This window comes from Helianthus annuus, chromosome 4 (genome assembly GCF_002127325.2).
Source record: "Helianthus annuus cultivar XRQ/B chromosome 4, HanXRQr2.0-SUNRISE, whole genome shotgun sequence".
NCBI lineage: Eukaryota > Viridiplantae > Streptophyta > Magnoliopsida > Asterales > Asteraceae > Helianthus > Helianthus annuus.
In genome coordinates, this window is record NC_035436.2 from 191,577,501 (window position 1) to 191,649,589 (window position 72,089).

At 36.3% G+C, this 72,089-nt stretch overlaps 5 protein-coding genes and 3 long non-coding RNA genes across 9 annotated transcripts; 3 read left to right on the top strand and 5 right to left on the bottom strand.

Annotated features, from left to right (window-relative positions):
* Positions 1-3,337: 3,337 nt before the first annotated feature.
* On the bottom strand, positions 3,338-4,044 carry LOC110935178. Its single transcript, XR_002588928.1, has 2 exons — positions 3,969-4,044; positions 3,338-3,487 (listed from the first exon to the last, which is right to left on the bottom strand). It is a non-coding gene; the product is annotated as an uncharacterized LOC110935178 (long non-coding RNA).
* A 3,299-nt stretch (positions 4,045-7,343) lies between these two features.
* LOC110935177 lies at positions 7,344-8,050 on the bottom strand. Its single transcript, XR_002588926.1, has 2 exons — positions 7,975-8,050; positions 7,344-7,493 (listed from the first exon to the last, which is right to left on the bottom strand). It is a non-coding gene; the product is annotated as an uncharacterized LOC110935177 (long non-coding RNA).
* Positions 8,051-26,761: 18,711 nt separating this feature from the next.
* LOC110937619 (gibberellin 20-oxidase-like protein) lies at positions 26,762-29,093 on the top strand. The gene is made up of 2 exons (XM_022180063.2): positions 26,762-27,167; positions 28,207-29,093. Exons 1-2 carry the CDS (start codon positions 26,800-26,802, stop codon positions 28,850-28,852), a joined length of 1,014 nt encoding a protein of 337 aa, XP_022035755.1. The 5' UTR covers positions 26,762-26,799; the 3' UTR covers positions 28,853-29,093.
* A 7,792-nt stretch (positions 29,094-36,885) lies between these two features.
* On the bottom strand, positions 36,886-37,186 carry LOC118491178. The gene is made up of 2 exons (XR_004890695.1): positions 37,000-37,186; positions 36,886-36,935 (listed from the first exon to the last, which is right to left on the bottom strand). It is a non-coding gene; the product is annotated as an uncharacterized LOC118491178 (long non-coding RNA).
* Positions 37,187-45,011: 7,825 nt separating this feature from the next.
* Positions 45,012-47,778, top strand: LOC110937618 (beta-amylase 2, chloroplastic). The gene is made up of 8 exons (XM_022180062.2): positions 45,012-45,302; positions 45,600-45,671; positions 45,777-46,175; positions 46,261-46,425; positions 46,507-46,767; positions 46,869-47,087; positions 47,174-47,393; positions 47,592-47,778. The coding sequence occupies exons 1-8, from the start codon at positions 45,093-45,095 to the stop codon at positions 47,612-47,614; spliced, it is 1,569 nt and encodes a 522-aa protein (XP_022035754.1). The 5' UTR covers positions 45,012-45,092; the 3' UTR covers positions 47,615-47,778.
* A 2,084-nt stretch (positions 47,779-49,862) lies between these two features.
* LOC110937616 (beta-amylase 7) lies at positions 49,863-54,209 on the top strand. Of its 2 annotated transcripts, none has more exons than XM_022180060.2 (11): positions 49,863-50,250; positions 50,707-51,246; positions 51,563-51,847; positions 51,939-52,013; positions 52,126-52,329; positions 52,410-52,604; positions 52,710-52,874; positions 52,956-53,216; positions 53,309-53,527; positions 53,605-53,824; positions 53,926-54,209. In XM_022180060.2, exons 2-11 carry the CDS (start codon positions 50,791-50,793, stop codon positions 53,952-53,954), a joined length of 2,109 nt encoding a protein of 702 aa, XP_022035752.1. In that variant the 5' UTR covers positions 49,863-50,250; positions 50,707-50,790; the 3' UTR covers positions 53,955-54,209. The 2 variants fall into 2 exon arrangements, with proteins under 2 accessions (XP_022035752.1, XP_022035753.1); XM_022180061.2 differs by having other exon boundaries at positions 49,868-50,256.
* A 1,028-nt stretch (positions 54,210-55,237) lies between these two features.
* LOC118491179 lies at positions 55,238-60,413 on the bottom strand. Its single transcript, XM_035988714.1, has 6 exons — positions 59,074-60,413; positions 58,878-58,936; positions 58,596-58,724; positions 57,741-57,876; positions 55,974-56,361; positions 55,238-55,322 (listed from the first exon to the last, which is right to left on the bottom strand). The coding sequence occupies exons 1-5, from the start codon at positions 59,782-59,784 to the stop codon at positions 56,068-56,070; spliced, it is 1,329 nt and encodes a 442-aa protein (XP_035844607.1). The 5' UTR covers positions 59,785-60,413; the 3' UTR covers positions 55,238-55,322; positions 55,974-56,067.
* A 5,209-nt stretch (positions 60,414-65,622) lies between these two features.
* LOC118491180 lies at positions 65,623-67,405 on the bottom strand. The gene is made up of 3 exons (XM_035988715.1): positions 67,168-67,405; positions 66,758-66,837; positions 65,623-66,343 (listed from the first exon to the last, which is right to left on the bottom strand). The coding sequence occupies exons 1-3, from the start codon at positions 67,333-67,335 to the stop codon at positions 65,716-65,718; spliced, it is 876 nt and encodes a 291-aa protein (XP_035844608.1). The 5' UTR covers positions 67,336-67,405; the 3' UTR covers positions 65,623-65,715.
* Between the last annotated feature and the right edge of the window lie 4,684 nt (positions 67,406-72,089).

Genomic DNA, 72,089 nt, shown 5'->3' on the forward strand with positions numbered 1-72,089 from the left:
TGACCCAAATATTCGCATATTTCACTTTTTATACTTATTCCAAGTATCTATTTGATCACAAAACTCATTTCTAAACAACCTTTAAGGGTCGTTTGCTCAATTTCACTTATAAGGGCATTTTGGTCACTTTTACCCCTCCTATTACGACGAAGGACTTTTAAAGCCATGTTCGACCAAAATCCCACTTTTAAAACTATAATCTTGTTTAGCAACCATTATATTTCTAAAACACTATAATCATAACTCAATTTATTCGGTTTAGCTCAAAGATAACCGAATTCCTATATTTTATCCGTGTCTAACTCTTATAGAACCTCAAGTTCTCCATGATGAGTTAAATCATTATACATACCTGACTCGGATCAATATATATTGACCCGTTTTAATACCTTGCTTTAATTCTCGCTTCTTAATAGCGATACAAGTTATCCTTCCGTATTTACTCCTGTGAACACACAACTCGACAATATTCATTAGTCGATATTTTCAAGTGGTGATATATTCACCGTTCGACCAATTTGGTCTAAATGACCGTTTATCTTTGCGAGATGTTAATTAGTACCGTCTCATCTACATGACTCGCTCCGGTTTATACCGCACGGTCATTTTACTTATAGCCCATTTCTTGATTATTTTGACCCCTTTTATGTCTTATGCCATAAAGTGTCTTTCAAGACTAACGGTTATCGTCAACGAGAGACCGAATTACCGTTTTACCCTTACCATTTGCATTGGTTTACCTTATAAGGTAGTCATTCAAAACTCGTTATCTTTTAGTCATTTCATGATTAAATAATCGTATTAGCTCATTTTAACCATTAAACATGGTTCATTTCCATTGTCTCTTGTTCCAAACCGTGCATGTAGTGTCGGAACATCATAACTCAAACAAGACTTTATATTATTAGTAACTTATAAAACCAATAGGTATTTAGTACTAAGAGTGTAAGCTGTACTTACCTTGCATCCCGAATACGCTTTTCTTCTCGTGCTTGATTCGTTTGACCGCTTCTTTCCCAAGCCTCCACCTAGCTCGTTAGGCGTCTAACTATTGTCAATCATTTACAAGGCGGTTAAATGAGTCATTTAAAATCACGACTATTCCACCTCACTTATTTTCTAAGTCGAAACTACTATTCGACTTCTTCATTAGTTAACTTAACTTATCAAAAGTTAACTACTTTTGATCATTTACACAATTAAGTCTAGATTGACTTTATGCTTCGAATCCTTATCGGTTCATACTTCGCATAATTTGTCATATTATTCAAATATGTGTTTCACCCGAAATTCCCACATTTTAGCGTTCATTTAGGCATTTTATCAAACACCTAATGGGCATACTTTTACACATTTACAAACTAGTTCATAACTAGTTATTTTTACCAAGGTTAACATCTAAATTCAAACCTCCATGTATAGTGTTCATGAACTACACCTAGTACTAGTATCATAACATCAATATTCATCAATTTAACACTTTAATTCAAGTGTTCATCTTCTTGTCATAAGACCCACTTAGCACACATATGGGTAATCATCAAATCCCTAGTTTTTAACACTAATTCATCAAGTTTTCAACTAGGGTTTGTTTCTAAACATGAAATTCATCACAACTATGTTCATAGATTCATCATTCATTCCAGAATTTCGATTATGATTGTTCATCATAATTTTAAAACATCACCAAATTGCAAAATTCGACATACCTTACAATCTCCTTGACTTGGTGATCATTTGTATGTGTTCATGCATTTGATTTGAGCTAGTTTTGGCCTTCAATTTGATCATCTTGTTGAATTTAGGGTTTGAGCTCCCATGGAGCTTCTCCTGGCCATCTCATGCACGCACACACTTAAGTGTGTGTTGTGTTATTTTTTTTATTTTGTTTATAAAACCATTTTCAAGTTACCCAATTTTGGTCCCTCATGTTTGGTTAGTTATTAATTAGGTCACAACCTAATTATTTTTAACATTATTCCCACTTATTAACTAGGTTTGGTATTCCTAGTTATCTTAGTGGGTTCGGGGAAATTATGACTCGTTATATTTTAGGTCCCGTGAACTCAGGCCTTTTTATCCTTTCTATTTTCGTGGAATCTCTTATTCGTTTTTATTTAATATTAGGATTATTTATTTAAATCCTAATATTTACCGGGTTACTTTCACTACTAACGGTATTTTACCCGTCTTTTAGTATTAACGGGGTTTGATTACCAAACCCGTTTTCGGGGTGTTACATTAGCAGACCATACTGTTCTTGGTAATCACCATAAATCCTTGTAGTTGCTATCCTCTTGGCTCTGAAGACCTTATGTAGTGATATTTCTAATTGATGCTTCCAAAGAAGTTGACTTTGAATTGCATGAATTAGCGTGTCTGGATTGCTTTCAATCATAGGTTGGATCTCTTTGGCAATCGAACTCATTGTGTACAAAGAAACAACCCTTGTTGTTAAACAATTATGTTGATTATGAATGGTCTTCACACACCACTTATCCTTGTCGGTATTCCTTGAGATGTGAACTGCCCAAGGACAGGTGGGCTTGGTATGCCTTTTAAGGTGCTTGTATTTTTGCCCTACTTCGGTGCATTTACTATTTTGCCCCCCATCTCCCTTTTTTTACAGGACCAAGTAGTGGTAGATTACTTCCAAAACATACTACTCTATACCTTAACAATTCGTTTTTTAGAATAAACACATCCCTCCTTGCCTTAAGAGCATAATCTTTCACCATCTGATTCAACTTTTTCTTGTCATCAATAAGCTGACCAACAAAGAATGGCAGATCATTTGGACCTTTTAAAGCACCATTGTTTCTCCTCCTTATCTTCCAGGCAACCTTATCTCTGAGGCTTGAATTGTCATCAGACCCACTTTCAAAGTCCTCCAGGTCTACAGGCAGATGACCTTCTTCACTTCTCTCATCATCATGATCCCCATCACTTGAACCATCCAATTCTTCCCTAGTAAATTCAACATTAGCCCTGAACCTCTACATATCCACCTCTATTTCATAAACCAAATTATCTTCCTCAACATAGTCATAATCAGGATCACTTTCTTCACTCTCTTCATTATGATCTTCAATTTCTTCGTCATCTTCATTCATACTATGATTCTGATTATTTATTGTAAATAATGCTGGAACAATTGCTTTACATGGCCCTACAGGAACTTCACTTGTATTTTTCAAGGTTGTTGACCTCCGGCGTTCAACATACATGTCTATCATGTGGACTCCTTGACGCACATGATCAAAGATGTCACACCCCAACCGATGGCGGAAACATCGGGATGAGACGTACAAATTGCTCAAAACAACATAACACTAAATGTGACAATAATTTATTTAATTCATTTCATAAACTCTAAAGTGAAATACATAGTTCCAAACAAGACAACATATTGTTCAACAATAATTCAAATGTTATGTGGGTTTCTAGAGTTCATCCTAGCTTGATTCTTGAATCTTGTACTTTCAACCTGCAATATGTATTAAAATAATGTCAACAAAAGCATGTTGGCGAGTATACAAGTTTTCATACATAGCATATACATGTTTAAAATGTTTACTCAATTCCAAATGTGAAATACAATATCATGTTAACAGTATATACTCGAAACGATGTTACTCTATGTGTCCAAACCAAAGTTTAACGCAATTAAAGTGTACCCAAACGAGTTTGAGTAGGTTGACATAGTTTAACCTAACAATACCTGCTCATAGAACAGGAGGGGCGTTTCTCAACCTATAGCGCTACCATTGTTAGGGGAGGCTTGTACGAAGTTAATGAACACATAGTCATTAGGTGTTTACAGTAGCATAACATGTCTAACATGAATAGAGTGTGTCACATAGAATATGGAATGAGTGTGCATAAAATGTTTAATGTGTTGTGATGTTTGATATGTAATACATATTGCACCCAAAAGTGTAAAACGAAAATGGGTCATGTATACTCACCTTGGAGTGCGTTGCGTATTTCTTGGAAAGAGAATATGAGGATTGTTCCAAGTGTCGTTGCACAAGAGAATTACCCTATTAATTTTGAGTATTTTGTTAAATATTGGGAATTTAGGGTTTATTTAAATAACAAGGCATGAAATACTATCAACATTCTTAAAATAATCATATGTTTCATATTGTTATATTTAAAAAATATATGACAAATAAATAATATTACTGATTTTATCAAAATGGTATAAATTATAATATATATATATATATATATAAGTAAATAAGATAGTGATTAATAATTGAAATAATAAATCTGAATAATATTGCTAATCTGAATAAAATAGTAAATCTATTTATTATAATAATTCTGATTTTGTAATTCTGAAATAATTCTGATTTAAAAATAAATTTCCGATTTAATTAATAAATCAGAAAATACAATAATTCTGTTTATTATATATAAAAATTCTGATTTAAATAAATTAACTAATAAATCTGATATATTTATAAAATGTTAATTCTGATTTAATAAAATAAAAATTCTGAAAATAAAACAGAAATAAAATTCTGATTTATAAAAAAAAAATACAATTTCTGATTTAAATAAGAAATATGATTTATGATTAAATAACTAATAAAATTTCTGATTAAAATATAAATTCTGAATATTATAGATTAATTAAATAATAAATCTGATTAATTACTATATATATTAATAATAACATTTCTGTTATATATAAAAAAAAAGAAAAAAAGTTTGGCCTAACAGGCCGGCCCCCTTAACTGAGCCAAACAACCCCAAACCACAACACATGACACAGCCCGGAGTCGAACCCGGGTCTGTGATCGGACAAAGCGGTCGGACCACCACTGGGCTAAGCCCAGTTTGGTGATTAAAATCATGCTTTTAATTTGTTTAAACCGATCATGCGGCTTCATCTTCTTCGATTAGACAAACAGTGACTTATAAATATATATATATGTATAATATGCTTCAGCGGATTAAACAAACAAACGAAAGAATAAGAGAAGCAGAGGGTGAATACGGTATACCGGAAACGTGATGTGTCGATTCCCGTCATGAAGCTCCGACGAGGTTTTATGATTCCGGCAATGACCCGTAGCTCCGGTGAAGTCTTGAGTTTCCGGCAGTGCTTGGTCTCTCCGGTGTAAGGGTTTGAGGGTGTTTGTGAGTGAAGAGGTGAACTGAAGGTGTGAGGTGTGTGCGGGTTCGGAGAGGGGTGATGCTTGGTTTATATATAGTGATCGAGGTCGGGTTGTTTAGGAAGGAATGAGGATTGAGGAAATGATTTCCGGTGATTATCAATCACCTAATTTCAGAAAGGATCATCACAATCGATCGAGAAAAAGGAAAGTTGGCTGGATTGCCGTGTTACAGTCTTGGCGGTTAAACATTTGAATTCGGTTCAACGTAATTAGCGCATAAAAATTATTTGTTTCCTAATATGTTTGGATGTGGCATACCCGGCCGAGTGGTTAGTGAGTCGTTTGTTAAGCTTGAGGTCTCCTGTTCGATCCCTGGCACGCGCATAATACCCATTTTTTTTAAATAACAGCTTAGACTAACTGGGTTAGTCACTAACTGAGTTTTCTAACTCAGTTAGTGCTGCCCTTTAATAATGTTAACCCAGTTAGCTGAAATAACTGGGTTTTCGCTAACGGGGTTAGTTTAATTAACCAAAATACTCGAAATCATAAAAGAATCAGTTTTTAATATTTTTTTATTTAATTTTAATTATTAATTAATTTATTTAAAATGCTAATAAAATAGTATAAAATCATTTTAACCCAGATTTTGATGTTTTTACCGAATTAACGTACGAATTCCCAATTTTCGTACGGTTTAGGGTAATCTCTTGGCAACGATGGATTTAAGAGCTGGGATTTAGATGGAATTTCACTGTTTTTACGTGCTTAACATAGTTTCAACGCGTTTCAACGTGTAATAACATAACATGGCATATAAACACAAATATGAATAAAATCATGCATTTCCATTATGATTTCAAGTCTCGAGTACAATTTGGGAGTAGAATCCAATACGACAAAGGTAGAACTGACTGAAAAGGAAAGTACAAGCAGATTTGCCAAAAATAGAAAGATTGAAAATACGAGATGTTACAGTCTCCCTTACTTTAGGAGATTTCGTCCTCGAAATCTAAGAGGAAACTTTTGAAAAGATTATATCTAAAGGTTTATAAAATGAGACTTTGATCATAGGATTTATTTAGGAAAATTGGTTTCATGAATGCATCACATAGCACCTTGTCTTTCACATTATTGTTCACATAGAATAAAATGCATGAAATGTCATAGATTTTCACATAGTGCAATATGTATAATGAAAGCATAATAAATTTAATTTGTTCACGAGAGGGTATCATTATTTATTTTAGGTTACGACAACAGTGCGAAATGTGTCTCCTAGCTAGAAATGAATGAAACGCTCAAACGTAAAACACATAATAATTGAGATAACATAAAAGAGATTTAACGTAAAATATGGATTGTCACGGAACGTAACGTATGACACTTCCAAAGTGAATCGAAGACCTTCTCGAATTAAGGAAACGTGCTTTGGCCTAATAGGTATTAGTACTCTCATCGATGGTCCCCAGGTAGGCAACGGGTCCTTAATGGATTTATACGAATGCCAAACCTAGACAGGACGTCCCGACTACCGGTACCTAACCCTTCCAGTTACTACACATCCTTAATCGATTGGGAAATCGAGACTTTGGCGAGAGCGAAAATCGAGGAGTGGGTCTAGTTAAACAAGATGCGAGTATCACCTCTAACTTGATAACGTCGTACCCTAACGTGGTTGGTACTTATCAAAAGATAAGGGTCCACTAGAATATGAAATGGAAAACTCCCTTCAAGGTTTGGATATCACTCCTAACTTGAGGGTAGATTTCGTGCAAAAATCAAAGTATAGCTGAGTGAAAATCATCACCAAGTGTGGGAATCACCCCTATCTTGATGAATCATTTCGATTATATTGTAAGAGTGTCTTCAAGTCTCCAAGTGTATTGTGTTAGCCTTAGGAAAGGCATGTATATTAAGAGTCCAAAAGAAAATAGAGGGAAGCAAAGAAGGTAGAAGGGAAGTTGTTTTAAGCAACACATAATGAAAAAGCTCTTAAACTATAGACTAGGCAAGGCATTCCTAATTACCTATAGTTATGGCTCTGATACCAATCTGGTATCAGAGTACTCCTACTATAGGCTAGGCAAAAGTAAAGGCAATCCTACCTAATTCCCTATAGTTATGGCTCTGATACCAATCTGTCACACCCCAACCGATGGCGGAAACATCGGGATGAGACGTACAAATTGCTCAAAACAACATAACACTAAATGTGACAATAATTTATTTAATTCATTTCATAAACTCTAAAGTGAAATACATAGTTCCAAACAAGACAACATATTGTTCAACAATAATTCAAATGTTATGTGGGTTTCTAGAGTTCATCCTAGCTTGATTCTTGAATCTTGTACTTTCAACCTGCAATATGTATTAAAATAATGTCAACAAAAGCATGTTGGCGAGTATACAAGTTTTCATACATAGCATATACATGTTTAAAATGTTTACTCAATTCCAAATGTGAAATACAATATCATGTTAACAGTATATACTCGAAACGATGTTACTCTATGTGTCCAAACCAAAGTTTAACGCAATTAAAGTGTACCCAAACGAGTTTGAGTAGGTTGACATAGTTTAACCTAACAATACCTGCTCATAGAACAGGAGGGGTGTTTCTCAACCTATAGCGCTACCATTGTTAGGGGAGGCTTGTACGAAGTTAATGAACACATAGTCATTAGGTGTTTACAGTAGCATAACATGTCTAACATGAATAGAGTGTGTCACATAGAATATGGAATGAGTGTGCATAAAATGTTTAATGTGTTGTGATGTTTGATATGTAATACATATTGCACCCAAAAGTGTAAAACGAAAATGGGTCATGTATACTCACCTTGGAGTGCGTTGCGTATTTCTTGGAAAGAGAATATGAGGATTGTTCCAAGTGTCGTTGCACAAGAGAATTACCCTATTAATTTTGAGTATTTTGTTAAATATTGGGAATTTAGGGTTTATTTAAATAACAAGGCATGAAATACTATCAACATTCTTAAAATAATCATATGTTTCATATTGTTATATTTAAAAAATATATGACAAATAAATAATATTACTGATTTTATCAAAATGGTATAAATGTTATTACTAAATTGTTGGACTAAATAAATAGTAATTATGATATATATATAATATATATATATATAAGTAAATAAGATAGTGATTAATAATTGAAATAATAAATCTGAATAATATTGCTAATCTGAATAAAATAGTAAATCTATTTATTATAATAATTCTGATTTTGTAATTCTGAAATAATTCTGATTTAAAAATAAATTTCCGATTTAATTAATAAATCAGAAAATACAATAATTCTGTTTATTATATATAAAAATTCTGATTTAAATAAATTAACTAATAAATCTGATATATTTATAAAATGTTAATTCTGATTTAATAAAATAAAAATTCTGAAAATAAAACAGAAATAAAATTCTGATTTATAAAAAAAAATACAATTTCTGATTTAAATAAGAAATATGATTTCTGATTAAATAACTAATAAAATTTCTGATTAAAATATAAATTCTGAATATTATAGATTAATTAAATAATAAATCTGATTAATTACTATATATATTAATAATAACATTTCTGTTATATATAAAAAAAAGAAAAAAAGTTTGGCCCAACAGGCCGGCCCCCTTAACTGAGCCAAACAACCCCAAACCACAACACATGACACAGCCCAGAGTCGAACCCGGGTCTGTGATCGGACAAAGCGGTCGGACCACCACTGGGCTAAGCCCAGTTTGGTGATTAAAATCATGCTTTTAATTTGTTTAAACCGATCATGCGGCTTCATCTTCTTCGATTAGACAAACAGTGACTTATAAATATATATATGTATAATATGCTTCAGCGGATTAAACAAACAAACGAAAGAATAAGAGAAGCAGAGGGTGAATACGGTATACCGGAAACGTGATGTGTCGATTCCCGTCATGAAGCTCCGACGAGGTTTTATGATTCCGGCAATGACCCGTAGCTCCGGTGAAGTCTTGAGTTTCCGGCAGTGCTTGGTCTCTCCGGTGTAAGGGTTTGAGGGTGTTTGTGAGTGAAGAGGTGAACTGAAGGTGTGAGGTGTGTGCGGGTTCGGAGAGGGGTGATGCTTGGTTTATATATAGTGATCGAGGTCGGGTTGTTTAGGAAGGAATGAGGATTGAGGAAATGATTTCCGGTGATTATCAATCACCTAATTTCAGAAAGGATCATCACAATCGATCGAGAAAAAGGAAAGTTGGCTGGATTGCCGTGTTACAGTCTTGGCGGTTAAACATTTGAATTCGGTTCAACGTAATTAGCGCATAAAAATTATTTGTTTCCTAATATGTTTGGATGTGGCATACCCGGCCGAGTGGTTAGTGAGTCGTTTGTTAAGCTTGAGGTCTCCTGTTCGATCCCTGGCACGCGCATAATACCCATTTTTTTTAAATAACAGCTTAGACTAACTGGGTTAGTCACTAACTGAGTTTTCTAACTCAGTTAGTGCTGCCCTTTAATAATGTTAACCCAGTTAGCTGAAATAACTGGGTTTTCGCTAACGGGGTTAGTTTAATTAACCAAAATACTCGAAATCATAAAAGAATCAGTTTTTAATATTTTTTTATTTAATTTTAATTATTAATTAATTTATTTAAAATGCTAATAAAATAGTATAAAATCATTTTAACCCAGATTTTGATGTTTTTACCGAATTAACGTACGAATTCCCAATTTTCGTACGGTTTAGGGTAATCTCTTGGCAACGATGGATTTAAGAGCTGGGATTTAGATGGAATTTCACTGTTTTTACGTGCTTAACATAGTTTCAACGCGTTTCAACGTGTAATAACATAACATGGCATATAAACACAAATATGAATAAAATCATGCATTTCCATTATGATTTCAAGTCTCGAGTACAATTTGGGAGTAGAATCCAATACGACAAAGGTACAACTGACTGGAAAGGAAAGTACAAGCAGATTTGCCAAAAATAGAAAGATTGAAAATACGAGATGTTACAAAAGATAGGCTCTAAGTCAACATCACATTTTAATGTCCTAAGACCAAAATCCAACGAACCGTACGGTTCCTTGTAGTGAATGCAGAAAAACAGACCATCATTGTATCCTAATTTCTTAACTATCTCCTCTAAAACATCAGTATTCAACACTCTAAAATCTACATGATCAATGTAGTTCATCTCCCCATCAACGTATTTCCTATTTGGGTTTTCTACAAAATTACCTCCATGGTGAAATTTTATGGTAAATTTAGATTGGGTTTGACCTGTAAACAAACATCAACAACAAATTAACACAGAAAAAGGTTCAAATTTTACCTAATTCAGACCCAGTGAGCTTGCATGTCACTTACGGTACATTTCTGCCGGTTCGAAATACTGATCTTCAGCTCGTACCTTCCACAATTGAATATCCATGCTCGTAATAGAGTTCTAATCAGCTGTAATTGTTGAAGAATGCCTGATCGCCAATGAGGAGCTCTTGAATTTAGATGTAGGTTAAGTTGACGGTTTCAAAGTGATGAAATGGGAATTATATGAGGTTGCAGGTCAAGAGAATGGTGATTTTACCTATTTTCCCTTTGACCATTAAAAGAAAACGGTGATCTCTAACGGAAACATGGTCCGGGGGGTAAACTTGCGACATCACAGCAAACGTTGTGTAACACCCCGTGTTTCGAAAGTCAAAGTCAAAGTCAAGATTGAAGTCAAAGGAAGAAAAGATTGCTAATTGCGATCTGTCACTCTTTGCTCAATTCCTGTTTTGACTTCTTTGACTTGCAGTTAGTCTTTTATGCTTTTACGTTAGTTGTATTATGTGGAGTAATTAGTAAGAATCAAGGTTTATTCGCTAATTTATCGATGTTTACCGCATGTTTTATCGCTTATCGCAATCACGCTCGCAACTCGAATTATGTGTTCTGATTATTGTTTTACGTGTGTGTGCCTCTTATGTGTTACTTGTGCATGTTTATCTATGTTTATGTTGTGGTGATTAATTGAAACGTAATCAAAACGCTATCACAATCGAATCGCAAATGCTACACTCAAGTCAATTAAGGATGATTGTATGTTGATATAGTAGTTGGGATTAAAGTAATTTGAATAGGAAACTCTATCGCATCGCAACGCTCACAATCGCAATCGAAACCGCAAAACTCGTCGCGCCGAACACATGAATCAAGTGGCTAATCAACCAAGTGACCAGCCGATCGACCAGCTGCTCGATCGAGCTACCACTCGATCGACCAGCCACTCGACCGGGCTGCCAACTCGATCGACCAGCCCCTGTCCTCCCCTTTCCTTTTTGGGAAACCCTATAAATACCCCTGTCAACATCACAACTTACCACTTTTGCATTCTCCTGTCCGACCAACGCTCCCACTTCACTTTTTCTTCGATTTCTCGCAATTCCGATAAGATCTCATCCTAAATCTTGTACTTTATTAATCTACACGCACTCCTACACCTTTCTATCTTTTGAATCTTGACTTTTAACTGAGAAATCACTAGATTTGAGGTGTTCTAGAATGATGTCATCATGGTGTTCTTATGAACTTCATGTTTTGGCTTCAATCCACCAAGAACAACTTAGATCTGAACGATTTCCACACAAATGAACAAAGATCTTGCATAGATCTAAACATATTCACGGTGAAAAAGGATTGAAAGATGGTTTCTAACTTTCTTTCAACTCTTTTACACTCAATGCACTCAAAACCGACAGAATCGGGCCTCGTTCTAGCCCTTCTGTTCTATCTTGGTGATGTGTTAGCTCCAGATCCAGATTCTGTCCACGAGACCACCAATTCTGGGTTAACCAAGAACATCCATCTTGAACCGGTTAACTGGTTGAACTTGGGTGATTCCTGTTCGATCAGGCTACTGGGGTCAAGATGGGGTTTTGTTGATTAGCACGTTGTCACACTGTCTCGATAAAACTACAAACCATCAAAACAACGAAGGAAGAAGACGATCAGGCCGACCAGGACGAAGTGTCGACCGATCGGACTACTGTCCGATCGGATTGTCACCCGATTGGGTTGTCACCCGACCGGCTTGCACCTTGACCCCACACTTAACTTTTATTTTCAAACCTTGAAGGATAAACATTGAACGAAGTGCTGCCCGATCGGATTACCACTCGACCATGTAGTGTTTTGACTTCAATGCTCAAACAATTTTCAACCTGTTCAATACAAACAGGTTGTCACCCGATCGGACTACAATCCGATCGAGTGACAGACTGCTGTGAACTTGTTCTCACTGAAGTGTCCAACTAATCGGGATGTCGCCCGATCGAACGGTCGTTCGATCGATCGACCTGAAAGGTAGTGAAACTTCTATGTTTTCAAAATGCTACAACGAAAACTTCAAAAGTCAAGCCATCATACACAAACACATCCTTCCCAAAGGAGGAAACAATCCACTCGAAAGGTCACCCGACCGAATGACCGTCAGAGCCCGATCTACCGGCTACCCGATCGGATTGCCATCCGATCGGAGTACCATCCGATCCACTATCACTTCTCTTCGTTTACGTATCGCTTATCGTTTTGCTATCGTTCTGATCGGGCTAATCTCACTCTAAGCGCTCCCTTCAATCCATCATCGCTGTGAGTATACTCGAACCCTTTTTGCTTTTGCACTTTTGGGTGTTACATACGTTATCTATATTCAAATCACATCAATCACACAACGCAACACTATTTCAACGCTAACCGTTACTACATGTTATACGTGACTTAATGAATGCTTGTTTGTTATGTTTACACATGGAATGTTGTCTACCTGCCTTAGCAACGGTAGTACTATTTGTTTGGACTCAGGACCTGTTCACTCAGGGGTTGTTAAGGACAATTTGTTACATGGCTCACAGTGGTGAGTGTGTATTACGAACTGCCTTGGGCAGTCAACCCGCAGTCATTGGTATCGATAGGTTCATGTCGATAACTAACATGCCTCATTTTACACTGTGTACGTGTTGGTTATGCGTAACGATTTCAAACTCTATTATATCTATCAAACTTGTATGCTCACCTTTACACTATGTGTATTGACTTTTACTTTAACGTATGTGACATGTGCTTAGGATGCTTATATGCTTTGCCTGCTATGAAATCGAGGCTAGGAAAGGTCTAGAAACAAATAAACAATTGTCTGTAATTTGAAATCTGAGTTGTCGGAACAGAACAATTTGGCTAGATCTTGTCTGTAATAATTATGTTATCTTTTATGACATGGTATGTTACAAGTTGCTTAAGATAACTGGTAATTATAGTTGTTATAAAACTTCTGGACAATCTGTTTCGCTCAGTTCCATGCCCCGATGATTCCGCAATCGGTTGGGGTGTGACACGTTGGGGGGTAAAATTGCAATTATTTCCTTAGGGGGGAAGACTGCCAATTGCCCTAAACCCCAGGGAGTAAAATTGCAGTTTACTTAACTTATTATTATTAGTTTTTTTAACTTCTTAGTCGTTTGAAAAATATACGAAGATAAGATGTTTGAACCGACTTATACTTGTTAAAGCATAAACATTTACTAAAATAGAACCAACTGGGGTAGCCCAGTTGGCCACCGACACCCACCTCTTCCCAGAGGTACCGAGTTCGAGTCTTGGAAGTGGCATATGTCGCCCAGGGTAAGAACTCGGCATGGGGAAGTCACCGCGGAGCTAGCTTGGTCGGGTAGCGGCTCCCGGAGTGAGATCACTCCGGTGGTTGGGAGGACCGTGCACTATCCCTCCCCCCTCCACATTTACTAAAATAGAAAAACAGCTGGTCAGCATATTTTTAAATAGTATAAACTTAAGCAACTTAAGTTTATGGGTTATATATGGTAGAAAGTTTAAGTTTATAAAAGTGAAAGAGGTAAACTCTCAGCAAAGTCGAGCCGAGCTCGACCCATCTCAAGCTCGGCTAGAACTCAATTCAAACTAGTTTGGCTCGAGCTCGAATTTCAAATCGAGCTGAGATTTGAGACTCGAGCTCGAATCGATTAAAATTCGAGCTAGTTCGGCTCAATCTAGCTCGAATTTACAAAGAACCAAAAAATTACTACTTAAAAAACCCTAAAAAATGAATCTTTTCATAGACTAAGAGCCATAATTACAACTTAATTTAACTAAATGGCAAAATATGCATGTATAAATAGTTAGCCCACTTTGTACATTGCCTTTACCTTCTTTTATAGAGGAGATACTCCCTTAGTTTTTGTCTCCTGAGTGATGTGGGACAAAAAAATGAAGGATGTAAACCTTATCTGTAACACCCCGTGTTACCGAATGTCAAAGTCAAAGTTAAAGTCAAGATTGACTCCTTTGACTGTATCCAGCCTATTTTATGTTTGCGTTAGTTGTATTATGTGGAGTAAGTGTTATTAATCAAAGTAATCGAATGTTCATCAACGCAAATCGATCTACGGCTGTGAATAATAGGAAGTAACAATGCAATAAAGTCAATTAATCAATAATCGAGCTAATCTAATCATCATCGAACTCGAGACTCGAATTACGCGAATTCTAGTGTTAGTATACGTGTGTGTGTGCCTTATGTGTTACTTGTGCATGTTTACTTTATGTTATGTGTGGTAATCAATCGAAACTCGAATCGAACTCAATCAAAATCGAATTATGATAATTGGTGGCGAAAAGACAGCGCGAGACATAGGTGGTTGTATGTTAGATATAGTGGTTGGGATTAAAAGTAATTTGAATAGGAAACTCTATCGTATTCTCATCAATCGCAATCAAAATCGAAATATCGAAAATCGTCGCACCGAACGCTCGAATCAGGCAGCTGAACGATCAGGCTCTCAGCCGATCGAACAGCCCAGCCGACCGGACTGCTGTCCGATCAGACAGGTTGTCCGATCGGGATGCCTGGCCGATCGGCCAACCCTTTCCTCTTTTGGAAGCCTATAAATACCCTGTCATTGTCATCTTTACCACTTTTGTAAAGTTCTGACCGACCAGCTCGTGCTCCCCCTTCTTTTCTCAGATTCCTTCCGATTCCAGTAAGATTTCATCCTAAATCTTGTACTTTCTCGATCTATGCACACTCCTACACCTTTTTATCTTTCAAATCCTACTTTTTAACCATGAAATCATCAAGATTCGAGTGTTCTAGGATGATGTCATCATGGTGTTCTTGAAGAACTTCATGTTTTGGCTTCAATCCACCAAGAATCAGTTGGATCTAGCCGATTTCCGCATAAACAAACAAAGATCTATCATAGATCTAAACATTTACACGGTGAAAAGGATTGAAAGAATGTTTTCCAACTTTCTTTCAACTCTTTTACACTCAATGCCTTCAAACCAATAGGAACGGAGCTTGTGCCGACTTGCTAATCATTTCGATGGTTGCACGACTCAAGATCCGGATTCTATCCACGAGGTTCACCGACTTCGTGTTAAACGTTAAACTCCGTTCTGAACAGTTCACCGGCCGGGTTTGGGTGATTCCTGTCCGAGCAGGAGAAACAAGTAAGAACAAGGGTTCTATGGTTCAACTCGTTGTCAAAGTACCTCGATATAACGTCAAACAAATCAAAACAGCCAAGTATTAGACGAACAGGCCGACCCGGTCAGGAAGCTGACCGATCGGGCTGACTGTCCGAACGGACAGCCCAGCCGATCGGACAAGCCAGCCGACCGACCAGGTCAACCGATCGGCTAGCACATGGCCCCACACTTTAACAAATTCATGAAGCCTAGTATTGAACGAAATGTTGTTCGATCAGACTACGGTCTGATTTGAATTACTCTTCGGATCATGAGATACTATGCTTCAACACTTAATCGATTTGCAACTTGTTCAGCACGTTGGAGTGCCACCCGATCGGTCGAGCCATCCGACCAGGTGACACCCTGATAAGAACTTGTTGTTGAAGTACCTAACCGATCGGTTAAGCCGACCGATCGAACGGTCCGTTCGATCGATCGACCTGAAAGGTAAGGATACTTCAATATTTTCAAATACTACAACGAAAACCTCAAAAGGTCAAACCATCATACACAAACACATCCTTCTCAAAGGAAGAAACAATCCACTCGAACAGTCCATCCGATCGGCCTACTGACCGACCGGACAGACTGTCCGAACGGACTGGTTAACCGAACGATCAAGCCGTCCGATCGGACCTACCGTCCGATCGACCAGGCTGTCCGACCCTCCAACACTTGTTTACGTTTTACGCGTTGCTTATCGTTATGCTATCGAACTATTCAGGCTAACCCTACTCTCAAGTGCTCCCTTCAATCCATCAATCACTGTGAGTATACTCGAACCCTTTTTGCTTTCAGCACTTTTGGGTGTTACATACGTTACTTATTCTAAATCACGATCGAACACCCTACTCAATTACTTTAAACGCTAACCGTTACCGCATGTATTACGTGACTAAATGAATGCTTGTTGTTATGTTTAGACGTGGAATGCTGTCTACCTGCCTTAACGACGATAGTACTATAGTTTGGACTCAGCACCCATTCACATGGGGGTTGTTAAGGACAATTACTTGCATGGATTACGGTGGTAATCATGTATTGCGAACTGCCTCGGGCAGTCAACCCACAGTCATTGGTATCGATAGATCCATGTCGATAATTAACATGCTTCATTTTCCTTTGTGTACGTGCTGGTTATGCGTAAACTATTTTGAACTCTATATGCTATTATCAAACTTGTATGCTCACCTTTACATTTTATGTATTGACTTTATTTTAACGTATGTGACAGGCAATTAGGGTGCTTATCTGCTAGGAAGGCGAGCTTAGAATAAGCGTCTAGAGCATAGTTGTTTGTAGATCTTGCAGATCGAGTCCCTAGAAGCATTTGAACAATTTTTAAATTTAAAATCTAAGTTGTTGGAACAGAATATTTGACTTGATGTTATCTGTAATAATTTGTTTGCTATTTAAGGTACGGTATGGGACGTATTATATAAATCGAATAGTAATAATAATTGTTATGGAAACTTCTGGACAATCTGTTTCGCTCAGTGCCATGCCTCGATGATTCCGCCATCGGTTGGGGTGTGACATTATTGAGCCGGCTCACAAGCTCACGAGCTGAGCCGAGCTGACTCCTTTACAACCGAACTTTTTTCGAGCGAGCTGCAAGTCGCGAGTTTTTTGAACACCTCTACTCTCCACCCACCCAATCACATCTTGCCATGCCAATTCCCCTCTCTAAGTCCCATCTTATTAGGGGTGTGCACGGTTCGGTTCGGTTATTAGCATTATCCGTAATCGTAACCGAAGTCATCGGTTAATCGGTTCGGTTAATTCGGTTAATTTGTCGGTTTTCAGTTCGGTTAATTTTCGGTTAATACCTAATTCAAACAAGGGCTATTTTTTTTGCTTAGAAATACATGTAATGAAGGTATAAATACATGAAATAGATGTATAAATACATGAAATGGATGTATAAATAAATGAAATGGAGGTATAAATGCATGAATAGATGTTTAAATACATAAAATCTATATATATAATATATGAATAAAGTGTGGGACACGTGTCCCTCTATTATGCAACCATTTTAGGTTTTTGGCGGGAAAATGTGGGATGCCTATGATTCACGCACGGGATCCGAATTAGTTGGCCCATTTTGTTTATTTTGACCCGGGTATATAATATACCTAAATTACGTAAATCATTCATTCTCCAAATTAAAAACCCTAAATCGTTTCATCTTCTTCCCAGCCCTGCTCTTGTCAAGTGAAGATTAATGTTCGGATTCAGCATCGGAAGTTAAAGGATAGTTTAAGAAGTTACAGATACGCAATTTGCAATTATTTAGTATCAATCTTTTTTGAAATTTATAATTACTATGTTGTTTACTTGGTTTTATCAATGAAATTTGTGATAATCCACTGACTCTGTCTGTTTTTATGTTACTAACAATTGCAAAATATTAGGTTTTGTTGTTTCATCTCTGTTATTGTTTCGATAATTCTTTTTAATTTCTTTTTGTTATCAATTTTGTTTATGTTATGATTGTTCATGTTTGCACGAAAAAACCTAAATCAATGATTCGTCTGTTTTTACTTAGATTACTAACATTGTAGGTCTTTACATTTCTTCCTCAGATTTTGCCTCATCCTTATCTGGTTTTAGCTCAAATGGTCAAATGTCAAAGTGTACAGGTTACGGTTTTCAAACTCTCTCTTGATAGAATTCTGTTATAACTATGGTATGAGCAATTATACTATTAAAATTTCTTTATTTGCAACATCCTAAAAAAATGCATACATTGTTTATAAAAAATCATTATTTAGGTAACTGTAAATATGTTTATTGTTTTTTTTTTTAATTTATTAGTTTTGATAGCAAACCAATAGTAACAGATTAGGAAATTAAAACCGTTACCCAAATTACTTTGTCTCCCAAAAATTTTTATTTTTGCAAATGATTTATAACTTCCAAAAATATCTTCCATTTATGCCATAATTTACTCAACTTTTATTGTATAAATAAGACCAGAAGTTAAAGACTCTGACTCGACATTCGAATTGTCTTTCTTTCTCGTGCTGTGGTTTTCGAAATCTGAGGTTAAACCATTTTCCCTATTTTTAATTGTTTTATTCATTTTTATATAGATCAGAATTAGAATCAGTTACTAATATTATCTTTCTTTACCAGTGAAATGGAGAACAATCATATTACTATGTTCAGGTCACTTAATGCTCATTCCACCAATTATACCATCAAAGCTAAGATCATATCTATGTGGGATAAAAAAATGAATGGTTATGATAACCAGATCTATCGTGTTGACATGTTGTTAATGGATGAAGAGGTAAGATATTTAAAGTTTTTATATAATTATTAATATCCTTTTTTTTATCAATAAATATACGTGTTCATTTTGTATGATTCGTTATATATAATTTAAATTTCAGGGTGCCTTCATTCAATGTAGCTGTTTACATAAGCTTTTCAAACGGTTCCTTAAGTTTTTGGTAGTTGATGACTGTTTATTGATTCATAAACCATCCCTAGCCAAAGATACAACCAAAATTAAGGTTACCGGAAAAGATCAGAAACTATCTTTTTATGCTTTCACGTCTGTTCTGAAAACTGATAACTGGTCTGGTCCTCGGTACTTATTTAAATTCACTGATTTTAAATCTGTGTTGAGTAAAAAAATTGAAGTGAATACACCAATAGGTAACTACTGTATACTTTTTATTTTTTAAATCTTTTAATTATGATTAGTTGTTTGTATTTTTTCATTATATTTTAATATACAGATTTCATCGGTTATTTGGTTGTCTCATATCCTATTGAAGATGCAAATAGGAAGGATGGATCTAAAACAAAACGAATGACCATTACCTTGAAGGATCTCGAGTAATAATGTTATAAACAAAAATTTAATATATATGTTTTTAAGTCACTATCTGTATTGATATATTATTATGCTATAAAATAATTCAGTGACTTTTAATATCTACAGAGATCAGAAGATTAGTGTAACGTTGTGGGAAAATTATGCAATCACTTTGTCAAACTACATGAATGACAAAAATCGACCTGCTCATGTGGTTATACTTGTCCATTTTGGAACAGTTAACATATATCAAGGTATTAACCCACTTTTTTTTCCATATGGTAATCTAAAAATGTATTTTAATTATGCATATTAGTCTTTACAATGCTCAAATGATTATTTTATACCTGTCATTGCAATTAAATGTGTGTTACAATCAGGTAAAGTTGGACTGACTAACATGTTTGAAGCAAGTCGTGTCTTCATAAATTCTGATATTCATGAGATCAAAGAATTCAAAGACAGGTATATCATTAATAACTTAATATTCGTTTTAAAAGAATGATTAAAATGTTAATTAATATATTATACTTTAATAGATATCTTGAGAAGGAGTTTTCTAAATCATCTTCAAGTAAACAATCATGCTCACAAGTGATCTCGAATACAGAAGATGAGTTTCTAAATGCTGAAGATTTTGTTATGAACGGTTTTATTGCTTCTATTGACGTGGTATGTATATCAAACATATATATGCTTAACGTATCTTATATGTCATTTTTACATACTTATCTGTAACTACAATCTTTATATACTTGATAGGAGAAAAAGGTTATCATTGTTGGTACTGTTATAGCTATTTCAAATGATAAGCCGTGGTATTATTTATCATGCAATGTTTGTAAGAAGCAAATTGAAGAGAAAACTGAGTTGGTTGAAAGAGATGATGGCAGTTTTGACGTGTTGGATGACAAGTCGTTTGAGTGTATAAACCCAGATTGTGATGCTGTTGACATTGTTCCTGTTCATCGGTATCTATACATTTTTACAATTAATTTCAAAAGTAATTTTATACAATTGTTAACATTTTATCGTATAATAGATACAAGATACCTCTAAGGGTTCAGGATTCAACTGGAACCATTTCCTGTACTTTGTTTGATTATGAAGCTATTAAGCTTTTGAAAAAAACCTCGAAAGAACTGCTAGATATCTACTCGAAGGTACAAATATTTATCATTCTGATAAAGGTTTTTCATGTTTTATTACACAATTTATATATATGTTATATATCTTTCTCATTATACAGGTTGACACTTTCACCGAAGGATCGTTTCAATCACTTCCATCTGAGTTTGATGTGTTGTTGAACAAGAAGTTTGCATTCCAAATAAAAATTTCCAGTTTTAACATTACCAACCAGGTTGAAAACTATGGGATTTCAATGTTATCTTCTGATGAGGATCTACTTTCTGCTTTGGAGAAAAAATGGAAAGTTAATGAGGTTACGCTTTTCTTCCAAGCATAATAATATTTCGGTTATTGATAACTATATGTCTTTATTCATAAATTGAAACAGTTCTAAATTTTTGTAGTCTGACTTTTCTGAGTCAAATGTTCAAAGTTTGTCCGATTCAGTTGGTAATGTCAAAGGTTTAGGGAAGGTATTATACTTGTGTTGTTCTACACTTTTTTTTCCTGTATATAGATTACATTTTTATGAAACTGATGGATGTTTTTATCTATGATGTAGTTTCAGGAATCTCAATCTGTGATGGGTGACAGCGTTACGCCAGATCCTATAGATGGTAGTGATCAAGAAGCGACGAAGTTCGAGAACATTAAACGTAGCCTGGAAGATGTTTATGATGTTGATGCTGTTGATAGCTCTTCTACTAAACGTCGTAACAGTCCTGGGAAAGTTGAAATAAACGATGCTGTCGGCTTGGATCTCCTCACGCCAAAAATTGAGAAATAAGGATTTTGAAGTATGGTCTTCAAATGGTGTTGCATCATTGAACGTTTTTACTATTTTTATAATTATGCTTTTTGTGAAGACAATTTTATTACTTTGACGGTTATTATTGCTTCATATTTGATAATTTTTAATTTGACGTGAGTGTTTATTACATTTTCATATCGTTTGGTAAAGTTTGTGTTTATTTTAATGAGGTTAAAAGATCTTTGATATAAGTTTCTAACATGGTGCAAAATGTGAATTTACCGATACTATAATTTATATACCATGTTATGAACAATATTTCAGACAAAAGTTGAAAAAATTTATTGTGTATTTCACGGTTATGTAGCATTTATTATTCAAAATAATGGTTTCTTTTGTTTAGGTTATAATAATTAAATATATAATAATGATAAGATTTTATTCTTATTTATTTTATTCATCTAAGTCCTAAAATCTAAACCCAAGATACTTATTGTTACTTTCGTAGATTTGTAAATGATTTATAACTTATAAGAATATGTATCATTTACGTATGGAAAATTTCCCATTGAAATTTAGAACAATATGAATATGAAATTTCCCATGAAAATAACAAAATATAATTCTATATTAAAACAAGATGTGATCAATTCCATAATTGATATTTAGAAGGTATCTTAAGTATGGAAATTTCCCATTTTGACATTAACAATTCCTATTTTAAAATTCTTTACTCATATATAAACACAATGAAATCACTGTTTTTGTAATTGGTTTTAGAAACACAATGGTTGAGCTTCCTTTTCATTTGATACTTTTCCAGATATTAATAAGGATCGATACGAAATCAATACATCGATTCAAATTGGTCTCTAAACAATGGCTTGATGGTTTATCATCACGTGAATTTGCTTTTAAACGTGGTTGCTATGTTGAAGATTATCTTGTAATGGTTATTGAGTTTTAGTGTTTACAACTCTAATTATGGCTTATTTTACCAATGTTCATTATTCAATAAACTCACATGTTTGAATTATTTTTTTTTTAGGAAATGCTCCAAGACCAAGGTTTGTTCATTTCTTCGTCTGTTTTGATGGAGTTGTGGCCGCGTGAACTCATTGAACTGTATGGACTTCATGATCAACATGCAAGTGAAGAGAACGTAAACGTTATAGAGGAGATGGTGATTATTGAAAATGGTGAACGTACTATATATCAAGTATACCATAATGACAATTAGCAATTTTCCATTGTTAAAATAATATGTTTATGGTTTAATGGAAAACCTTATTATGGTTCTTACTATTATATATTTCGGGTTTATTCGAGTTATGTATATTTCTTAAAATATTTTAACAAATATAATGATTTATTATATAATTATAAGATCTGAATAATTTTTGGGATCACAAATAACTTTCATTACAAACTTACGCAATCAGAATTAGTATCAACTAATTATGTACTTATATTTTGTGCTAGAATTTAGCAACAATTTGCCTAATTTATCTATCGACTTTCTATAAATGAAGGAAGTAGTGTGTATAACTTTTTGTCATCAATCATTTTCTTTATTCAATGTTTTAGTTGCATTTTCCAGTTCATTTTTAGATCTGTGTTTTTGCTTGTCATTCTTTCCAACAAGTAAGTTTGCATCCGTTTACCGTTTCATTGTCTGGAATAATTTACTTTGAAACTAAATCCTTCTGCTTATTATTATCCGTCAGGTATGTTTACCACTCTTATTATCTTATTTGATAAACGAATATACAATTGTTTATTACATGTTGTTTTTCTAAAATCAACGTTTTTGTTAGTTTGATGCAACACGTCAACAAGATGATTAACATTCATTTATATACTTATATATAGTAGAGCTAACCGATAATAGTTTCAATTTACATCTACATGTTACATAATCATGTAGCCCATTAACCTGGTATAATTACATTTTCTATTACTATAATACCATATGTCAATAAAAAATATATTACTCAAATTTACTTATATACGTTTACACAACTTTCCTATTTAACTTAATATTTGTATTAGTAATTTAAAAGATTTTATACACTATTTATAACTGTGTATCCAAAAATACCCCAATCTTTTCAAAATGCCAGTCAAAGCTGTAAACATATTTCAATTTAATAATTATATTTTTTTTCTGTTTTCATTTAATTAATAAGGTTTAAAAAAATACTATCATACTAAATGAGTTTGACTATATCATAGCCGTTTTACAAAAGTTAACGGGGTTTATGTAAATATGTTTTTAATCCTTTGCTATCTGGACCGAATATCACCGCTATTACAGAGCATTATTAAACATCAACAAATATCACTTTTGAAAACTTCATACAATCATCACATAGAAATATCTTCACCATCTCCAAACATTATTATAATTATATTTCACCCTTAACCTAAAAGTTAATAATTCCACATGAAACCTTTAAACACTCATGGAGGCCAAATTGGAATATTACTAAAACCGAATAAAAGATTTTGTTAGGACGGGAAAGAACACACCAATTAGTTTACTAATTTTATCTATGTATTTGATTTTTCAAATATAATTTTCCCTATCCCGGGATGTTCCCGGGTGATAGCCTAGTGGAGGTATAAATAAATGAAATGAAGGTATAAATGCATGAATAGATGTTTAAATACATAATAAATAAATGAAATGAAGGCATAAATAAATGAAATAGAGGTATTATTACATGAAATGAAAGTATAAAACATGAAATACATGAAATTGAGGTATAAAAGCTAGAAATATATAAATAAAATAAATGATTCGGTTCGGTTAACCGATGGTAAAAAAAATTTCCGTCAACCGACTTTCGGTTAATTCGGTTTCGGTTAATTTCGGTTCGGTTTTGTCGGTTTTCGGTTCGATTTCGGCTAACGGTTCGGTTATTGCACACCCCTACCTCTTACATTAAAGCATAAAGGGTGGTCACCTCTCTTGGGGAAAGGTAAACTATTTTTTTTAAATAAAAAAATTTGTGATTGGTTGAAAAAAGTGGGCCCCACCATAATCCAACTATCTCCCTTCTTCCCCTATGCGGTGACAAATCCCCGATTTTCAACATGTTGCCGCACAGTTAAAGGGCACACCGCACTCTTTCCCACACCCACGCAGTTCACCATAAGCATTTGTGCTATACTCCTCATTTTTATCCGTATTTAGTTTAACTTAACTTTACATCATCATCGTTCTTCGCTATTCATCTTTCCACCATAGATATACCCATCATACACATATTTATCATTTATAATTTTTAGTAGTTTTTTTTAATACGAGAGAGATGCGTGACACCCAACTCCACAACTCACGACCCTTTTATCATGTGTGAGAATGCCGCTAGTGGCAACACTACACACGTCACAATGTTCCCCGCGACCCCACCTTTCAACATCAGGCCCCACCTGGTTGTGGAAAGAGTTTACCGGATGGTCTACAATTACATGTTGTAAAAAGCAAGATTATTGATTTCTCAAAATTTTCAATAATCTCTTAAATCTTAAAAATAAACTAATTCAAATACTCATTTGGTATGATTCGAACACAAATACAATTTCAATCAGCTTTTAACAATCACTGCTAAAGATTAGTAACTGGTTTTCTTTTCAGTTGTCTTTTATGTTAGTCTAGAGGGTTGAAACACGAAAGATAGATTTGTAATTTACTCTCCACTTTAAGATGTTTAGTATTAATTTTGTTGCGTATGGTACAAGTGATTTATACAGTAATTTTTAATTTGTCTACACTTTTTTTTGACATTTATTAAGGCTTCACAACATTCAATTTATTACAATAAGTATCATCTAATTTATAATACTTTATATTAATTAATTTTTAAATTACATTTACTTCTTATATTTTTATATCTAAATGCTATTTAAATTAAGTATTATCTTATATAAATACTTAGGTATATAATTACTAAATATCTACATAATGATATTGATAATAATGATAATAATAATAATAATAATAATAATAATAATAATAATAATAATAATAATAATAATAATAATAATAATAATAATAATAATAATAATAATAATCAATGTTTAACGCTTGTCAGGTTAGATTGCGCTCTTTAAAAGAGTCCCGGTGACATCCGCCATATCGCGCGGACCAACCCCTAGTATATAGCACATGAGTCCGATCTCAACTTTTACACAAAAAAAGGAACAAATCAAATACGAGATCGTGAGCCAAGATACATTCAACTTAGTTAATCGAACTCAGATTCCACTGGAGTCCTAAATACTTCTATAAAAAGTTTTATTATCTTTTTATCTCACAAAAACAAATAGTCAAATAGAGGCCTTGTAATAGTTAAAGCAAATCTTGGAACATTTTGAAAGCAAAAAGTTTTGATAAAGACGGCCACGACCAAAGTTTGCTGTGCTTCAATTAAGAATTAGATCATCATATAGTTTAATAATTAGATTTACCTATTAAACTTTAACAAAGAAAACGAATTAAAGAAAAAGTTTGAAAGCTAATTAACCCATTCGAAAGTTATAGCAATATATTAATTTGATTTGACACACTACTCAGTGCTAAAAAAATGTATTACCAACATAATAAGAATAATCGCTAATTGTGATTTGTGACTAATTTGATTATACGAATAACATGTTAGAATTCGAAAAAGTCATAGAATTCTTATGACAAATAAACCCTAAGAACATACATAATGGGTGTCGATGAGGGAGGATTCGAGCTGGCTTCGACGTGGGTCACTTTTGCAGGTTTTTGGCATGAATGGAGAGTGAACACCTCGCCGGTGGGGCGTGGGGGAAGGCATGGTTCCAACCACACGTAAAGGGGTGGATTGTTGGTGATGTGGCGGCACTGAGCTAACTCTGAAGTGGGGGTCGTCACGCCCATAACAGATGGTCTAAGAATTCTAAATGTTACACGCAATTACATGAGAGTTAAATCAAACATTTTGAGCAACTCATGTGACTACTAATTGTAACTGTTTCGACAACATGTGCGAATTCAACCAAATCATAATTCTCAAGACAAACAAGCCTTAATAATTATAAATGGTTCACGTAATGACATGGGAGTTAAATTTAGCATATCGAGCGATTTATTTTGTTGTAGTCCAATTTAACTAACTCAACGTATGATATATTTTTATGATTTAAGTTTTTTTTCAATGAACATGAATTATTTTTTAAAATATAATATTATTGTAATATCTTTCAAATAAACTATGCTATTATTTTAATCATAAGATCACAAATACAATTATTTAAAATCCAATCAACTATTTACCTAACTAACAAAACCATGATCTACTACATATATATAACTAACCCTACACCTATAACCTACAACCTACAACCCTAAAATCAAACTTTTCTTTGAGTTGTTTGTTTATCTACAAAACATGGTTTCAAGTTCTGCTTTTGAAACAACCCTAAACCTCCCAAGTCTAGACCTTTCAAAGCCATTACAACCTTCATCTATGTCTTCTCTTTCTGAAGCTTGTCATCAATGGGGTTTCTTCAATATTGTCAACCATGGAATCTCCAAGGACCTTTTTGAAAATATCAAATCTTTCTCTAATCAACTCTTTGATCTTCCTAGTGAAGTAAAGCTTAAACTTGGTCCTTCTTCATCCATCAAAACTTACACTCCCCAATTCATTGCATCTCCATATTTTGAAAGTTTTAGGGTTTCTGGACCAGATTTTCATTCATCTGCTCAAGGTTCAGTTGATGTGGTATTCAACAATAATATTCGTCATGAATTCGGGTATGGATCGATGTTTTTTGTTCTTGTGTTTTATTTTTGAGCACCATGATATAGTTTATAGTGTTGTTTTTTCTTTCAAATGGTTATTTGTAACAAACTAGAAATAAGATGGCAATCAAAGAATAATTTGTACACTAACTCTTTCACATAATTTGATCAACTGATAGATTACCGCCAGTTCATATATTTATCAACGATAAACTAGGAATTAAGACGTCGATAAAAGTAATCTACTTTATAGGGTTTACTCCAAAAGAAAATATAATCAAGTAATAGATTACAAGAATAATTTTTTTAACAAAATCCTAAAAATAGAAAGATGAAGAAACAATGAACCGTGTCTATCATTTGATTTGACATATACTTGATCAGTATTTTTTTAACAAATGATTAAGTACTTTTATAAAGATCCCCGTAATAAATAAAAAAAACTAAAGTAAGGTAACTTGTAGTGCATATAACTATTTGTACTAAAATTTTAATAACCATTGTTGATAAAATAATACTTATGTTTTACATGTGGAAAAAAAAAATCGTAACGGGGTAGGGGCGCTCCACTGTGATGGTTTTCCATTACTCATAACACCCAATCAAGTTCCGTCACGTCCTCGAGCTTCATTCCATCACTAGTGATGGATTTTAGTAGAAATGCTCATCACTAGCTCAAAATTAACTAATCTTCATCATCGCAGTGTTCATCACAATCTTCATCAATCTTCACGCATTGTGGCTACAACGCGTTTTCAAGTTCACGTATGATGAAGTTGGGTGGCAGTGGTGTTCCACGGGGTTCCACGCGTGGTCACCGTCCCACCACGTAGCGCCCCGACCGGCCTAATGCTGAATATTTAGTTTAAACCTTGTTTTTATATACATGTGAAGGCAAAAAGTTTACTCTCGGAGTACTCCGTTTGGTCCAGTGGGTGCCCCGAGAGTGCTCGGAATTGATTTTGTTGGCCATTAAAAAAAATCTGATTGATTACAAACCATGAATTTGTCACATATTTAAAGGGTTACATTATTTTTTGTTGTTTTATAGCGAGATATTGGAAGAATACGGGAAGAAAATGACCGAACTGGCAAAGAAGATTATGAAGATCGCGTTAATGGTCCTAGGAGATGGGTTCGATACAAGATTCTACGACTTAGATTTCAAAAACTGTCACGGCTATTTACGAATAAACAGATATTCACCTCCAACCAATTTAGAGGACATGAAAACCATAGAAGGGCTAGGTATGCATACAGATATGAGTTGCATAACAATTGTGTATCAAGATGAAACAGGAGGTTTGCAAGTGAAATCAAAACAAGAGGGGAGGTGGATGGACATTGCTCCAAGTGAAGGGACTTTGGTTGTAAATATTGGGGACTTGTTGCAAGCTTGGAGCAATGACAAGCTCATCTCATCTGAACATAGAGTTGTGTTGAAAAAGCCAGTAAACCGGCTTTCGATTGCTTTCTTTTGGTGTTTTGAGGATGAGAAGGTGATTTTGGCTCCTAATGAAGTCGCGGGCAATGAGGACATGAGACTTTACAAGCCGTTTGTTTGCTTGGATTACTTGAAATTCCGAGAGAGTAACGAAGAGGGAAAGTTTGAAAAAGTTGGGTTTACCGTTAAAGATTTTGTCGCGCACAACGCCAAGAATGAATTGTGTACAAAAGTCCAAGCCGTAACACAATAGACCCAAATCTATCATCTTGGCAGTGATAAACTCATGCATATGAACTTATATGAAACTCTAATATATGAATTTGGGAGTGTGAAAAATATAGTTGTTCTCTAGGATATATGATTTATTATTGTATGTATAGATGCTTGCTAGGTTTGGTTGCTTTTGATTTCATGTAAACTTCAGTCATTGCTGTACAAATATTCAGTATTATTTACTAAAACTATGAATAAATTAATGCTATCATGTAACACATGTAACATTTTTTAATTGGTTGGAAGCTATCTAACGTCTATTTAATTAACTACCCTCATACCTATTTTTAGTTACATACCGAAACAACAAAATTATATTACACAAATATAAATTCCTATAGTTAATTAAGTTTATATTAAATAGAATTTTACATAAACACTTTATTCCACTTTCTTTTTAATATCAAACACTACTTAGTGCATTAGAGTTTTATATTAACCATTGGAATTGAGGAAAATGTTTCGATACATACTCTCTTAAAAATAGGATGTCGTAGGAAGGGTATCAAACGTACTCTGATTGAATTCATTCTAGCGATATTCGGAATCTTCTCGTCGAACTCTGCGATCTTAGATTTTAGGTTTTCGTTTTTGGATTTTTAACTTGTAGGTTTTATTTGTTTAAATTATTTTGTCTTTTTATTTGACATTGTGTTTTTTTTATTGTTTTCATCACCGTGTCTTTTTTTTTTTGCGATTCATAGTGTTTTTTTTTCTCGGCATTACGTTATATTTTTCGGCATCGTTTTATATTTTTTAATCCATTGTGTTATATTTTGTGATCTTTTGTGTCTTTGTATCATTCATAGATTTAAGAGACTTTGTAGGATAAATTTACCTTTGAAATTGATACTAGTTTTCCTACACACGTTCCTTAAGTTCATCAACTTCTTTCAACTAATTAATGATTTATATTGGCTAATTTGGTTAAGAATAGCTAAAATATTAGTGGTAAAGCTTGTATATTTATAATAAATCTAATTATTAGTTTTATATTAATATAACTGAATAAAAACAATAAAACTGTAGTAATCATTTTATCTGAATTTTAAATTCGCCCGCTTATTGTTTGGTGTCATGGAAAGTAATGCTTTGTTTTGGTGCTTACCTTTCATGGCAAACACATCCAATTCAAAACAAGTGCTTCCCTTGTAGATTGTGGAAATCTTGTTCTTTTGTCTTCCATGATTATAGTTATTTAATTAACACATATTTAATCAAAATGCATATATAAAATATAGAGTACAAAGCTTATATATGCTATTTATAGTTGTCTTTTTATCAGTATATATAATACAATATATAGTTTGTCGTGCTCAATAATACATTTGGTGTGCATTTTTGAGAAAAAAATGGCTATGTGTGTGTAATGGATGTATCATGTGCAATTTTATGCAGTTTTTATCAATGATTTTAGTATATATGATATAATTTTGATAATCAAATAGGATTTCTTTTAGAAAATCTTTGACCAAAAATTGCCCATTCTTCAAGTTGGGCCTTTCTTTATTACTTAGAATCGAAGTTTTTGTAAACATAGCTTATTATTTATGGAAGCACTTGTGGCAACTGGGAAGGGCTCTAAGACAATATGTAATACTTAATGTTTCTTAATAGAATATTTTTCATCACGTCAGCATTATAACACCACATATAATAATTAAGGTCCTTTAATGTTCTTTTGTTTTTTAATTTCCTTTTTTTACGTACCTCTTCATTGGACATTATTATTTAAATGTCCCTCTCTCACTTTTTTCATGCCCCTATAATGCCCATGGGAGATGGTGTGGAGGCATTATTATACTCTTTCATGTCCTTATAATGCCCATTACACATAAGCTAAAGAAGGCCGAATTTTATTAGGTAAAACTTCAAAAGTGAGTATTTTATGAAAAAAATGTGAGTTAAATACTCAGGGTTGTTCTCAAGATTTTAAATATTATGTGTGACTTTATAAAAGGGCCCTTAAATACATATATTCGTACTTTGAACTGGCCGGATTACTTAAAATTTAAAAGCCCAAATTAATATTAGAGGAAATTACAAAAATGTTAGTTGACCAAGTAACATTACCAAAATGTCATCTTTAAGCGTTCATAGAGTGGTGCCTGAACCATGGGGTGCGTCCGTGTGTCACCTTCAAATGTCCATCAATGGGGCTCGACCCCATCCAGGGGCTCTGCCCCCTTGGACCCCGTCAGGGGCTGCCGCCCCTTGGACCCTTCTCCCAGGGGCGCTACCCCCGGACCTCCGCCAAGATTGTAAAACACAATGACTCAATTCAAAAACCCAGATCGTAAAAATGCAATTCAAAAATTTCTTACATAGATCGAAGCCGATTTTTTCAGATTTCTTCACCGATTGAAGAAATTTGAATGTTAGAAACACTTATCAGCGACCGAATCGAACGACTCGAGTGATTCGCTTCAAAATCACAGGGAAAAATGAGATGTTGTATGAAATTAAACTGGGTTTCTTCAAAAGTTGAAGAACACGTTGATTGGGTGTTTGAATCATTGATTGGTGACGAAAATCGCACTATAATCTAGTGATTATTGAGATAGAAAGTGAAGAAAAGGTTGAAGATGGTAGGTTTTGAAAATGGTGGGTAAGTTACACAAAGAAAAAGAAGGGAGAAGATTGGATAAAATTGACTAAAATACACTTACTCTTTATTTTAAATTTTGTCATACATCATAATCCTATTCATGGTTGTGAAAGTCCCGCCTAGGCTCCGAGTACTCCCCGAGTACTCGCTACAAGGTAGGCTGCCGAGGCACGAGTACTGTTCTCCCAGGCCAATTACTCCCCGAGTAATCTCCGCCTAAGCCGAGTACTTCCCGAATACTCCCGAATCCGACTAGGGAGCGCCTAGCGACTTTTGCAACCATGATCCTACTACTTCATATTCTTTCTAGCCAAAATAAACTTTCTATCCCTTTAAAATATTTCCAACTATTGAGAGAATGATGCCAACCAAAGTGCCAAACATTATTTATTAGGTCATCATGTTTAATGCGGGAATAAACAAATATTTAGATATATTTATCTACCATTTTAGTTTAATATTATTAGAATATTAAAGTTGCATTGAATAAGTTGGAACATATGTAGAAATAATTAGTTGATATGAATTAACCAAAAAGGCATCGTCTGAATATTGTTAATTTACATATAGCTAGCCTTAAATCTTTTGATTATCTTCTGGAAATTTGTATGAATTGCATAAAATTAGCAAAATTCGCAACACTCATTCACAATGCAAACAGCATAAAGAGAGTTTAAGAAAACATAGATTTGCAATAAGCCATATCTATCAGATAGTTAAAACCAAATCTCTTATTGTCGAGTAGTTCGAGAGTGATAGAACGTTGCCCCTTGACGCTCCGACGCTAATATAAATTTTGGAAAAATCTAACGTTTTTTCGATTTCGTTGCCTCTTTTTATTGAAATGTTACCCTATACGGATTTTCTAGATCCGTCACTGAGTCTCTAAGCGATATCTCACCGTATAATTATGGTAATTAAGTTTTAAACTTCATGCAATAATTAATAGATTTCCTTTTGTAATACAAGGTACGTAAACTCATAAGGGTACGTTACTAGTAGAAGATAATGATTACTTTTCAAAAATACATAAATATACACACAAAAAAGCTGGTTCTTGCACTACTACACGCCTCCCGAAGATTGCGCCGGTACTTCACAGGCCATGTGATAACTGTGCTTACCAACTTCCACATTGGCACTATACTTCAGAAGCCTGAGACATCAGGCAGGTTGGCAAAATGGGCCATTGAACTGGGCGGCCATAACATCTTGTATAGGCCGCGCCCAGCCATTAAGGGGCAGGTCCTCGCCGACTTCATCACAGAAGTGCCGGCTGATAAAATCAAGGAATGTGAGATGATAGAGGCGCCCAAGGAAAGCACAGCAGAGGAAACTTGGATGCTTTACACTGACGGGGCATCAAATGAAGATGGCGCGGGAGCAGGTTTACGTCTAGTGAGCCCAGAAAAGCACGAGTTTACTTACGCCATTAAGCTCGACTTCAAAAACACCAACAATGAAGCTGAGTACGAGGCTTTTCTGGCAGGCTTACGCCTCGCCATCAAGATGGGAGCAAAAAACTTGCGCGCACATGTGGATTCACTCCTGATAGCCAGTCAAGTAAATGGCATATACGACGCGAAGGGTGAAGTCATGGCTTTATATCTGGAACAAGCGAAAGAACTGCTCCAACAATTCAAAACCCACGAAGTCATACATATCAATCGCTCAGAAAACAAGCCCGCAGATGCCCTGAGCAAGCTCGCCTCGACTTCCTTTCAACATCTCGCCAAGGATGTAAGGATAGAGGTACTCAAGAACCCATCGGTTTTATTGCGCCAAGTTAACGTAATCGAAACAGGGCAGACATCATGGATGACCCCCATCATCCAATACTTGCAAGAGGGGGTGCTTCCCGAGAACAAAGCGGAAGCAAGAAAGATCCAAAACAAAGCCCTACAGTACGAAATGAACAGCGGTATCTTATACCGAAAATCCTTCCTGGGACCACTACTGCGCTGCGTGGACCCCCAGGACGCGAATTATTTGATAAGGGAAATCCACGAAAGGATTTGCGGTATCCACTCCGGACCAAGGATGGTTGTCGCGAAGATCATGAGCGCCGGTTACTACTGGCCTGGTATGCATGTTGACGCAATGAAGGAGATCCGCAAGTGTGACTCTTGCCAGAGGCACGCTCCAAAAACGTTGCGGCCTAAAAATGATCTTATCCCCGTGTCCACCGCATGGCCCTTTCAACAATGGGGAATTGACATGGTAGGACCCTTCCCGGATGCCCCCGGCGCCGTAAAGTTCATCATAGTAGCTGTCGACTACTTCACGAAGTGGGTAGAAGCCAAAGCCCTTGCATCCACCACGGCTATGATTGTGCGCAAGTTCATATGGGAGCACATCATATGCAGATTCGGCCTCCCGCTCAAGATCGTGACAGACAATGGCACCAACTTTGCTTCAGACGATCTTAAGAACTGGATGAAGGAGATGAACATTGAACACACTTTCACCTCCGTTGCGCACCCACAAGGCAACGGACAAGTGGAAAGTGTGAACAAATGCATCGTCGAAGGGATAAAGGCCAGATTAGGAACAAGGCGGCGCGGATCGGTCGATGAGCTCCCAAGCATTTTATGGGCTCATCGGACCATGCCAAAGACAAGTACCGGCGAGACCCCTTTCAGCCTGGTCTATGGCTCAGAGGCGGTAATCCCGGCGGAGATTGGCCTGCCCTCGCCGCGAATGACCACGGTCAACACGGTTGACAATGAAGCGGAAAGGCGTCTAGACTTAGACTTGTTAGAAGAACGACGCGAAATCGCAAGAATCAGAGAGGCCAAATACAAAACCCAGCTGGAAAGGTACTACAACACAAGGGTTCGCATTTGTACCTTCAATCCAGGGGAGTACGTCTTTCGCGACAACGAAGCGTCAAATGCAGAACGCCCAGGGAAATTGGCGCCTAAATGGGAAGGCCCATATCTGATTCATGAGGTCCTGGGCAAAGGGGCCTACAAATTGCGCACCTTAGATGGCCACATCTTACCAAGAACTTGGAATGCGCAACAATTGCGCAAATGCTATATGTAATCTTTTCGGCCTTGCGCCATTTTTCAATTTCGCCACGCCGGCTACGAGCCATTGGCAAATTTGTATGAAGGCCTAAGAGCCAACTTCTGACTTGAATGAAAACATACGACATGTTCTATTACATCGTTTTTTCGTTACAAATGCATGTTACACTTCTGATTAGCGCGAAAACACTCCAGCATTTTGAGATGGTTCAAACCACCTCCAAGGTCCTCCGCAAACAAAGCGCGAGACCGGGTGGCCACCTTATACTTAGAAAACGCTTCCATTTATTCGAACTAATTTAGCATAAGTTTTTATAACAATGCAAGAATTGCAACGGAAAAAACAAAGTGTTTCATTAACAACTTGCGCAACTGCGCAGCATCATACATAAGATTTTTCGAAGAAATTACAAAGGCACAAATGCCTATCCACTACCTACTAAACAAACTATCCTATCCTTCGCGACCATCATCACCATCATCTCCGTCGTCTTCACCATCATCATCATTGCCATCATCACCGTCGTCACCAGTAGGCTCTTCGTCAGACACCTCTACGGTCACTGGTGGATCGAGGATTGCCTTAAGACGCTGGCACCAGTCGTCTTTCTTTAACGATTCGACAACTAACTCCATGATAGGCAAGGAGAGGTTGTCATAGGAATTTTCAGCACTTGCCAGCGCAGCGTCGGCACAATCTGTTACTGAGCAGTGGCTTGTGTCAAATTCTTGCCCAAGCATTTGCTCAACATGATCAGCACACTCCAGGTAACCTCCTCGGTGACCCACCGCACGCGCCGCATCTGTCAGAGCCGCCACAGCGCGATCTAGCTCGTTCGCATTCAAGATGGAGTTGGCAACCTTCAACAAAAAGATAAGCATTAAAGAAAAAACTCTTCAAATCAACTTAAGAAAGAAGCACAAGGCACTTACCATCACTACGCCACGAGTGCGCATCCACTCCGCTTCTGAGACAAGTGTATCGACGATACCTTGAGCCTCAGAGTAGTTGGTTTGAGCCACATTCAGCGCGGCAGTACTCACAGCACGCGCCTCCTCAGCATCAACAGCCTTGACCTTCTCAGCCTCAAGGTCAATCTCCAAGGACTCACATCTGTCGATTTGCTCATTCAAGCGACGTTTGAGTTCCGCTATCTCAACGTCCTTGGCATGAAGATCCTTGTCCTTGTTAGACAATTGCACCTTGGCTTCAGTCAGCTCAACCTAAAAATTGACAAACACCTTGAGAATTGACTTAGAGAAATCTCGTAAACAAAAAGGAAGAGCGAGAATCAGTAGAACTAACCTCCATCTGCTGCTTGGCAGTTTTTTCACCCTGCGCTTCCTCCACCTTTGAGGTCAAGTCCGCAACTGTAGCCTCAAGACCAACGATCTTCTGTCGTAGAGCATAAGTACGCTCGTTGTCTTGGGCGCATATACGCTTGAACTCGGCCTTCTCCTTGGCCAGTTGCTCCTCAGCATTGTGGAGTTTTTTCTGCAGCCCCTCGCGGCCCCACTCCTCCGCCTTCTTGTCAGCCTCAAACTTGGCTCGTTCTTCGTCGAGCGCAGCTTTCGACTTCTCAAACTCCGCAATTCGCTTCAGAGTACGCTCGCGGTAACCCTCCCAATCGGCACGTTCTCTGACCATCGTCCGCCATTCGCGAACGATCTGATGGTTGGCAGAGCGGGCATTGGCCTCCCCAAGAATATAAGTACGATATAACATCTCATGGGTTTTTGCCCTTTGCCGATTAACCTCACCAGGGGGAAGGAATTCAAAAACCATTCACGCGAAGCGCTAAACTCAGCAAATGTATCCCTCTGTTTTAAGCTCCAGGGGGCTTGATGGAGGGCATCACCGCGCTCTTCTTCAGTATATGTCTTGTAGTAGATATCTCCAACGGTATCTTTCGCCCCTACCACAGTGGGGTTATAACCCCCAGCTCCACCAGAGCTCGCGCCGCTAGAAGAGTAGCGGCCGGACCCTTTCGAAATGTTAACAGGGCCGGTGCTGGCTGGCCTGGTGACCTCAGGACCTTGAGACTTCAAAGGCTGATCCGTAGCCTTTTTCGCCGCCATCTCCTTCTCCAAGGCCTGCTTCTTAGCCATCTCAGCCAGTCTCTCCTGCTCCGCCCTACGCTTCCTATCTTCCTCCTCCTTTTTCTTCTTCTCCTCCTCCTCTCTTTTCTTCCTCTCCTCCTCCTCTCTTTTCTCTCTCTCCTCTACTTCCTTCTTCTTCTTCTCCTCCGCAATCTTCTTCTCTTCTTCTCTCTTACGCGCCTGCTCCACCTTTCGCTGCGCTTCAGCCGCCTTCGCGGCGTCCTGAGCTGCAGCGTCAGTGGGCTTGACGGTTATCTTGGGCCTTTTTACCCCCGCCTCAACGAATGTAACCGCCTTTTCAGGGGTCTTCTTCTTGATCTCTACAAAACAAGGCAAGTATAAGCAAATAAGTTTTTTAGAAAAGAAGAGAAGAAAAGAACATACCAGGAGAAAATTGATACAACGAGCGCAGCCTGCTCGTCTTCCCTATCGCAGGGATCACAACAGATTGAGGCGCGGAGGCCACACCAGTTGTAGCCTCGCTCCTACCCCTCTTTCGCCCAATAAGTCGGGCACCAGCATCTTCCTCCTCTTCTACATCTTCGGGAAAACTGGGGGTCGCGCCAGCATCGGGGTTACGAGAACCCGCGCTACCAGAACTTTTTGACCCACCAACACCAGCTTTTCCCTTAGCTACATGAGATAAACCTTCATATGAGTCACTGATGATCACATAATCATCCAAGTCACGTTGACGAAGGCGAAGAGTACCTTTGCCAGCAGCAGCCGTTGCGCGACTAGGGCCAGTGCCCTTGCTGGTCACCTCCGGCTCCGCTTTCTTCTTCTTCTTCACCGGTTTCTTCTTTTTCTCCTCTGGGTCAATCCCCAGGTCGCGCAACACACCTGCAAATATTTTAGACCAAGAGCTTAGCTCGCCGCTGGAAGATCCTACGGACTCCTCGCTGGAAAGATAGAAAGTTTCTTTCCCAGCGAGAGTCACAGAGCGCAATGGACGAGGTTTTGGATATTGCGCACCTTCAGTAGCAGTTGGCGGCGAAGCAAAGGCATCAGCAGCTGGAAACATGAAGTTCCCCTTAATCTGGTCATACCAGCCTTCTTCATCATCGCGCACTGGGCGAACGCCCATGGAGCCTCCAAAAGTAGAGAAGGCAGCTTGGTAAAGTTGCACTTCTATAAATGGAGATACATAAGCAATAATCAAAGAAATCATACTTAGAAAAAGAACAAACAAACGACTAACCTTGATCGCCAAGCTTTAAAACGGGAATCTCCCTACTGCTAGGTGACCACTGGTCACTCATCTTTGCTGCAACTAGAACATTTTCCCCAAACACCCGGTTAGGGGTTGAGGTCAGCTGTTGGTACCACAAAGCCGTCTTCGGGATCGGCAGATCTTCCTTGGGTATGGCCTCAGTCCATTCCCTAAAGGTCATAGCGACCGGCACGACTTCTTCCCTGATGAAGAAGAACTTGGGTTTCCAGTCATGGAAACTCTTTGGTGGATTCAACAAGATCTTCTTCGCCGCACCTCGGCTTGCAAACGAAAAGAACCCCATCGTCCTTTGGAGTTGATAGAATGATCGAAATTTGTCGACAGTTGGCTCGATGCCATGAGATTGGCATAAGAACTCGAAGTGTCGCACCCTCACCATCCCAGGTGGACTCATCTGAGATATGTGGAACTGGTAGTAAGAAAGGATACTACCCAGAAAGTTGGTCGCCGGCAACCGGAAATTACCCTGAAGAAAGAAATCTTCATAAAGGGTAATATAGCCGGGTGGGGCATCAGCCGCGGTTTGGCCCTGGGCCGGATACCGGGCGTCCCACTCCGGTGGGAATCTGAAGCTCCGAACGATCTGTTCGAACAGACCCAAGTCCCATCTAAGGACTGGAACCGGTCCTTCCTCACTAGCAGGAACCTCTTGATGCTCTTCACTCATGTTTTTAAGATGATCTGGAAAAAAGGCTCGAAGAGGGTTTGAAGATTTGCAGAAATCTTGAAGAAAATGAAGAACACTTTGAAGATTCAAAGAGATTTGAGAGGAAATCGGAGAAGAAACGAAAAGAAAGTGAATTTCTCACCTTTCTCTTCGGATATTTATACCCATCGCATTTAATGCGATGGGTAACCGTGCCGCACTAGCCGCAAGGGCAACCAACGAGAGGTTGCCACGTCGAGCGGGAAAACAGGGACGACGGTTACCACGCGCGCGTGGCACCCACTCTCCTGACATGAAGTGCAACCGCCGCAGGCGGCATGATGACACCCGTGCCAGGGGTCAACTCAAACGTCGCCCTCAGCGACTTATCTCACCAACCTGTCAGAGGTTCAAATTTCGAAGTTTCCCGCCATAAAACGTGCAAGTAACTTCATGCAGAAGTCACATGAGTCGCGCCAGATATACGTAAACTACTAATACCTCGCGCGCTTAAAAGGACAAGCAAGATATCACTCGACACCTGCCTAGTACCTGCGCACCGAAACAACAGTTTCTACATGCGCCTTACAAGTCAGGACCAAAAGGACAATTTCCCTTCTCTTATTTTTATTAAGTCCAGAGCTCCAACCACTTGCGTTGCGCATGGTGCAGCACTGGACTGGGGGGACTTGAAGGGGTATGGTCCCAAAAAGTCGCGCAAACCTCATAGCAGGTTGCACGTAAGACCATACTCCTTAGCATAACAACTTGATAATAACAACCTCGCGCGGCTCACATCACATTGTGACTTATCCCCGCGCGAGGAAGAGCGCATAATAAACTCAGATAGCAACACTTAGCATAAAAACAACGGCATAAGTGAGCACACTAGCCCCGCGCGGGTTAGTTGCCATCAAACAAAATCCTCTCCATAGGAAGACGCGCTGTTACCTACAGAGGTACACAGGGTACAAGTGGCAGTAAAAAGAACCAATGAGCGTCCAGCAGGCTCTGTTCAATCGTGCGCCACGATCTTCTGACGATAAGTACACAAGGACGCCTACATGGCACCAATCAAGAGACGGGGACAACTGTCCCACGATCTCCACTTGTCTGCTGATGACAGAAGGGACAACAAGGCCGACAACAATGACACGTGGCTCCAATCAAGGTGCGCCAGCACCGACGAGCATCTAGAAGCCACTAAGCAGTCGAGGCCAGCAAGGCAAAGAGCATATTCGTTGTTGTCCGTTTCTGGCCCAAGGCCCATCAGCCCACAACCTCTTACACCTCTCCGGCTATAAATAGAGACCTTCATTCCTCAGGTTATTCATCCTATTCTCTCGGCTCTTACTCTTAACTACTTAATTACTCTCAAAGCAGTCGCTTATTCTCACGCCGGAGCCCGGTTAAGAGGGAAACCCCCACATTCCCCTCTTAACGAGTAACGGTGTTCTGTTTTGCAGGTTGATTAACCAGTCGAAGCTCAAATACCTTAAGGAAGATTAACCACTATGATAGGAACATAAACCCCTCTAATTAATACCTTAATTAGATCACTGTTTCTTCAGTACGTAAACTCATAAGGGTACGTTACTAGTAGAAGATAATGATTACTTTTCAAAAATACATAAATATACACACAAAAAATCTATGATTCATCGGACAAGTAAGCAATAGTTGTCTTGCTATAAAAAATCGAGCTTGGTATTTAGAGCGTTCACATCCATTCCATCAATTTTTCACCCTAAATTCCACTAAAAAACACTACATCTTCTTTCTCCTTTTCAATTAAATAATATTTTTATACCTTTATCATTACATTTTCTTTCTCCTCTACTCACAATCACTTTCAAAATATATTAAAAAATTATAGGGGGTGAACAGTGTCCCCTGAAATATACAGATGAACAGTAACATTTTCTCTCTTCTCCACTCACAACCACTTTTTATACTCTTTATATTATAAAAACTCCACTCACATATTATTAAACAGTTTATGTCTTTATTTTAGTAGATATGACATTGGTGGTTTATGTCAAGGTTTTCAAGCTAGCACTAAGAGATTTGAATTGATATTTTTATACTTTGTGATAAAAAAAATACCCACCAAAATTATATTAACTTTAAACTCGGGTCGTCTCTGAAAATACGGGTGCTCAGTACGAATAGAAAAAATGGACCCCTATTATATAAGCTTATTAGGGAGGACGGAGCGTCCCGTGATGAGGATGTGGCAACGCATCGAACAGCGTTATACACCACCGCCACTCCCTCATATCACGCGTGGAAAAGTTTAAGCGTGCACATGATCACGTGCGGGGATTTGATGCGATTCAATTGTTTTGTTTTTTTATGAATGATTTTGATAGTATTAATCATAAAATTTGCATAAATGAAAACATATGACTACATACATGTAATCATAGAAATTACATAAGAATTACATATATGTAATGGCATAAATTACATATGTGTAATGATATAATTTGCTTAGCATTCAGCTTTAGTGTTTGGTTATTCTTTTTATTATATTTCTTATTTATTTTTGAGACTAATAGCTTTAGTTTATATTTGATATGTTTCTTGTAAAGTGTGATTTAATAGTAATATATTTAGTTGATTGAAGGAACGAAAAGAAAAGAAAAGAAGAATACAGAAAAGTATAATGGTTTGGTTAAAATATATAACAAGAAGACTAATAGATGGTATAGTGTGTTGGTAAAAAAAAAGAGTAAAGTCGTTTTTGAGTCTATGTGGTTTGTGCATTTTAACTATTTGAATCTAAAAACTAAACATGTTTTGATTTGAGTCTCTGTGGTTTGTATTTTTAACCCTTTGAATCCAAAACGCAAACCTCATCCAAATCATGGACTAAAAGGGTTGGATTCAAAGAGTTAAAAATACAAACCACAAGGACTCAAAGGGTTGGATGAGGTTTCATTTTCGATTCAAATGGTTAAAAATACAAACCACAAGGACTCAAATCAAGACAAATTTGGTTTTTAGATTCAAATAGTTAAAATGCACAAACCACAGGGACACAAAAACGACTTTACTCTTAAAAAAACAACATATAAGTAAAAGCATGCATATTTTTTGTAAATGTAATTAAAGTGTGTTGGGATCTAATAGCTAAAGTATGTTGCTTAATGCTTCTTTCATAAGGCAACTAGGCAAGGCCCCATTAAAAGTGGGAAAATTTTGAAAATTGACGCCCTTCTATAATTGATGAATATTTAAACACTTATTTAAAAAGTATATTCAATATAAAAAAATGTCATATTGTAAGCATGCTGATGATCTTTTCACATGGTTTTGCTTAATCAGCCTACCAAAATTATTAAACAAATTACGTGATCTAGAAACCCTTTTTCAAAGAATTAACATGAAAATTATTGTGGTTATAGTAAGTACTCATGTTGTATACAAAACATAACTTTTATAATTAACAAATTACACATGTCGTTATAGTGATTTTGAATTTTTGTCTTTATAGTGGTTTAACCACACATTGTAATGATAGATTTTTTATAAGCACACATATACACATTAAACTTACCGTTATAAAAGTTAAACGATCAGCTTAGACATGATGTTGTAATCAACAATGCATAAGACATCTTACGAAAAAAAAACCCTGCGATGGACATATCTACAATTGTATATTGACCAGGGGCGGAACCAGTGTAGTGTTAGCCGTAGCGCGGGCTACGGCTCAACTTTTTGCCGAAATGTAAAACAAATGTTATTTCTCAGTTTTATGTATTCGAATAACCCCGAATGTAATACTAGGATACCCCTGAGTGTACTATTAGAGAGATGGATAAGAAAAATAAAATATTTGGAAGAAGATAGGCGACCGGAGTTGCAGATACCAACGGAGAAGAAGACTGTGTTTTATTGTTTTTAAAACAAAAAGATAAAACCCTTTGTTTTTATGTGAATCCTTTTCTTCTCTTGACTTCATACAAAAAGAAAATCTATGATCCGCCACTGAATGTACGGTAAAAAAAATTGCTTTGTTTTATAAATGTACGGTAAAAAAAAAATTTAGGATACCCCTGAATTTTTCTTCTAGTTCCACCACTGATATTGACATTATACAATTTGTCACTTGTTGATAATTAATCAATTTGGCTAATCAAACAAGTTATCATGAATTGTTTATCGATAATACATGTTGGATCATGAATTGTTTATAGATAATACATGTTGGATGATACATAAATTGGTTTGGTTTATCAACTGTTTGAGTTAAGTTGATCTACTGAATATCACAAGATTGTTTAATCCAACCAAATAACTCTTGGATAAATACGGTATGGTTTTGTTTCTTTTGATGTCACCAGAGACATTGTTGCTACAATGAAAATCAGACTAAGCTTTAGGGTTAAGCCGATTCTAGCATTTACCAAGATCTTAACTTCCAACATATAGATAAACTCGTTAGAATGTGACTTCCCTCCGACGACCAAATCAATATGTATCAACATCATTCCTAAGATCTAACTTCCAATATATAGATAAACTCGTTAGAATGTGACTTCCCACCGACGATCAAATCAATATGTATCAAAATCGACAAATTATGCATGCATGTTTGTATACAACGTGTATTTAGCAATATATTGAGGAAATTGTAAATGTCATAGAGAAAAAAAATGCTATAAAGAGAAAACATGGGAGAGAGCTCCTCCATGGCTCCATCAAATGGCAAGGTGGAGATATGGGACAAATAAAGCGCTACAGGCCAAGACTACTTTGGCACATGCTTAAACGCTAAACTCAACCGAAGGGCCACATCATCACCATAGCCTTAAATAATATGTTTTGGTAGTTGTTTAAGTGAGGAGTGCGAACAATGTTACCACATTGTTTAAATTGGATTACGTGTGCATTTCGAGTCGGGGTCTCACTGAAAGCAATCTCTCTATTCCTACGAGGTAGAGGTAAGTAAGGCTGTCTACATCTTACCCTCCTCAAACAGTGGGGGTGAACCCACAGCTTCTCATATTTAGAGATCAAATTCGTAAAGCAGACATAAGGAACGTCGGTGTACTTATCTCTTGAGTCTACTTAAACTGTTTTTTTTTTTTTTAATCTACTCTTACCCAATAAATGAGTACTAGCGGGCCTTGGCCCAATACCAGCTTCGTTTCTTTTACTTCCCAATTCCCATTTTGCCCATTACCAACCTTGTTGATGTTCACTGTTTAGGGGTCCATTACCCAGAGAGACTACTGAGTACTGAGTAGCATTTATAGTCTTTTCTTTTTCAAGTGATACGTACAGTTTAATACTTTAATAAAATCAAACCTTTTTAAGTAGTTGGATGATATACATACACTTTATATAAACATTTTCTTTAATCCAACTCAAACCAGTAAAAACACCATATGTGAACCATCTCTTGCTTTTTTTTAACGACAGATTAATCCTTATTGTTTGTGTGACTTGAACTCAAGATCTCCTCTCCACCAAACTCGGATATTTAAAGACTTTGTCTTTGCCATGAACTACCACCCCATTGTTAAACCATCTGTTGTTAATTGGTTAATTTGATTACACTAAACACTATCGTTATTGACAGTTTGACACTGTACGCTTTAACCCTCCTAAACCTCAATATATAGTTTATATAAATCAAAACTTGATTTTATAATAATAATAAAAATAATATTATTATTATTATGTAAATAAATAGCTAGTTTCTATATATACAAAAAATTATATATTACATAAATTAATCATCGCCATACAGTAACCAAAACCTCAATTACACGGGCCGTGGGAAGCTTATGCTCATGTTATTAGTTGATTAGGTTACTTTTTTTTCTTTTGTCTTGAAAAAGGTTGTTTTTTCTGTTGGTCATAGAGGTGTAAACGAGCCGAGTTGGAGTACGACTAAGCTCGGGCTCGGCTTGTTATGTTTTTATGAAGCTCGAGCTCGGCTCTGTTCGAGCCTACTTATTTGAGCTCAAGCTATTTTGATAACAAACGAGCTAAAGACTCGGCTCGAGTCCGCTTCAATATCACTTAATCGAGTCAAAGCTCGGCTCGAGTTAGGCTCGCAATGTTATTTTCATTATTATCAATTTATATTATATATATAAAAAACTTAAATTTTGTTTGGGTTCGTTTAGGCTTGCGAGCGTAAACGAGCTTTGTATTTCAGGCTCGAGCTCGGGTTCGATAACTAAGCGAGCTCTTTTTTAGGTTCGAGCTCGGGCTCGGGCTCATTAAGGATTAGCTCGTTCAAGCTTTTAACCGAGTCGATAACAAACAAGCAAGGTTTGATGCAAAACTACTATCGAGCCGGGAGTCTCACTGGAAGCAGTCTCTCTATTCCTGACGGGTATCGTCTACATCTTACCTTTCTCAGACCCTAACTTAGCTTTGCTATTGGTGGGATTTCCTAAAACGATCAATACTACGATGAAAAGAGTTTGTTGGATAGAGTAGAAAAATTAGAAATACATCTTTACGTAAAAACTGAAATTCGTTGATCTCAATATCTCGGATCACGGGTTTGTTTGCCATCTTCTTTCCCCTTCCTTATATTTCCAATAACCAGAGCAACAATCATGACCTTCAATGGCGATCACAAACGCCTCTTCTCTGCTAAAATGCGCCACTACCATGGCTTTTCCCTCTGCAGCCGTTCTTCTCTCACGGCATCCTCCTTCCGCTCTTCAATTCACTCTTCCTTCTCATCACCTCATCCTCAATTCCACCAATTTCACTTCTCTCACTCCAGTTTCCGCCGCATCAAATGATTCTGTTCGTACCTCGGATCATCATCAGGTAACAAATGTCATTTACGATCACTAATCACCGTGTTTATGGATATTATAGCTTAATGCTTATGTAGTTATGTGTATAATTATTATTACTTTTAGAATTCAATTATTTAGGTTTAAGAAACTGTGATGTGAAGTTTGGTTATGAAGAATACAGAATGATTAGAAGTCAATTATTAGGTTTTGACCGTCACGATTATAATATAGGTTTAAGAAATTGTGAACTTGTGAAGTGAATGTAGGTTATGTAGTAGAATACATAATGATCATGTTTTAACCTGATTTGAATTATATTCTGTAGGTAGTTGAAACTGTCTCGGATGAACGAGATTTTGCAGGCACGCCACATGTTCCGGTTTATGTTATGCTACCAGTGAGTTTGTTAACAGTTATAATGTACATTATTATTAATGGATCTATTCTAGAAACACTTGTAATCGTGATATTGCGTTTTGTTTTCGGTTTATGTGAAATTTAGTTGGGGATGATTAACCTGGAGTGTGAGCTGGTTGATGTTGATGATCTTAGAGATCAGTTAAGAACGCTGAAGTCGATTAATGTTGATGGTGTAATGGTTGATACATGGTGGGGGATTGTAGAGGCTAACGAGCCTCAACGGTATAACTGGAAAGGCTACAAGCAACTCTTTTCGATAGTGCGTGAATTGGATCTTAAGTTACAGGTTGTAATGTCGTTTCATGAATGTGGAGGTAATGTTGGTGACGATGTTCATATTCCATTGCCTAAATGGATACGAGACATTGGTCAAGAAAATCCGGATATTTATTTCACTGATAGAGATGGAAGGCGAAACTCCGAAGGCCTTACTTGGGGAATCGATAAGGAACGTGTTTTGAGAGGCCGTACTGCTGTTGAGGTATTAGATTATGCATGCATACATGCTCCACTGTGACATTTAACAATATAGAAATTAATACTTGTTTTGTGCATAATATTTGCAGGTATACTTTGAGTATATGAGAAGCTTTCGGGTTGAATTTGATGAATTCTTCCAGGATGGGAGCATTACCGAGATTGAAATCGGTTTAGGTGCTTGTGGAGAATTGCGTTACCCTTCTTACCCTGCGAAACATGGTTGGGAATATCCTGGTATTGGTGAATTCCAGGTACTTATGTATCAATAAAGTTTTATGGCCAATTGCTTCTTCTTTTGAGTTTTGATTTACGAAATCTGTTTTGCCTTGCAGTGCTATGATAAATACCTAAGAAAGTGTCTTGAGAAAGCTGCAGAAGCAAGAGGACACTCGTTTTGGGGTAGACCACCTGATAATGCAGGCTCTTATAACTCCCAGCCTCAGGATACCAGATTCTTTTGTGACGGTGGTGAATACGATAGCGCGTACGGCAGATTTTTTCTAAAATGGTACTCCCAGTATCTCATTGATCATGGTGATAGAGTACTATCTATGGCCAATTTAGCCTTCGAAGACACTCCCATTGCTGTAAAGGTAAAGTCAATTATTCGACACTGGTCAAATTGTAACCAACCTGTATCATTGCATTTTCTATATATTATTAAATTCACCTGAAAGTTTTCATGGATGATCAGTTATCAGGTATCCATTGGTGGTACAAAACCGCCAGCCATGCGGCTGAACTGACAGCTGGATTCTACAACCGGGCCAACCGTGATGGCTATGCTCCAATTGTGTCGATGTTAAAGAAGCATGAAACTGCTTTAAACTTTACATGTGTTGAATTGCGTACGTTGGACCAGCAAGAGGGCTTTCCGGAAGCAATGGTTGACCCTGAAGGGTTAGTTTGGCAGGTAGTTTTAACAGGTCACTCTAGTTAATTTTTAACTGCTGTATTTTTTTTTATATAATTTGTATTGTTTTTTTAAATGTGTTTTAGGTACTGAATGCTGCATGGGATGCCGATATACCAGTTGCAAGTGAAAATGCACTTCCATGCTATGATAGACAAGGGTATAACAAGATATTAGAACATGCAAAACCGAGAAATGATCCAGATGGTAGACATTTATCTGCTTTTACCTACCTTAGGCTCAATCAAGCTCTCCTTGAAGAACATAACTTGAGGGAATTTCAACTATTTGTCAAGAGAATGCATGGTAAATCTTCCTTCCATTTGATATTTGAAATTTTGTCGATTTTAAATTTAACGTTTTCATAAAACCATGTCCTTTATCAAAATCATTTGATTAAAGAAGTGGTAAATAGAAGTATGAATGTCTATGCATCAATCACCCCTAGCTAATATGTTATGTTGATGATCCTCATGTAATAATAAATTTGTTTCGTTTTAACAGGTGAAGCTGTGGAGGATCTTTAAGACTTGATCCAACTTACCTGGTAAACTACACCTTAATGGTAGATTGGTATGCTATGTAAAAGCTGAAATCTTTTTGAAATTCTTAAGTAAGGTCCTTTGAATATGAACCCTGTGTCCATTTACAATCAGTGACAAATCGGAAGTGTCGTTGATATTGATTTCCATAATATAATCGATTAATTTTGACCTGTCACTAAGGACGGGTTGTCGCACAACATGATCGTTATCAACAAAATGTTTGTTAGTCGCATATTATAAAAGAGTCAAGTGACTAATTAGTGACTATATTGCTTCTAGAACAAAGGGTTTATGTAAATGAAGAATGGAAGATAGGTCAGGTGTTTTCTTCTTATTTGGCTCTTATTTATATGTTACTTCAACCCTTGGGATAACAATACATCGAACCATGACAATGGTTTGTTAACAACTACCATTTGAACCATCATGGCCATTCCTTTGTAATTGCCACTTACCACACGTCCCTTTGAATTGTGTTGAACTAATGCGAACCCACCCTTTGAACCAAAAAAGTGTGACTTTTGAGTCTTCTCACCATCGATTTGAACCCATGCAAATCGCCACTCGGATTACCTCAACGATTTGAATCAATAAACCAAGTGAGTCCAATTGCAACTATCATAATTGTCTCCTAACCCAAAGTAATATAAATATTTTGTCTATTTGCCTAACCCAAAGTAATATAAAAGTTGGAGTCCATGAGTTGGATATACCATAATTGAAATGGAAGGACTTAACTATAAGACTGGAGGGTGTGGAGGGCTCCATCATGCCACCTTAGCCATGTATAGCGCCATAGGGGCTCCATCACCACACCTAGGTTGTTAAGGAGGGGGCTCCATTGTTGTGGCTTCATCATGGTAGCGCCACTTTTGTTTTGATTGAGATGAAGGCTTGGTTAAATGGGGGGCGCTATAGCTTGAAGGGGCTTTATCCCACACCCTTCAAGTTAAGGGGAGAGGCCTGTGTGACGTGACGTTGACATGACGTTGATAAAGCCCCTCCCACACCCTCCAGCCTAATGATAGAACTCTAGAGCAAATGTTATTATATTAAAAACTGAATAGAACATGAAGAACTCAATGCTATCCCGTCACATTTTTTTTCTTTCAAAGAAATGAAAATGTGGTATACGTTAATGTAGTAAAGGCATCGAAACTCAAGAAGTAGATTTTGAAGGTGACATGTCTTTGTAAGTTGTAACGATATTAGCTACCTTGTGATATTCAGCTTCAACATTAGAATACAATATTATACTTACGTGTGAACTTTTAACATGATATAAAAACACATGAACACAATAAGAGAATTACGAGCTTTATTTTAGTATTAACGAGTTAAAGTAAGTCCAGACCCACGAAACACTTTTAGCTAAATGGACATAAGTTCAAGTTAACCTAACGAGTCCACAAGTAAACCCACTTTTTTCATATATTTTTCAAAGATCATCATCTATATCTATATCTGTATCTATATTTATTATAATTATCAACTTGCGTGAATAGTACCTTGACTTTTTTTCTTTTTTTTTTTTAATCTTTTTTGTGTTTTTGTCTTTTTATATACTTTTACTTTTCAAGTTTTAGCATTTATACTTACAACCCTTTAACTTTGTAATCAAATTTTACGTGTTTTTATGTATGCTTATTATTATGTACGTTTTCGGTTGATCTACGTTTTGATGTGACTTTTGGTATAAATTCAAGTTGATTTATATTTTGACATAAAATTTTCCATGAAATGAGTTGGGTCAAATATAACATGTTCTTATAGTTATTATTACGTACGTTTTCGATTGGTCTACGTTTTGACGTGACTTCTATTTATTCCCAGAAATGAGTCGGGACAAATACAATACGCTCCGTGCTTATTTTTATGTACGTTTTTAGTTGTTCTTCGTTATGACGTAATTCTTTTTCGAAAACCAGTCAGGTCAAATATAATACGTTTTCTTTAGAGGGTAAAAGTAAATATACTTTGTTAGGCATTTTAAATCAAGACTTAAAAAGAACATTGAGTATTAAGTTTTTGTGTTTCTTTAATATGATATGAAAAATAAAATCTACTTTTTAGGCTAACAAATCATGTTTGTGTCACCTCACGAATACATGTACCCGTTTAGTTTTTGTGTCTTAACATAATCTTTGCATTCATGACATGTTTAACCCGTCATATCGCGAACAATACCATACCCGTATACATAAAAAAAAGTATATTTTTAACAACATTTGGTGTAACAAAGTGTATAAAAAACCAAACGCATGAACCAGAAAATATGATTTTGGGGGTATTTTGGTCACACACCCAATCCTCATGGCCCCATTATTCCCGCACGCACAAATCGTGTGACTCACACGTTTGGTTTCATATGCTTCACACACACCCAATCCCTTCACACGAGTGCCTCTAACCTAATCTCGCCGGAAAAAAAACATTTTCCCCCCTTTTTCGGTACCTCCGGCGTCCTTTTTTCTCCGGCGGATGCTGATCTCCGGCGACCTCCTCTCTCTCTAGATCTCTTATCATGTTATTCGCGACGGAGGTGTCGCTATTGCTATTGCTATCGCAACGTCTTTTGCCCTAGCTTTATGAAGAAGAAGATGGACAGTTTTGATGATGTAATGGTGACGAAATTCTTCAATTCTTCACCTTTTGATGAATTTTAATAGAAATTGTTTCAATTTTGATGTTGAGAGTGTTATAATTAGTTTGTGATTTGTTGAATGTTGCTGAATTTAGCTGTTTTTGTTTAGGAATTATGCTAGATTATTATAATTGTGATTTTTGACATAATTGATCTTTTTTTGTGTATTTTTTGACATGAAAAAAATGTGTAAAAAATCATACTTTTGAATGTGTAGATTGTAGGTAATGATAATTTGATGCTTTTATATAATTGGAATTGTATTCTGCCACTAGAATTATTTAATTTGATTTAAAAAGGGGGGTTTGTGTGTTTTTGATTTCTTTATCAAGTAAAATATATCTACTTTATTGATTTTAGATAGAAATTGTAATGAATATAAAGTGTTTTATTAATTTAAGTTTGATGATGAATTGTTAATATGTGACAGAATCTATGGTGCTGATCATGGAGGGATTTTTATAGCATTTTGAGGGCTTAGTAACACCCTCACACGCTCAGAGTCTGCAAATATATGGAAACAGAAATGCAGAGGTTCGGGACAAGTGAAGAAGACGATGAAGACATGGGGTTGGATGTGAAAGAAGAAGGTGAGAATGATGAAGATGATGACGAAAGGAACTCGACACCATCAATGGTAGGTGTTGACGGTGGACTTGTTACATCAAACAGAACCAATAACAGGTTTCAGCATCAACATCAACATCAACATCAGCAGCAGTTTCAAGATCAGTTGACCCCACAAGGAGGTGGTCAGAGACGGTGTAGACCGACAGAAGAAAAGGAGAGAACAAAACTTCGGGAACGGCAACGGAGAGCGATAACTGCAAAGATCTTGGCAGGACTTAGAAGACACGGGAATTATAATCTTAGGGTTAGAGCCGATATTAATGATGTGATTGCAGCCCTGGCTAGAGAAGCTGGTTGGGTTGTTCTTCCTGATGGAACCACCTTTCCTTCAAGATCACAGGTATCATTTGTCTATGGTCAAGATAAATTCAGCTATTTGTGTCAAAATGTCGTGATGCTTCTGTCGCTTTTTGTTATCAACAAGTACATTCATTATCCACATGGAGCACACAATAGTCAGGCCTTGCTGGCTGTTACTATCTTGCATTAAATTCCTTAGCTAGAGCAATAATTGCACATATGCCTAGTTTGTCATACACACATTAATATGTATGTATTTAGTTAGCATTCTAAATTATAATTGTTTCATAAAGGATTAGTGTATTGATTATTTGATTAAATACGTGAAAACGGTAATATGATGTTATAATGTACAGGGTGTGAGACCTGCTACTGGGGCATCAACTACGGTGGTAACTTCATCCACCTCGTTGCCACTGCAGCAGAACCAAGTGGCTTCTCTTAGAGGGATCTCTTCCACCTGTCAAATCGGGATGAATGACGAGGCATGCCAAATGAAGGGTCTCTATGGTCCTTCATCTTCTGCTTATGACACCTCAGCAAGTACTCATTCACAATCGTCTCAAATGCTGGGAGTTGAAGTTGATGGTCAGGATGATCCAATTATAGGAGTTTCTGTAGATACTGTTGGCGGTAGGCAGGTTTGAGGATGATTTCTATGTTTTCTTTTCGTTTTCAGAGCATGTTATCATTATGTATATATTGTTTACTATATGTTCTTAACTTCTTTAGGTTGACATGCGGTCAAAGTTACAAGAACGTGATTTTGCTGGTACTCCTTATGTTCCTGTTTATGTATCACTTCCTGTAAGTCCATATATTTTTGTTGTATGGTTTTTAATTAAGGACTTATTGGACAATATCTAGGAAAAAGAATATTTTCAAATGTGTATGTGATGTATTACTAATCCGTCTACAGTTGGGATCCATTAATATGAAGTGTGAGCTTGTTGATCCTGATAATCTTCTGAAGCAATTAAGGATCTTGAAGTCAATTAACGTTGATGGTGTAATGATCGACTGTTGGTGGGGCATAGTGGAAGCACATGTTCCACAAGAATACAACTGGAAGGGATATAAAAGACTATTCCAGATGGCGCGTGAGCTTAAATTCAAGTTGCAGGTACAAATTTTGTCAAGCGCTTCTGTTAACAACGAGTATTTCCAAACCAAAACCAATGATTATTACCTACATTGCCTCAGGTAGTGATGTCTTTTCATGAATGCGGAGGAAATGTGGGTGATGACGTGTGTATACCGCTACCACATTGGGTGGCTGAGATCGGTCGAAGCAACCCAGACATATTTTTCACAGATAGATCCGGAAGACACAACCCAGAGTGTCTCTCATGGGGGATTGACAAAGAACGTGTTCTAAGAGGCCGAACAGCTTCAGAGGTACTAATATTGAATCTAATAATATTATTTTTCGTGACATGTTAGTGTGCACATTAAGGTCACCGTCTCTATCTGGCATGTTAATGTTGTCAAAACATGATGTAGGTTTACTTTGACTACATGAGAAGCTTTCGGGTTGAATTTGACGACTACTTTGTAGATGGAACCATCTCAATGATTGAAATTGGATTAGGTCCATGTGGTGAACTACGATATCCATCTAATCCTGTAAAGCATGGTTGGAGATATCCAGGTGTTGGTGAATTTCAGGTAATTATTTGTATTGTTTTCCTTGAATAACATTTACATTGAATCGTGTGATTTTGAACAATTAAAATGTTGGTTTTTCAGTGTTATGATCGGTATATGTTGAAGAGCCTGACAAAGGCAGCTGAGTCGCGGGGGCACTCGTTCTGGGCAAGAGGACCGGAAAACGCAGGTTCCTATAATTCTCGGCCGCGTGAAACTGGATTCTTTTGTAATGGAGGAGATTACGATAGCTATTATGGCAGGTTCTTCCTCAATTGGTATTCTCAGCTTTTGACCAATCATGCTGATCGTGTTCTTTCTCTTGCCAAATTTGCTTTTGAAGGAACTTTCATTACCGTAAAGGTCAGTTGACTTTAAAAAAATAACCTTTTTCTTGAAATTAGTATGAAGATAAAACTATTTCTTATATATATATTTTTTTCATTTGTGAGTAGCTACCAGGGATTCATTGGTGGTACAAGACCGAAAGTCATGCTGCCGAGTTAACTGCTGGATTTTACAACCCATCTAACCGTGACGGGTATGCTCCGGTTATGGAAATGTTAAAGAAGCACGAGGTTGCGTTAAACTTTACATTGGCTCAAATGGGCATCTCGGATCCGCACATGGACTCCTCAGAAGTGCTTGAAGATCCCGATGGTTTAGCTTGGCAAGTAAGTATACGAAACGGGCTAAGATGTAAAATTTTGTTTTGTAGTTGGAAATGATTCAACGTTTTTCTGGAAATCAGGTGATGAATGCGGCGTGGGATTCTTGCATACCGATTATAAGCGAGAATTCTCTTCCATGTGTTGATAAAGTAAGTTATAATCATGTACTTGAGAAGGCTAAGCCTCAGAATGATCCAGACGGAAGGCATTATTCTGCTTTTACTTACCTTAGACTTGGTCCACTTCTCATGGAACCTCATAATATTATGGAGTTCGAACGATTTATCAAGAGAATGCATGGTAAACTTCACTAATCACATCTAATTCATATGTTGTAAGAATCGTTTCTGCATTTCTTCTGATGATTATTTGACTTTATTGTTTGATGGGCTCGATTGCAGGAGAGGCAGTTCTTGAAATACATGCGTAGACCAACGTGACGTCGTTTGGAACACAAGATGTGCATTATTATATATACTAACCCGATCACAGTGGGAAACTCCGGTCCTATTTTGTGTTGCTGTAAATGTGAATACAAGTGTAGAAATCCAGGTCTACTCGAAGAAACAGAAGGTATATTAATTAGTGAGTTTAGTGGCTTATTAATGATAGTGACATTTGAGATTATTTGTCGATACACTTGAAATTTGCAGAAATTAAATGAGATTTCAGCTTATTTATGTTCTCTACTTTTAATACTTTATATTCTTAACTTAGGATTTTTAGTAGGGATGTATATCTTGTCGGGTTAACAGGTTGGACCGGATAACTTGAACACAATATGTATATTTACTTTGTACCCAGCACATCAATCCTAACATGGGCATACTAAAAACTGTGTAACCCGAGATAAAACGGGTCAGCAAGTAAAAACAGTTGTTGTTGGGTTGTAAACGGATTGACAGTTAAACCTCTGTATTTTTTTTAATTAATATTTTAAAAGATTTTAACTTCATGTTTGATTTTAGTACAACCAAAATATGACATGTGGTACTACAATTAAAAGTTGGTAATTAACAAGTATCATAAAGATTGAATTTATATATATTCTTTAACAGCAATTAATAATTATTTCTTTAAAAGCAATGTTCTCGTGGATAGTTAATAACTAAATTCGAAAAACAGTATAAATACTTAATAAAATGTCGAGTATCAAAGAGGTTGAACTTCGAGTGAATACTAGTTCTCATTTTATATTTTTAATAAAGTGATCATTTTCATACAACTCAAAACCTATGCAACAACATAACAAATTAGTTAAGGGATGAGAAATTCCGTACCAAATACTAGTAGAGTATTCGGTTTTGAATTTAGCTCAATTTCGGTATCGGTCCTGTGCAGCATGGTACCGGTTTGAGACTTTTAACGGTACTGTACCATACCAGTACCGATCAAACATACATGGTATTCGATCTTGTTTTTAGCTAAATCTCAGTATCGGTACTATTCAGTACCAGTGGCGAACCCAGAAATTATTTGTTGGGGGTGCGGATGAGGTGTTCAACCATATTTTCAAGGGGTGCGATCGGGTTTTTTTCCTAAAATATACACTAAATTTTTTTTTCCAAGGGGTGCGGCCGCCCATCCTAGCCAAAGGGTAGGTCCGCCCCTGTTCAGTACTGGTTCGGTCCAGCATCAGTACTGATGTTATCCCTAACATTAGTAACGTCTAGTGAAAACAACTCGCATCTTCTAATAATTTTCGACACAACAAAAAACTACTTTTTTAATTAAATATACTTGAAATGGACGAACCAATGTTGAAAATGAGCCAGTGGACCATCTAACAAGCACCAACCAAGCCAGAGCCGGCCCTATGTGTATATAAACCTAGGCCCAAGCCTAGGGCCACCAAATTTGAAGGGCCACCAAATTTTCTAATAGATCAGGCCCAAATCTCTCATCTATGAACATTATATAAACCTAATAACCCAATTCTAATAGATCAGGGGTGTATTTGCCAATTTGAATCTCATGTTTAGGGATTATGCTTATTTCATTAGTTGCTGATTTTAAGTTGTTAAATTAGGGCTAATTTGATGATTTTAAGTTGTTGAATTAGGGCTAATTTGCTGATTTCAGTTTGTTATTTAGGTCTTTAGGGCTTATTTGATTATTTTAAATTGTTGAATTAGGGTTGATTTTAAGTTGTTGAATTAGGGCTAATTTGTTGAATTGGGGCTAATTACGATAATTTCATCAAACAATTTGCCTCGGTTAAAGCTAGAAAAGTAGTTTTTATTTAAAGATATACTATAATTATAGAAAACATATGACTTTCAAAAAAAATATGCGAATTATAAACTTTTTAGTTTATAATTGCCGGTCCCAAGCCCGGATAAATGAGGAGGGTTTTGTTACTAAATATGTTGAAAATGATAATTTTGCAAAAGGGCCACCACTTCGTAGTTCGATTAGGGCCTCCGAAAACGTAGGAACGGCACTGAACCAAGCTATAACTAAGAAACTATACAAATGCATGAATCAAAAGAATGGTGACTGCAGATAACATATTCTTCCAAAAAAGTGTTTCTGTTTACTTTTCAATACCAATTGGTCTTCAACACCATTTGACCCGATTCATCAGTCTCAAAAAGCCGACCCGCTAACTCATCCCAGTTTTCTCTCCTTCTTGATGACCCGATCGGAGGAGTGTCTTCTGGAACATTCCGGAAGGTTCCATATTCGCTGGGCGAGTAAGCTTCCGGAACTTCGAGTGCAGCAGCCTTTGCTAATGCTGCTTTGTGTTCCTCTGAATGCTCAACGGCTATTGATGAACTTCTTTCCATTCTCTGTTGTGGTGGGATATCCATCACTCGATCTTTCTCCTTCAATGTCTGATCTATCACAAGATTAAATGTTTTAGGTTCGTTTATTTAACCCATTTATTTCACGTCAACAAGAATTTCGAAAAACTTGATAAAAAATCATAACCAAATCACTCCCATAATTAGGAGTACTAGATGTCGCAAAACAGGCCCGGCCAGCAGACTAACGGGTCAAAATGAGAAAATTGTCTGTTTTACATTTTCTTAAATAACTAGTGTCATTTATAATAACAAAAAAAAAACATTATTTCAATAATAATACCAATAATAAATGATTTTAAGAGGTTTATGTTGGGGAATTTTCAGTAACCGGACGATCAGAGAGGCGTGTAATCACTCTCAGATCAAATTATTTCGGTGGTTCACCCGAATAATTCAATCGGATACAACTCTGATTTCGAGAACTTGAACTAGTGTATGTTGTTTGTGTGTATTGATGAACCAGAAAAATTGTGATCAAAAAATGAATACGAAAATTGGGTTTTGGGGTGTAACTGCCCAATGGCAGTTAACTCTAATTTTAGGACAAAACTGCCATTTCGAAATTGTGGCAAAATTCAGAAAATAAAATTTTCTGACACATTTTTATTAAAGCAATTTTCTGGCTCGACCCCAGCCAGGGGCTCTGCCCCTTGGACCCCGCCAGGGGCTGCCGCCCCTTGGACCCTGCTCCCAGGGGCGCTGCCCCCTTGGAACCCCCGTAGAGTACGGGCTCCGCCCATACACTTCGAATAATAATAATAACTCAACCAAGCGTGCACTCCCGCACCTCCTAACTTGCTTGATGTGTATTATTATTCGCTTTGATCACCAAGTCAATCCCCCGATTACACTAAAATATCTAACAGTTTATGCATTAGAGATACACTTAGGCCGCAACATTCAATCTGTTAGGCAAAAACCCATTTTTTAAGTCATTGATATTTTTTTTACATACACGTTACAGATAAAACATAATCATAATAAAATCAATTTTGGAATCACACCTCTACAACCCGTCATTTTGTGATATTCAATTTATCATAGCCAATAAGCAACCAAATTATTATTGTTTTGCAGAAACGGCTACATTTATATTATAAATTATTTTGATGCAGACGTTGTAGAAAACCGTAAACTTATTGCTATTTGCAGTATCATTATGTTGACTTGTATTTTCAGATCGTTTTCCAAAAAAAAAAAAAAAAAGAAAACCAAAATTAGTTCTAAACTCAAAAATGTATCTTTTTGACCTCGAAAGTCAAATTATTTGCTTCTTACATATTAAAATACGCCTCTGCATCCATCAAATCAGTTCTTGTCATCTTATTTGAATAATGCAAACACACAGGTGACAATAAAACATTATTTATAAACGACTACATGATCAAAGAGCATTGAGGACTTACATCGAGTGCATTTGTAAACTCACGTTCCATGAGAGCAATAGAATGATCGCTAAGAACATGACATGAGAGAACCATGTGCTCAAATCTCCCGTCTACAGGTACCGCTGTTTTCACGACAGGAGAAATTCTCCCAACTCTGCAAAACGGCAGATAGGTAATTTAGCTTGAAATATGACCAAAAATACAAATACTGCGCTCATATCCCTCATACGTCTATATGTATGCACTACTAGGGGTGCAAACGAGCCTAGCGGCTCGTGAGCTACTCGAGATCGGCTCGAGAAAAAGCTTGAAACGAGCCGAGCCTTATTGAGCCCGAGCCGAGCTTGAGCCTCAAAACAAAGCTCGTTTGTTTATCGAGCCCGAGCTCGAGCCTCACATGTGAAGCTCGTTAGGCTCGTCGAGCCTTATCGAGCCTTAGTGTAAACGAGCCAAGTCGAGCCAAGCTTATTTAAACTTTTTTACAAGCCGACCTCGAACCTAAAAATAAGCTTATTTAGTAAACGAGCCCGAGCCCGAGCTTTACTTATCGAGCTCGCAAGCCTAAAAAGTCTATTATTTATATTATTTTTATTTAATATACTAATTAATAGATAATAAACGAGCCGAGCCCGAGCCGAGCTCGAGCTTGATAAAATACAAACGAGCCGAGCTTGAGCTTTGAAAACAAAGCTCGAATCGAGCCGAGCTCGAGCCCGAGCTCTCATAAGTTAATCGAGCTCGAGCTCGAGCCTGGCCGAGCTCGGGCTCGGCTCGGATCGGCTCGTTTGCACCCCTCACTACCATTACAATATATTTTATTTTCCTATTTTACCTAAAGATGATTATAGTATATGAAAAGATGACGTGGCATACCCGAATGGCTTCCTTACAATAACATGATAAAGGCGGCCAGGTGCATATAAGCGCCTTGGATCTTGAAGCATGTGCTCCTGTAGTGTGCATGTTTCCTTTATGCATGTGCCACATAGTATGCATGGGAAACTGCAAACCAAAAAGACGGTAATTTTTTCACATAATGGAATTAGAATGTCTTTCTTAAGGATCCATATACAACTAGAATAAAATTAACTAAAACATCTTTTTGAAAAGAATATTAAATAAAACTTTAATACGAAACTTTAACCAGAAGCATACCAAAAAAGTGACTTGAAGAGTACTTCCAACGCTACACTTGTTCGAGGCATGAAATCATCCTGGTTCAATAAAGATAAGCTTATTAGATCAATTAAATGACCCTCAACCCAATTTGACCCGACACCCATCTTTCCACCTATGATGAAAAGCAACCAAGGAACCATTATCATAAAAACATATGCAGCAATATCTTTACCTGAAGAACGACGGAATTGATTACATCAGCATATCTCACAGCCAAATTTAGCGACACACACCTAGCCGGAGCAATCGCAAAACATTTTATCCTCTTCCTCTCAATATTCCCAATCCTATCCCGGTTTTTGACCACCAACATGGTCAACAAAGTGACCACCCCTGCCCCTAACGAATGACCAGCAAAAGTCAAAGTATAATCCTCATACTTTTCAACCAACTCTTTCAAAACCTCACATTCATTCTCAAACACCCATTGAGCCGCCTTCAGTAACCCGTTATGAACATATCCGCCATCAAACTTCGTCTGCCCTAATTTATCATCAAGTAATAGCAAATAATCGCTTTCTTTCGCTAAATTAAGCCCACTGATTAACAAAAATATTTCTTTATTATCTTTATCGATGTATATCATGTAAGGAGACACCTTCCCTTGATTTTCGTCATAATCTTTTTTCAAAACCACCATATCCGGATCAATTCCGTATCCTCCCGGCGGGGCCCAAAGAGGGTTACGAATGTCAAACTCGTAAACAGCTAAAATATATCTACAAATTCTCGGAACCGGTTCGAATTCACTCGCAGTGGCAAAACCCCAATTCTCACTTTCGTGTCCCGCCGTGTAAAGACATTTTTTCCACGCCCAACGCGCACATCCCAAACAGTATACACATTCAAGAATTGGACAAGGGCAACCACAAACAAGTGACATTTTTTTATTAACAAATCAAGGAAACCCCTAAAACAACCAGTGATATCACTCTTTTATAACAAAGGATCATGGGTTGAATCTATAAAACCTTTTAAAGATCAAAAAAAATTGCATACAGAATTTCCCAACATTACTACTATAAAACCGGAATCTTTAATAAAAAATTAAAAAAAAAAAAAAACTATCAAATTTAGGGAGAAATAAGAATTATATGAACTGGGTGAGGGATCAATCAAGTGGGTATGAATAAAAATTGGAACTTGATGGTTTCCTCAAGAAACAACAACTGATTCTTGGACTTATGATAACAATATTGATCAAGAACATAAAGGGTAAAAGATAGACAAACCGGGTAGTGAATTTCCAGCTAAAATCTGAATATGGGCATTGATGTAATCAGTTTGATGTGGAACAGAGAGTAGATTAAAGAAACATCACCTGAAATTGTGAAGGAAGACAGTTGGAATTTGATCGGAAACGAGTGAAAAACCCTAAAATAAATTAGGGGGAAACAATAGTTGTAGCAGGTAGTGATTGGAGTGGCGTATTAAAAACGTGGACTTGGTTGAATCAACGAAGAATCTAGACTGGCATATGCCTGCCACGACCCCCTAAAACTAATGTAACTTGCTGGCTGATGCACATTATATTCTTGCTTTCGGGTCGGGTTGAATGATTATTCGGATCGAGTTTTGTTCACGTGAGGCTCAAATTGAATTTAGGTGGCTCTTAAAAGCATTATAGTCCGGAAAACAGTATTTTCTAAACCTTTGTTTATTATTATTATTATTTTTTTTTTTAACATTACTTTATCTTTAAAAGCATTTTACATTCGACTTTCTATCTTATTTAAAAACAGTTATTTTATTATTTTCATTTTGTTTTATACACAATGTATAGATCGATGAATAATAAGCTTTCATATATAGAGGGTCAATTTAGTTTCGTATAGCATGTTACTAGGTTACAGCTACGGGTTGAAAAAAATAAATATAATTAATATATGATGCAAATAATAATAATAATAATACTAACAACAACAACAATAATAATAAAAGTATTTTATGCGGTTTGTTAGATAATTTCTAAGTAACACATTTATCACACTTTATGATAGCGTTAGGTTTAAGCCGATTATCTTTTATGTAGTTTCATTTGTGTAACATCCTGATTTTAGAACTACATATTACTAATAATACATTTACCACGGAGGTAATAATAATAATAATAATAAAATCATGAATGAATTGAATTTTCTTTAGTATGAATATAAAAGAAAAACATAACCTTAAGAATTTTAATAACATTATGAAATTTGTAAAGTAATAAAATGAATTTAGTTAAAAAATATATAAACAATATCGATAATTATGGCTTATCACTTATCAATTAGAAAATATATAAATAATAATTAGACCTAAAGAATAGGTAAAAAAAAAATAAAACTTATCTATAATTATTGTTTATGACTTATCAGTTAGAAAATATATAAATTTATATACTCTTAAATACAAAGGTCGGTGACCAACCAAACAGACAAAACTGCCCCTAAGAAATGTTGTCTTTTTTTGTTGTGTCATTGTCTTCGACACATCTGCCAAAGTCTGCATCTTCACTCAACCTTCCCGATCGCCATGACCGAACCTTCATCTTCCAATCATTCTCCGTCATCGCCGCCATGATCAGTAACGGCGCCACCTCTACCACCACCACCGTCGTCGCCGCCGCTTCTTCTTCCTCCAACACCGCCGCTCAATCTCTCGGTCTCAAAAACTTCTTCAAAACTCCTGAAGGCCGGTACAAGCTTCTGCACGATAAAACGCATCCTTCGTCTACTCTTCCGTACGCACTCGCTAAATCTATTACTCAGGTAATCAGTTAATCATATTGTATGTGTAGGTGTTTGAGTTTGTGTATGTATGATTAGGTTAATTGAGTTAGTTAAGTGATATTCGTATATGTAGATAGATTTGAAATTGTAGTTACAACTGTAACAGAAACCCTAGCTTACCTCTACTTTTCCTGATGCAAAATTGACATGAGTATTGTTGCAAATTGCAACACAATCTGAGTGATGATTTTTTTGGTGGGTGTGTATGTAGTTAATATAATATTAAAGAGAAAGGTCGGTGGGCTTTCCTACCAACCCTTTCTCTTTTAATCATACCATACCCTAATCCTCCCTCCCTTATACCAGGTTTCCTCTTTCTACCATTCATAATCAATCAACTAATTCCACTTCTACAAACAATCAAATCAACCTATATAACATCATTTCATTTCAATTTTGTCAAAATTTTCGTTTTCTAGGGTTTCGAATTGCCGATTTGGGACCTTCAATCGGGGATCTGCATAACCTACGATTCAACCGCTGCAGATCTGAATTTCAACGGTTCGTGTTCGATTATAGGATGTTTTGGCGTATGACCGGATTGTCCACTACGTCTCCGGTACATCCTACACTTTTAATTTGTTTATAAATTGTTTGTTTTTGAGATTTTGTTAGATGATCATAAGTAATAACTACATGATAATGATAAATCAGTTTAACGAGTATCAGCAATCTGACATTGCACCCTTTACATGTTACTTACAGTTCAGCAACTAGAGGCTTTATAGCATTTGAACATATTTCTATTTCAGTTCACATCAAGCTTTTACTTTTAAGATTGCATCACTAGAACTACTTCTTAACATAACAAAAATACTAAATTTTAAAAAGTCAAATCAAAAGAAATGTATTTATTGCAAGCAGATTTGTGGTTGAAGACTTGAAGGAAACTGACCTTTGAAAATATAGTTGACAGATCATCTAAGTCTGATAGAGAGCCAACAAGCCCTGACTCCTAAAAATGAAAAGGCAAATTGAGATGTATTAGTTTAAATTTCTGCATTAATGAAATATTGTTTGTTTTAACAACACAGGAGGAAATTAATGATGATGAGGAGAGGCTGCTGGAAGTTTCTTCTCCAAGGATGCAACGCCACAGCGCACTTTGGCTGATATTATTGTGGAGAAAATTAAAGAAAAAGATCAAGTGCCTGCAGGTTTTGATCCGTTTGATGTTATGGTTCAGTTTTACTCAAATTTGTTGATAGGATTGTCTACATGAGTTCAACCTTTGCCCAAATTGGATGATTCAATCATAGAGATATATAAGAGGTGCTTTACATCTTTGATTTCTAGATAGGCTTTTTAGCTAGGGATGTTCATGGTGAGGGTTGACTGGTTTTTTTAACACTTAATAGTACTATTGGATTTCAAAAGTTAGGTGTAATGGTATGCATATAAAAGACATTTTACTTTATAAGTTATAAGTATTATAATTGTTAGATTTGTCTACATGAAAAAATATTGTCTTTTGCTAAATTTATATAGCTTAATAAGTATTTTTTTAACAATCATAATACCTTACTAATACTCTTACTAATACTCTTAATAATACCTGTAGATTATAATTTACTAATGCTCTTAATTTTTTCTTCACTTTTTTTTTTCTTTAACCAGTTAGTACTAATAAAGTAAAATGTCTTTTATATGCATACCATTTTACCCAACTTCAAAGATCCAATGAAAAAATATTGTTTTTTCTTAAAATTATATAGCTTAAAAAGTATGCTTTTAATTTCTTTCAATATTTTGGCTGGTTTGGTAACCGAATCGTGAAACTCGGTTTATCAAATCGTAAACAAAATCATTAAGTCTTAACCCGGCCGGATTTAGCTTTGTTTGGGCGGTTCTGTCGCTTAAAATCATATAACTGTATATAGTGTATGCATTAAGACCGTAAATGCATTAAGATCCTAAACAACCATAATTCCGCCGACTATAAACAACCTAGAGATCGCCGCCGCAACGCGCGGCATTTGGCACCATCCTAGTTATATTTAAACCTAAAGGATATCAACTAAATTAGAGAAAAAAGGGGGTAGGAAAACAATTATGAGGATGCATAGTAATTCCACACGTGTCCACTCATAGATTTCTTTTATTATACAATAAGTATAGATATAGATATAGATTTGTTATAAAGGCTTGAATGTAATAAGTTTTAGTTGTTTTCTTTATTTTTTTTTTCTCTCTTTATATATAGAGAAAGTAGGATTTGAAGGCTTCAATGTAAATGCTCTTGTTCAAATTAATTGAACGGGTCTCAACAATTATCACTTGGGATTTTAGATTTAGACAGTTAAACTTTAAAACATGACTTGTCACATCAGGGCCGTCTCCGAAAATCACAATAAAAAAAAATTGACCCTTGCAAGATAAAAAATTTGGACCCTATTCGCAAATATCCATGCCTTCAAATACAGACAAATTGGCAAATTGGGCTACAAAATCACAAATCCAAAATTGTTAAAAGGCCCAAAAACGTTTTTGTTTCATAAATCTAGGCCGTTTAAGATTTAAAAAAAAACATACAAAAATATTTTTAGTATTTAATGGTATAGTTTAGGAGTAGAATTAATATAACCATTTCCATTAAAAAAACATAACCTAACCAAATCATATATTACAACAAAGAAGCAATTACTTGATCTTTAATTAATTAATTAAGTGGAAGAAATATTAAAAAAATATGTACAGATGCAGGAGGGCTCAACCAAACGAGCTATATCAACGTATATGAAGTATTTTGATTTGTATATAATTAATATATAAAATAAGAACTTTTTTGGGCCCTGTTCGGTGGCCCATCCTGCACACCTTACGGGTCGGGCCTGTGTCACATGTTACAGAATCATCATCATCATACTCAGTAAATCTCATCAATAGCAAGCTAAGATAGGGTCTGAAAAAGATAAAATGTGGACAGTCTTACCTCTACCCCGTAGGATATTACAGAAACATATATGCATATATTCCAACTATGCATAACGAAATTAAAGCTAATACGAAAACTTTTTTATCAAACCAAAGGTTGCTTAGTTTAATTATTTATACCCTAAAATTGAATCATTAGGATGAATACAGGTGGACTATTTCAAGACTATGGAGGACCGGATGGCCAAACACATCAATGGATGGGAAGATTAGCAAAAGACTTTGTCATCAAAAGATTCTGAGTTTAGTGGTTATCGTTGTGATCGAAAGATGAGGAAAGCATCCTTCTCGCCTTACCATATGAACATGCTTGGGCTTCAAAGACACTTATTCAAAGAACAACTCATGTTATGAAGAATATTTTGAATCATTGTTTCACTTTGCCTTAAGCGAATTTATGTGTACTGTACCATTTGCCAAAAAGTTTTTGAGTAAAGTGAAAGAAAAGTTTTGAGTAAAGTCCTACACGTATGACGTATATTAAAACAATTTTTTACGACATTTGCTAAAAAAAACCTATTGTTGTACATTTTTTACTTTTGTCATAGAACATTATGTGTTAAATAATGTAGCATAAAATGTTGTTTTACGCTATTTTTTTAATTTAAAATTATACTTAAAAATTTAAAACGCTATTTTTTTAATCTAAAATTATACTTAAAAATTTAAAATGAGTGTAACTTAAATGTATCTTTAAAGTGAAGGAGAATTAATTATAAAAAGCTGGATCATGCATGAAGCATGTGACAACTACACGTCTACACCCCGAACGAGTGCCGATAAAGTTCCAAAATATTACAAAAATCACCCTTCTTACTCTTTTTATTTTCAAAAAATACTTTATAATATTGTTCACCAATATTTAAGAAAGAATCCACCCATCTGGAATTGATGCAATCATATCTTTATTAATTAATTCTTATTATTTTCACTTGTCAATTTTTTTATACTATTAGAGTAAGAAACAAGCAATATAATATAGTTATAGCTTTTAATAATTAATTATCCCGATAAAACAATGTAACAAAAATGCTAAAATTCTGATTTCTGAGAGCCACAAACAACAATCCAGAAGTACATTATCCAAAACCATTACAAGCATTTCATCACATCAAAGATTTCAATGATCTTTCCTTAATCGGTTTCCTCCCTCTCTTTTTCCCAATGAATACCTTTTCAATTTCTTCATCCTCATCATCCAAGTAATTACCTAATGCTACGGGCTCCACTTTAGACGTATCGGGTTCAAATCGTTTTCCCATCTCTTCTTGTAGATCCACATCACCACTGATGCTACTCGTGTTGCTATTAGAAGCAACACTAGCAGCTTTGTTACCCACATTTAAAGTTGTACACGTTGATCCTCTTTTCTTGCCCCAAGACGGCCCAAACCCTGAGTAATAGTAGAACTCATGCGGGTCGGTAGTGGGCCGTTTCTTGGGCCGGCGAGGTCGGGCTCCTGTTGTGAGCCCAGAGCCCGGCCCAGACTTTTTCTTAGTAGTCCAAACAGCTTGGTCTTGTAGCTTGGTAATATGATGGTCACACATTGTGTTGCCATTTTTCACTACACTACCACATTGCCATCCTTTCTCATCACTCATACCACATAACTTAATTTCTTCTTGAATCTCACTTGTCCCTCCTTCCTCCTTAAACCCTAAATTCTCCTCATAACCGTTATCTCTACCATTAACGTTATCGTTTTCGCCTAACCCCGAGGTCTTGGAAGCCATACTGTCAATAACATTAATCTTTACTCAAACCAACATCAACAAATTGGAAAAAGAATCAAACTTTCCCTACATTTCACTTAGACCATGAAGAACTAACTACATTACATATATAAGTCTCCATTCATCTTTTATGTTGTAAGTTATAACATGAAAACCAATTAGAAACATCATATGATTGTTCTTCATTGAACCACATTGTCAACAAACAAGATATATCAGCTAACTGTCTTCAAGACCGATATCGATAATGCAAACAAAAATCATACTTATCCTATATGCATTCAAGCTTAGATTATACATAATGAAATCTAAGGTCGAACAGTTAACTACAATGAGCAACTTAACCCTAATTATCGTATACACAAATTACATAACCATAAATCGTTCTAATTCAAAGAAAAGATTCAAATGTTACCTCTCAAAACCACCAATGGAGTCAATAGAACTCCCATTTCCAGCCACATTAACGTTGCAATTAACCTCATTATCATCAAACTGTGTAAAACAAGAAACCCATCGATAATTCATCAAAAGAAGCAATAACAATGCTAATAATCATCATAATCTGAAAAACGAACAAAACCCATGTGAAAAATCAACTTATTAAGCTGAAATTCACGACCAAAATGCTGGAATTTCACACCTTTTTTACTAACAGAAACCCTAATATTTTAACATAAACCCTAGAGGCTGTTACAACAAACAGAAGCAAATAAACAAAAGATTTGGAGTTTTCCCAAATGGGTTTTGTTGTATCCACATATCTGATTCATGAAATCGAACAGCAACAAGTAAAGATTGATAAAGATGGGATATTATTGTTACCCGGTAGAATGAAGAAGATGAATCTGAAGATGGGAAAGTGATAATATCCCATGGAGATTGATTGAGCTGACACAAGTTCTTCTGGAGCATACATTGATCAGCAACACTTGAAAGATTTGAGTTTGTGTAAAGAAGCGCCGATATTTTTGCATTTTTTCTTATTCTCATGGTGAAAATGGAGACCACGAAGAGAGAGAGAGAGAGAGAGAGAGATAGAAAGTGATAGCGGTGAGATCCAAAATAGCTTTCTCTCTCTATATCTATAGGGGTATAATCTCTTTACAGAGTTAAAGTGTACAACTATAGAAAAAGGTACAAGTTTTAATGCGGGAGGTACATGTATTTATTGCTTTGTTGTTTTGGTTTGAGAATTTTAGGGTGTAGAAAGGGTTAAATGTAAATTTATGAGTTTTGTTTGTGGGGTCTCTCTCCTCTTTGGTTGTTTGCAGGATCACAGTACTCGAAACAATGAAAGTTTTTATATTTTAAGGCCTAAAAGTTACACTTGAGACCCTATGCTTTGTTTGTTATTTTGGTCTTATATTGGTTTTATTGTCTTACTATTTTGAACCAATTTTTTTTACATGTTCGGATTGTATATTTTTTACTACTACTACTACTACCATAAGTCCATTTGTTCCAAAGGTTGTTTGGCAAATATGGTTATTTTGACTACATATGAGTTTTGCTTCACATTACATTACAAACTTTATCTTTTAAGAAACGTACTTTTTATTTTCATATCTATTTCTATTTTAGACGTATCAGTGACTTAGTTACTTATACTGTTAGAGTGGACGGGGCACTAGCGGCTAAGAATTGCCCGGGTTCAAAGCCGTGCCTGAACACCGTTGCCACCCTTGTGGGTATGGCTGGCGGGTTCCCGTAGCTAGCAGGGGAAGCCGCGTGAGATGTTATGATTTCGATGCGAATGTTGACTTTCCAATGGTTATATGACCGTTTTGTCAATAAAAAAATTGTTTTATTTATTCATTTATCTTATAAATAACCATCTCATTTTCACTTAAATCTTAAACCATTTAGGGGCTGTTTGTCAACTTCTGAGTAAGTGCTGAATCGGTAAGAGATCTGAACCATTAAGAGCTAGTATAATACTGAACTGTTCAGAGACAAATGTCTGACCAATTCAGATTAGATGTCTTAACCATTCAGACTTTGTATAGTGCTTAACCATTCAGAGGAAAATGTCTGAACCATTAAGTGCTGAACCAGTAAGAGATCTGAACCATTAAGAGCCTCATTAAGAGGTAAACAAACAGCCCCTTATACTTTTAACCATATCATTCTAACTCATATCTTATACCGTTTTCACTCTAATTAATCTCTTTGTCAATGGCTAATTACTCATATGAAGACTTGGGTATTTACTTATCGCCCAACGATTTCGAAGACAATTTTTCAACCAATAGTAGCTTACTTTATTTCGTAGAGAAGCTTGAGGAAATCGAAGCGGGAAACACGTCAGCGGGAAACACGTCAACGTCGTCGGGCGTTCAAAAAAATCGTCAAACGTGATGACGTACAAGGTAACGAAAATCTTATGAATGATTATTTTGTTGATGAACCCAAGTATTATCATGAAACATTCCATTGCCGTTATTGTATGTCGAAACAATTGTTCCGAAAAGTTGTTGGTGATGTGGAAGCACAATATCCATGGTTTCAAGAGGGATTAGATGGGCGATACAAAAAGAGTTTTACGTCGATACAAAAAGTTACATCCGCCATTAAACAACTCGTGAGAGGTAATACTTCTGACGAGTACTTACAAATCTCTTAAGGGACTTCGCGAGAGCACCTACAATTTTTTTGCAGCGCCATGAATCAATTATATGGCTATGAGTTCATGCATAGGCCGACAAGCACTGGCGTAGCGAATTTGTACAAAAACGACAAGGAAAAACATCACATTCCATGGATGTTAGGTAGCATTGATTGTACGCATCTTGTGTGGAGGATGTGTCCCACAGGGTTACGAAGCCCATATATGAGAGGTGATCATGAATTCCCAACGGTCATGGTCGAAGCAGTCGCATCACAAGATTTATGGTTTTAGCATGCGTATTATGGTTCGCCCGGTTCAATGAACGACATCAATGTGTTCCAACAATCTCCAGTATACTTTGCTGAACGGAATGGAACCGAACCTAAGTGTCCATTTCAAATGAATGGACATACATATAAACGTGGATACTATTTAACCGACGAGATCTACCCTACTTGGTCAACGTTTATGAAAAGGATCTAAATGAACAAGTTCAAGAAATTGCAAGAATGGGCAAGAAAAAGTTGTTGAACGGGCTTTTGGTGCACTAAAAGGAAAATAAGGCATAGTTAGGAAACCCATGCGTGTTATGACGGTGGACAAGATTATTAGCGTGACGTATACGTGCATGATACTGCACAATATGATCTTAAAAGATGACGGGCATTCGTTCTCACCGGTGCACATCAGGGATCAAGTCGTCGAACCTGTTTTTGACGCTAGAGTTCTTGGGGAGTTGATGGACAAAGATACACATTTTTACTTAGAAATGATCTTGCCGTCCATCTTGTAGCTCAAAATTTACTGTACCTAGAGAAGGAAAACGAGGAGTAGTATTTTTTTTATTTCAACTTTTTATTTTTTTTTATTTTTATTATTTGCTTTGAACTATGCATATTTATTTTTATTAATTTGCTTTGAATTGTGCATTTTTTTTATTTCAATAAAGTTTATTTTTATCTAACATTTTTTGTTTTTTTTAAATTAAAAAAAAATAGTTTATGACATGGGTAAGCGTCACCAGTGTATACTAGCTAACATGGTTGTAAAACAAGGTCTCCAAGACCGAGTATCCCGAATAATCGCTCTAAGGTAGGCTGCCGAGGTGATTTTCTTCAACTCCGGCCAATTACTCGGAAACGATAAAACGAGGTCAACGTCGGCCTGAATCAGATCTAGTAGGTCAACTCAGACCCAGTTTGACTTTTAAAAAAATAGAACACAATTTCTAGGCCTATTATATCAAAGAATAAATATCATTTTCACGTATTCTGTTATAAATATTAGTAAATTTATGTTATTTGAAATATATTTAATTTCCGAAAACTAATTTCTTTATAATTTAACATGTCCGAGTTCTCCTTGAGTACTCTCCGCCTAGGCCGAGTACTCTCAACTCCTCGGTCGACCGACTAGGGAGCGCCTAGCGCTTTTGCAACCATGCTATCTAATGGGTAGTTAAGTCAATTTTGACATGATAAGTGTTGGTTTGTTCAATTTTGACATGATAAGTGTTGGTTTGTTGGGGCTAGAATACTACCCTTGAGTGTCCTTCCTTCCTTGTACATGATCTTTGAATTCTCATCCAAGCCGTAAAACTATTTGCGAATGCCAACTACGCTATGATGGGGGTATATCAATGGATACTTTACGTTTTTGCTACCTTCTTTAGTTATACAAATAAAAAAAATGGTTCAGTTGTGCAACACTTTTCGATATTAACTAACATGTTGGTTCAGTTCTGTTTTAAACATAATGGAAAACATGAAAACATACCTGTCACCGTAGACAGTGTAGTGGAGAATCCAGTGAGAGAAGACGACATGGAGTTCGACATCTTTGTCAAGGTGATCTGGTTCCTCCTTAGGGTGCTGATTGATGATGGTGACTGATTAAACCGAAAAGGGTATCGGCTATGGAGATGAAGGTCGAATGTGATGTTATGCTTATGGGGTATGTCTAATGGTGTAACTGTCTAACCCCTTAACTTCCACATAAGTCTCCTTATATAAGCACCCAGGAGGAAACCTAATTAGTTAATAAGGGTAATACGGTCCATCAACAATTACCAACTAATTATTTAATAGGTTATTATATATTTTGATCTATATTATGTAAATGATTATAATGGCTATAGATTAAATATTAATACATAATATATTTAATCTTACATTCTCCCACTTAGCCGAGTAATCATTTACTATGAGTGTTAGATAAGCCTGATGAGGAGTTAACACTCATTTTGGCCTTAAACAAGTACTATATATAGAAATACAGCCGTTGAATCATTATGCGACTCAGGACCCCCATTAATCATACTATAGCCTTAATTTAAAACCTAATCGTCATGATCAAGATACGCATAAGTCCTTTGTTTGATTTGTAACTTTATTTGTCTATATGCCATTATACCGGTTGAACATATTCTAAGAGACATACAAAATCAACTTGAGGAAATTTCATTAATCATAAAACATAAGCTAGTACAATATGCTAAACAAGGTCTTTACTAAATCCCATATTCCGAACATGTTCTTCGTAAACCTTAGGAGGGAGACCTTTAGTCATCGGATCCGCAAGCATATCTTTAGTACTAATATACTCGATACAAAGATTATTTTCCTCAACTCGTTCATGTACGAACAGATATTTTGTATCGAGATATTCCAGTCGAACTGTTACTGTTGGAGAAACTAACGGCAGCTGACTTATCACAGTAAAGCTTCAATGGTCTAGAAATGGAATTAACGATTTTGAGTCCAGTGATCAGATTTCTAAGCAACATTCCATGACAGGTTGCATTATAAACAGCAATGTACTCTGCCATCATTGTGGAAGTTGTGGTCAACTGTTGTTTATGACTCTTCCAAGAGATAAGGCCGCCTGCTAACATAAAGATATAGCCCGAAGTGGATTTCTTGTCATCTTTGCATTTGGCAAAGTCAGAATCAGAATAGCCCACCACTTCTAAATGATCACTTCTTCTATAAGTCAGTTTATAGTCTTTCGTCCCTTGCAGATATCGAAGTAACTTCTTAGCTGCTTTCCAGTGATCTAAGCCAGGATTAGTCTGATAACAGCCTAGCATTCCAGCAATATAAGCGATATCTGGGCGAGTACAGACTTGAGCATACAT

Coding starts and splice junctions, on each gene's coding strand:
- LOC110937618 (XM_022180062.2), top strand. CDS start 45,093: ATGGCGATCACAAACGCCTCTTCTCTGCTAAAATGCGCCACTACCATG. Junction 45,303..45,599: donor GTACCTCGGATCATCATCAG/GTAACAAATGTC, acceptor TATATTCTGTAG/GTAGTTGAAACTGTCTCGGA. Junction 46,426..46,506: donor CTGGTATTGGTGAATTCCAG/GTACTTATGTAT, acceptor TTTGCCTTGCAG/TGCTATGATAAATACCTAAG.
- LOC110937616 (XM_022180060.2), top strand. CDS start 50,791: ATGGAAACAGAAATGCAGAGGTTCGGGACAAGTGAAGAAGACGATGAA. Junction 52,605..52,709: donor GAGGCCGAACAGCTTCAGAG/GTACTAATATTG, acceptor AACATGATGTAG/GTTTACTTTGACTACATGAG. Junction 53,217..53,308: donor GAACTTTCATTACCGTAAAG/GTCAGTTGACTT, acceptor ATTTGTGAGTAG/CTACCAGGGATTCATTGGTG.
- LOC118491179 (XM_035988714.1), bottom strand. CDS start 59,784: ATGTCACTTGTTTGTGGTTGCCCTTGTCCAATTCTTGAATGTGTATAC. Junction 58,725..58,877: donor CTCTTCAAGTCACTTTTTTG/GTATGCTTCTGG, acceptor TTTGGTTTGCAG/TTTCCCATGCATACTATGTG. Junction 57,877..58,595: donor ATTGTAAGGAAGCCATTCGG/GTATGCCACGTC, acceptor GCCGTTTTGCAG/AGTTGGGAGAATTTCTCCTG.
- LOC118491180 (XM_035988715.1), bottom strand. CDS start 67,335: ATGAGAATAAGAAAAAATGCAAAAATATCGGCGCTTCTTTACACAAAC. Junction 66,838..67,167: donor CATCTTCTTCATTCTACCGG/GTAACAATAATA, acceptor TGTTTTACACAG/TTTGATGATAATGAGGTTAA. Junction 66,344..66,757: donor TCCATTGGTGGTTTTGAGAG/GTAACATTTGAA, acceptor TGTTATTGACAG/TATGGCTTCCAAGACCTCGG.
- LOC110937619 (XM_022180063.2), top strand. CDS start 26,800: ATGGTTTCAAGTTCTGCTTTTGAAACAACCCTAAACCTCCCAAGTCTA. Junction 27,168..28,206: donor AATATTCGTCATGAATTCGG/GTATGGATCGAT, acceptor GTTGTTTTATAG/CGAGATATTGGAAGAATACG.